Source organism: Alligator mississippiensis, chromosome 11 (assembly GCF_030867095.1).
Source record: "Alligator mississippiensis isolate rAllMis1 chromosome 11, rAllMis1, whole genome shotgun sequence".
NCBI classification, from domain to species: domain Eukaryota; kingdom Metazoa; phylum Chordata; order Crocodylia; family Alligatoridae; genus Alligator; species Alligator mississippiensis.
In genome coordinates, this window is record NC_081834.1 from 51,623,141 (window position 1) to 51,684,088 (window position 60,948).

General features: G+C 49.4%; 2 long non-coding RNA genes and 1 other non-coding gene across 6 annotated transcripts; 1 reads left to right on the forward strand and 2 right to left on the reverse strand.

The window, feature by feature from the left end:
- Window positions 1–13,693: 13,693 nt before the first annotated feature.
- On the reverse strand, window positions 13,694–16,511 carry LOC132243830 (uncharacterized). The gene is made up of 3 exons (XR_009455402.1): window positions 16,341–16,511; window positions 15,678–15,743; window positions 13,694–14,203 (listed from the first exon to the last, which is right to left on the reverse strand). It is a non-coding gene; the product is annotated as an uncharacterized LOC132243830 (long non-coding RNA).
- A 15,989-nt stretch (window positions 16,512–32,500) lies between these two features.
- Window positions 32,501–32,572, forward strand: TRNAG-UCC (transfer RNA glycine (anticodon UCC)). The gene has a single exon. It is a non-coding gene; the product is annotated as a tRNA-Gly (tRNA).
- A 2,712-nt stretch (window positions 32,573–35,284) lies between these two features.
- Window positions 35,285–60,514, reverse strand: LOC132243833 (uncharacterized). 4 transcript variants are annotated; one of them, XR_009455406.1, is made up of 5 exons: window positions 60,433–60,514; window positions 40,650–40,704; window positions 39,295–39,424; window positions 36,754–36,858; window positions 35,290–36,230 (listed from the first exon to the last, which is right to left on the reverse strand). It is a non-coding gene; the product is annotated as an uncharacterized LOC132243833 (long non-coding RNA). The 4 variants fall into 4 exon arrangements; XR_009455405.1 differs by having other exon boundaries at window positions 35,285–36,230; window positions 36,754–39,424; XR_009455407.1 differs by lacking the exon at window positions 60,433–60,514 and adding an exon at window positions 58,719–58,824 and having other exon boundaries at window positions 35,285–36,230; window positions 36,754–39,424.
- Between the last annotated feature and the right edge of the window lie 434 nt (window positions 60,515–60,948).

Consider the following 60,948-nt stretch of genomic DNA (forward strand, 5'->3'; position numbering starts at 1 on the left):
CCCTGTGGCTTTCTGGGCACCGGTCAGTGTACGGGTGATGCTCCCAGCTCTCTCTTCTTTTTCATTTGGCCCTGACTTCAGACAGCTGGACACATGTCAGCGCTGGATCTCCCATTGCAAGTCTTCCCCACCTGCTCCCATGCCATCCCAAAGGGGAGTAGAGGTGCGCTGACTCCTCCAGGTAATCAAGAGGGAGGTCTCCTCCACCTGGCTTGGAGGTGAAAACAGCCCACTCTTTCTGAAATGGAGTCATATGCATGTTCTTCTGCAAGCACAAGCAGGCTATTTTCACCGGTAAAAAGTTTTGCTTTCTTACCTTTGTCCTTTGATAGCACCTGCACAAGTTTGTAGTTGGCCAAGTCCTCCATTCCTCGGTTGTTCGCCTCCAAGATTTTTTTAATTACGTCTGCCGTCCTGTCCTGGCAAGTCAGCTGGAAAAGGGATTTTGCAGTGAATGATTTTGCTTCTTTGTGTATGAAAGTCTGTTTTCAGTTTACCTTTGGATCTGGCCCTAAGTTTCAGAGTAGTGAGAAAAGGTCATGTTTTTGGAATGACTTTGTAGCTGCCGCTGAGCAGAAAACTGCGGTACACCTGACAGTGCAGTATGTTTGCATTCAAAAAGACAGGGCATGCACTAGCTGGGGCACCAGCAACTCAGAGTCATTCCCTCGACCAAACATTTGGAGACGTGACGTGCTCGTCTTCCTAGCCATACCCTTCCACGTAAATCCTTGTCCTATATGTTGCTCACAGGCATCAACTGAGTTACAGTCTGAGGTGGCAAATACGTTCTTTGACACCTGTGAAGTTTTTTGGCCTTGTTTCTTGCTTCCACGCTCCTGTGGAAGTGCAATGGGTTGTGAAAAAGCACAGGGCTCGATGCAATCCCTTTTGAAATCAGCAGAAAGATTCTTCCCACCTTCAACAGGATTTGGGTCAGACCCATAGTTCACTTGCAGGGATTCAGGTCTTTAAAACTGCAGCCACAAAATACTGCGAACTACAACTGTTCCTGTATGTCATTTATGTAGCAGGTTACAGTTACCCTTGGTGTTTGGGGCACTGGGAATAGTGGTTGTGTGGGAGGTTGGTTTGTGCAGGATTAAGACTAGCTTAGACATAACTTGAGTGGGAAGGTTGAGGCAGAAATGGTCCTGCCTTCAGCAGGGGGTTAGACTAGATGACCCCCTGAGGTCCCTTCCAGCTCTCCTTTTCTAGAAGAGAAACTGAAGGAGAATACATGAGGATATCTAGAAGTTCATGCCCTTGAGGATCCTTGTATAACTACATACTATCTATTGCTATACAGCATCTTTCAGTGACTTGCCTTCAAGCTGGTCTGCAGTGTATCTGTCTGCCTACCTGTGCACACACGCCCATTCCTACCAGTGGTGTGCGCTTTAACATCTACATTGTCATCCAGAGTGAAAATACATCCAGTAATAAATCTACACAACTCTTCCACATCACTTACCAAGATTTTGCTTTCAGCGCCTTCGCTGTCATTTAGAATGCACCGCACAATGCGGGTGTCTTTGTTTTGCTGGTAGTAAAATGCAGATGGAGTTGATGTCACGGTGCACAAGGTGTGTCCATGGAGGTACAGATGAACACGGTGATGAGCAGTGAGCGAGGTAAAGAATAAAAAATAAATGAAGAGAAAAAGTCAGAAACATGATGCAAGCAGTAGGAGCAAAACAGCACAAACACAAGCAGGCATTTTGGGGTCTATACCTGGTTCTGCGATGTTGTTAGTGGTGGTGTCCTACCTACAGGAGGAACTTGGTCTTTGCAATGAAGTATTCATATCAAGACATCCACTTACAACTAACACCCCTGAAACTTGGAGGATACTGAATTTTCCTGTTTGCAATGGATATTTAGTTGGTGTCATAAAAGATACCACTTGTACCCAAAGAGCCTCGTCTGCTGAACAAAAGAGTGGCTTTCCAGGCTCCACAATGTGCTTTGCTCAGGAAGGAGCTCCTGCAGAGCGGATGTGCCTACTGACCTTCCTCTATTATTACATATTGGGCAAGGCTCTTCACCCAAGGAAACGGGCTGTCTCGTGATCTGAAAAGTCAAGCCAATATTCCAAACCACTGGACGCTCTGCTTCCATCTCCTCCACTCCTTTGTGTTTGCAGACTCCTCTGTCTTTTGCTATTTTTCCTTTTGGTTGCCCTTTAAATTTCCTCTAGTTTCCACTCTGAGCCTTGCCCATACAGAACGCAGCTCACTTCATTGGAAGGTGTGAGCTGGTACCGCAGAGTCACAGACAGAGTCCTAGAGAAGCAGGGCTGGAAGGGACCTCCAGAGACCATCTAATCCACCCCCTGCCTGAAGCATGAGCAGCTCTATCTAAACCATCCCATGCAACTCTCCTCTCAGCTCTACATAAGAAAACGGTCAGCCCTGACACAACATAGACCTCCCACCCCCACCTGTCAGTCTCTGGCATCTAGAAACCTCCAGAGGTCCTAGACAGAGGGCCATGCACATACAGGGTGTGGAGGCCGTGGGATGCAGGCACTGCTGCCTCTTGCCCAGGCAGAGTGTGGGGAGCACCGGATATGGGCGCTGCTGCTGCTTGTCCAGCCAGGGTAGTGCGGGCACAGGATGTGGGCATGGTAGTAATAGATGCGGGGTTATGCCCTGCTGCTGCTTGCCCCCGTCTGTCCGGAGCAAGCCATTTCACCCTTCGCCCCCATCTCAGACTCCCACGTCCTCACGCCCCGGCTGGGCAGCTTGTCCAAGCCCCAGCCCCAATCCCTCCCGCACAGTGGGGGCATTGATCTGCCCCCCCATGCCCTTTCCCTACCCACTCATCCCACCACAACAGACTCACCAGCTGGAGGCAGATGTGCCCAGTGTCCTTGAGGACTGCTGCCTCTTTAGTCTATGGCCGAATCTCCAAATTGGGCCAATTTTTTTCCAAATCGATTTGGAAGCTTCCTATTTGATTTGGTCTCTGGCAGCGAAGATCACGCTGCCTGCTCAGAGGAGATTACAGGGACCCAGGAGAAGTACCCCGAAGACAAGAAGGAGTGCCGGAGCAGGCACTCCAAGCACAACCACTTCTCGCCTGACGAACCAGGAGTGAGAGCTTGGGATGCGGGAGGATGAAAGACGCCCAGATTCATCAGTTCCCGTCAGTTCGGGGTGGCTGGCGCGAGACGGAGAGCAGTGACAAGCCGCCCCCAGCAACAACCGGAAGGAAGAAGGAGGAGGAGAGAGAGAGGCGTGGAGAGAGCTCAAAGGAAGCGGGTTGAGAAAAGAAAACAGGGACGATGCCCCGGAGGGGAAAAGGATGAGAGCAGGAAGCTCTCTCCTTCTGAGGCGCCAAGGAGTCTCCGTACTTACCGGGACCTGGAAACAAGAAAAAATTCTTGAGAAGATGCGACGGAAAGCCGGTTGCCTCCGCCGCGCACGGACCTGCAGGGACACAAAACCAACCGTGAGTGGCTGTGGTGCAGGACAAGGGCACCTGGAAGAAACCAGGGAGCCATACTTCTGCAGCACACCAAAATTAATGATAAGAATAATATAATAAGTCAGGAGTAAAATGGAGATAGAAAGCCAGTAGCCTCACGTTAACAGGGCCACGCCCACAAAGTGGAGCTAAGCATGGTAAAAAAATCCAAAATAGGCCAAATGTCAACAACCATCGAAAACAGCAAGCCTCCCTCTTTTTTCTTTCTTCTTACACAAAGTCGTGGCAGCCGACGCTGCTTGGATGTGCTGAGTGAGGACCTTCATTCAAAGATTGGCTGTGGCGTAGCAGCCAGCACGCTCCAAAATCTTGACTGTTACGTCACCATAAGATCAAATTTGAGTAACAACCCCGCTTATCTGGACCTTTTAATTGGTCTCCTGTTTCGATTTGGATTCGGAGATTCTGCCGCTGAATCGGGAAGGATCTCCTCCAAATTGAATCAGCTACCGAAGCTTCGCACAGCCCTAGGAATAGTGCTTGCGTGTGTGGACGTGTCCTAAGGGTGCAGATAGAAGTGGAGCTCCCAGCTGTAACTCAGAGCAATGTTTGCAAAGCGGTCTGAGTGACAGCGTTACCCGAGACCAAACAGAAAGTCACTGTTGGTCCGGGGGGTGGGGATCTAGCTGCCCGCTGGGAGCCTGCAAGCAGGTTCCTATAGCAAGGGCCAGGCTCTGTGCAGTGTTGGCTGTTTCAGCATGGCAGGGGGGAAAGGAAGCGCAGGGAGCTCGTTCTTGGGGCTCCTCAGCTGGTGCTGAGGGGTGGAGTGGGGGAACTGGAGCCCCCCACCTTGGGAGGCCTGCAATACACTGGGCCCAGCCTGCAGAGGGGGGCTGAAAAACCCCAAGACTCAGCTCCTTCTGCTCCCTTGTCCCCCTCCCACTCTGAAAACACCCACAGGCTGGGAGCCCCAGCACACGCACGTTACAGAAGATGCCTCATTTTGAAACATCTTTATCTGACACCACATGCAATGAGGGGTCAGATTTTCACCCAGTGGGCCACTTGTGCTGTTTGCAGCCATGCACTTGTGTTTGGTCACAGCTCTGAACAGCTTTCTCGGGGACAGGAGTAAATACTGGATGTGGAAAGTCTATTTTCACATAGAATACAAATATCAGCAGTTCCGCATACCCTTTTCATATTGAATACTTGGAACAAAAGGTTCCAGACCATACCTTTTTCTGAGGCTGGACTCTGGGCTGGTCCTCAGGCAGGTCCCCGGGCTGGTCCTCAGGCAGGTCCCTGGGCTGGCCCTCCGGCAGGTCCCTGGGCTGGTCCCTGGGTTGGTACTTGGGCTGGTCCTTGGGCAGGTGCCTGGGCTGGCCCTCTGGCAGGTCCCTGGGATAGCCCTCTGGCAAGTCCCCGGGCTGGTCCCTGGGTTGGTGCTTGGGCTGGTCCTTGGGCTGCTCCCCAGGCTGGTCCTTGGCCTGCTCCCCGGGCTGGTCCTCGAGCTGGTCCCTGGGCTGGCCTAGATACACCAATTATTTGGAGCTAAATGAGGCGAGTGAAAATGGCTGGACCAGCCTTAGTTAAGTGTGGATATTTGATGAAAAGAAGCCACAGAAATGAAATTTTATAACAATTGTTTACAAAAATCATCTCTCTCTCCTCCTTTTCTGATTCTTCTCCCCCACAACTGGCATCTCTCCTCTCGCTCTCTTTATCTTAACTTTATGGAGTCAAATCACATCTGTCAGAGCCCTTTGGGATATCTATTGTCCCAGCCTTGCAGTCTAATCCACATGGGTGGAGGCTGCATAGAGTCGTCGAGGGGGTCTGTAGAGTTCAGGCTGCATATAGAAAGCTCCGTCTACATGTTTCTCACTAAATAAATCCCTTACAACAATGACTCGGCACCGAGTCTTTACATGTGCTCACGGAGAAGCATGATGAACTTTTGAAAGAATAAATTGTTCAGCTTTGTATAAACACGAGCAAACCTGATGAACACATAAAATAAGTGATCGCTATCAAACTGTTCCTATCACACTCGCAAATGAGACACTGACCTGCCCTCTCCGCACTCCCTGGCACACAGACAATTTAATGTAATTACTCTCCGTTATTTCAAGATTTGGATCATTTCATTCTCATTCAAGTGAGGTGTCTGTCGCTCAAAGTTTAAGGACCTTTTTCAAATATGACTACAAGAAATAAATGCAAGAAGAACCCCGCTGGAAACTTGTGCTCACTTTGAGCAACAGTTGGATCTCAACGTAGACCTGAACATTTTCTTGGCCCACTGAAACCAAACCCAGGACACAACCTCATTAGACACCTATTAGCAACCTTGGCGATCTGAATGTTGGTAACATTAACCCCCCAAAATGCAATTCTTTAGTGAGGTTTGGGAGATTAGGTAGTGATAGCTTGAGCAAAAATATAACTTACTCTCATTTTCAACTTGTTCTTGCTGAAACGTAACCAGCAGCTGTTCTGCCTCTTTTAATGGCTGGGAGGCAGGCATGTTCCTTTCCATGTATGCCACGAGTTTGTTCAAGGTATTGAAACTTGGTGGCTCCCTAAAATCCTCTGCAATGTTCTGCAGCCACATGGAAAACAGCAGGGCTAGTGGGCTGAAAACAAATACATTGACAAAATCCCGTCATAGTCAGGCTTTATCACAGTGATATTTGTCATTCAAACCCGTATCAAGTAGATGAATATATCCCTTCTGCTGTGAGCCAGCAAGGAATTGTGATCTGGGCGCCGTTTTACCTAATCATGGTCTGATCTCACTGACACCCGTTTTACCACTCCTGATTACTGATCCAAACTAGGGAATGAATACTGAATTGTATCCTCAAGATGCAAAATATAGGACAATTATAACTTTTTTTAGCTATTGCAGCATCCTCCAATTTGGTCCAGTATTATGGCAAACAAGTAGAGGAGACACAGGCAAAACACAAACATCCTGCCCCAAACCCAACCTTTACACAACACAAATCGCCTGGCTATTCTCGCTTCCTACTTTTCTTGCTTTCTTTTTTCTTGCTACATTTGGGCCACGTTTTGCAGTGTTGCATGCTTTGTTTGCTCTCCCAGAAATGATTGATCCACAAATAAAAGACTACATCTGTTCAGTTTTGGGGCAGCATCCCAGTCTCTGGCAATTCATGTAGGCATCATACAGTTAATTCTTTCTTTATACAAATAAGGCTGGCTGTCTCTCTCTCTCTCTCTCTCTCTCTAGATAGATAGATAGATAGATAGATAGATAGATAGATAGATAGATAGAGCTGATTAAGTTTACCACATCCTCTGAATCCTGACTGAGGTTTTGCTGTACAGCAGAAAGCCACACTTACTTCCCAAGTTCTTGTCTGGCCTGGCTGGCATCTCCCGCTGCTCGTGGGATCTCCAGGTGCCCATGCCTAAATATCAAAATGGTTACTTTCAACATTTATTTAAAAAACGGTCTATGTCAGAAGAGTAAGACGGTCTACGTCAGAACCTTGCCCAGACAATGAAACATGAAGATTTCTCTAGTCAAACTATGTTAGAGAAAAAAGATGAAGAACATCATTGTCTTTCATCCCCTTCGTCCGGCTCAACCAGGGTTTTCCCTGAAAACCAAAGCTGTCGGTCTGCTGTCCCTCCACGAGAGCAGAGCTGGGGGAGCCTTGTGGCGCAGGGGGAGGAAGGGACAGCGATGCTTTGTGCCTTTAGCCCTGTGAAATCCCTCTCCTGATCCAGCAGAGCCCGATTCATGGAGCAAAGAGTTATGCGGAGGGACAGTGACTGCCTGCATTGGTGACCCTGGTTTTTCCAGCAGTGTGTCCAGCTGTTCGGAGGACTGCTTGCCTCCAGCTGTCCTATCTTTCCGCTAAAGAACCAAACCGTCCATTTTACTTCTCGGTCTCCTTCTTTGATAAAGTGCTCGGATGGGGGAGGCATTTTCAACCCAGTTTCAACTGAAACACTGAATTTTTCAGGCTTGTTAGAAAAACATCCATATCATTTGGCTTCTTAATTACGCCTTCTTCAAAACTATCTGACATCATTGCTCGCAATGCCCCACCTCTCAAGGCTATTACAGCTTCCTCCACAGCTCTTGGCTCTTACCTGCTGAGGAGAAGGTCCAGGACTTGGCCTGGTGGCAGGAAGGCCCAGTAAGATTTTAAAAACCCTCCAGCATGGGTCAAATCCCTGACCACAAGAAAGATGTCTTTCTCCAGGCTTGCTCTGCAGTCCCCCGCAGCCTGTGAAACAAAAGACCAAAAGCTTGACATGAATCAGAAAACAAGGAGAGTCCCCACTCTGAAACTCTAATTCAGTTTGGCCGTTTGATAACACAGATGATCGGAGAGCACAAATTACTGAAGTGTCGTTATTTTGATGGCCGGTCTAGAGATGGCACCAATGGTGAAAACCGGCTCTCCTATTGGACAGTATTACCTTGACATCCTCCCTCCCCATCTCCGTAGCTAACTGCACCCCAGAGACAAGCACATCTCTCCTCTCCCAACCAGACCAGCGCTGGGACACGCTAGCGGGGAGACACTCATCCAGGACAGAGGAACCAGCAAGAGTCCACAGTGGTCTCCTTTGAACCGGTGCCAAACCCCACGTCCACCCAGTGCTGGAGCGGGGAGCTCTCTTATCAGAAGTGCATGTCGGTAGAGGAGATAGAAACTAACGCTTGACCAAGGGGAATCAAACTCGTCTTGTGAAGGAAGGGTGTTAATCCCACGAGTCCAGGCATATCCCAGAGGTAGCAATGTATTTTGTCTCCCATTGTCCCTCTTCCAGTTTTACATCTAGGTACAATATTTCTTGTCACTTTTAGACGTGCTCTTGCACTGGCTGGAGCCTGATCCAAGCCCAGGCAAGTTAATGGGAACAAGCCATCATTATTACTCGAAAGGCAAACATATGTTATTAGTGGGAAATGGTCCCTGGGAGTGATTCAGTGACTTGTGTGCGACGAGAGCCGGGGTGGAAAGTTCGAGATCGATAAAAGATGCTCCCTGCTTTGGTGATGGACAAGAGGGGGCAGCTGGGAGTGCCCGTGACTGCCCTGCGAGGGCCATCCGGGGAGCGGGGGAGCCAGCTGAAGCGCCACTGGCACTTCTGGGAGCACCGCAGCCACTTCTGAGAGTGCTGCGCCCACTTTCCAGTCAGCACAATCGGCCATGGGGGGTCTGCCCCCAGGCAGCGAGATCGGCCACTGACGGGTCACTGTCGGGGCACGTACTCCCCCTGACTAAGGTGGCACCAGTTGCAGCTCCAAACTTCCTTTTCCTTTAAGGAAATTCCTTAAAGATTTTGAGCGTTGATCCAAATGATGTTTAAGTACACGTGTCTATGTACCCAACTCCGTACGTGCACATTGCCCTTTACAGAACTCACACAAACAGGCAAGGCGACTCAAAAAATTGGGACATGTGGATCCACCTTTCAGGTACGAAGACATGCAGGGTCCGAATGGGAACAGGACAGGGAATCCAATCTGGAGCGCTTTGGCACTTTGTTTTCAAGTGATAAAATGACAGAAATTGCTTCGCTTTTTGTGGAGACTCACAACACATTCATCCTTGACAAATGTTGGGATAAATGGACTTCACTTCAAACTGAATAAGGCAACTAAAAATGTTATCAGGTGATTCACAAACTCGCATTATAAAAATAGGACGTTTTATTCTCAGAAAACAGGTATCAGAATTACAGCTGTAAATATGTATCGGTCAATTAAAAAGAAATCTCTTTAAAAGATCATTCTTATTTTTAAAAAACCAACCATCCATAAAGAAGGAGATTCGAAGCCAAATTTCCATTTTAAAACACTCTCTGGGGGGTCTGTAACCCCTACGGGCTTTTGCCTACTCTAACAACTTGCTCCCACCTTTTTCTCGGGAGCAAGTGGGCGGACGAGAATCTGATGGTGTTCAACGCCGATAAATGCAAGGTTCTCCACCTTGGGAAGAAAAACCCGCAGCATCCTTATAGGCTCGGCAGTGCTATGTTGGCTAGCACTATGGAAGAAAGAGACTTGGGGGTCATCATTGACCACAAGATGAACATGAGCCTGCAATGCGATGCTGCGGCTAGTAAAGCGATCAAAACGCTGGCTTGCATCCATAGATGCTTCTCAAGCAAATCCCGGGACGTCATTCTCCCCTTGTACTCGGCCTTAGTGAGGCCGCAGCTGGAGTACTGCATCCAGTTTTGGGCTCCACAATTCAAAAAGGATGTGGAGAAGCTTGAGAGAGTCCAGAGAAGAGCCACACACATGATCAGAGGTCAGGGAAGCAAACCCTACGATGACAGGCTGAGAGCCCTGGGGCTCTTTAGCCTGGAAAAGCACAGGCTCAGGGGTGATCTGATGGCCACCTACAAGTTTATCAGGGGTGACCACCAGTATCTGGGGGAACGTTTGTTCACCAGAGCGCCCCAAGGGATGACGAGGTCGAATGGTCACAAACTACTACAAGATCGTTTCAGGCTGGACATAAGGAAGAATTTCTTTACTGTCCGAGCCCCCAAGGTCTGGAACAGCCTGCCACCGGAGGTCGTTCAAGCGCCTTCATTGAACACCTTCAAGATGAAACTGGATGCTTATCTTGCTGGGATCCTATGACCCCAGCTGACTTCCTGCCCTTTGGGGGGGGGCTGGACTCGATGATCTTCCGAGGTCCCTTCCAGCCCTAATGTCTACGAAATCTATGAAATTAAGGAAATTCCTTAAAGATTTTGAGCGTTGATCCGAATGATGTTTAAGTACACTTGTGTCTATGTACCCAACTCCATACGTGCACATTGCCCTTTAAAGAACTCGCACAAACAGGCAAGGCGACTCAAAAAGTTGGGACATGTGGATCCACCTTTCAGGTACGAAGACATGCAGGGTCCGAATGGGAACAGGACAGGGAATCCAATTTGGAGCGCTTTGGCACTTTGTTTTCAAGTGATAAAATGACAGAAATTGCTTCGCTTTTTGTGGAGACTCACAACACATTCACCCTTGACAAATGTTGGGTAAATGGACTCCACTTGAAACTCAATAATGCAAATACAAATGTTATCAAGTGGTTCCTAAAGACACATTATAAAAATAGGACGTTTTATTCTCAGAAAACAGGTATCAGAGTTACAGCTGTAAATATGTATCGGTCAATTAAAAAGAAAACTCTTTAAAAGATCATTCTTATTTTTAAAAAAAACCAACCATCCATAAAGAAGGAGATTCGAAGCCAAATTTCCATTTTAAAACACTCTCTGGGGGGTCTGTAACCCCTACGGGCTTTTGCCTACTCTAACAACTTGCTCCCACCTTTTTCTCTCAAGGCAATATTATTCTCATTGCTGGGAACGCACATTTGGAGCTCTTAGAACTTGCTCCTCCATCCTTTCCTTGCTGCCCACAAGGCCAACGTGTTAGAAACGTCCAAGAAAAGCTTAGCTCCTGCCAGTAAACTGCCTACTTTCCTCCTGAATGTAGAAAACCTTAGAGCTGCTGTAGAGAGGAGGAGAAGACAGCGTGGATACTTCCTAAGTGCCAACAGGAGCCGGCAAAAGAAAAAAGAGTTCCCTGGGAGCCATGGTTGCAGAGCAGCAGCTCCGTAACACTAGAGCAGCCTCACAAAGGAAAGGACCCAGATGAAAACAAGGGGCGGAGGTCACGAGTCCAGGAACCTGGGAGGACAGGCGATACGGCCGCAACAGCAACGAGCCAGCAGCCAGCTGGCTGGGAAGCTCGCAGGAGCTATATTGAGCCGGGAGAGACCAGCTGAAGAAGCATCTCAGGGAACACCAGGCACCAACCGGGACTGCAGCAAGGAGCTGAAGGGCTTGCCGGGGAAGGCGGCTCAACCCCAACTGCAACAAGTAGACTTTTTTTTTCAGTTTCTATTGTTTAAAGGACTTGTTGTGCCGGCGGCTACACAGAATTGCAGACTCTCAAGTCAGAACAACATGTGCACTTTGTCTGATTCAAGGGGAAAGACCCCTTTCATTTCATTTGGATTCTCCAGGGAGAAAGGAGTTAGAGAGGATACTGCCCAGAACGGCTACAGCCCAAGTTCCTGGTCGGGTAGTCTTGGTTTTTCTGACTTGGTAAGGGAGACTGGAAGGAAGACGTACCTGAATTGGACGTGGCCGTCGGATTATCTGTGGATATTTAATGAGCTCCAGGTCTTGTGCCCAGAGATACGTGAGGTCCTAGAATAAAGAACAAGAATTGAATAAATACAAGCTAATTCTGAAAAGAGCGAGACCTGCGAGTTTCAGTTTACATGTAGGACTGAATTCCCAAGTGTCACTACGAGGGGCTACAAGGGAAGTTCGGAGCCATAGGATTAATTGTCCCTATGTCCTGATGTTTAGTGGTGTCTAGAATTCAATGCTCCTGACAGAAGACTTCTTACATCAAGACGTGGCAGACGAGAGTCAGGGTCACCATTTAGATCTCCCTGCATCGACCGCTGGACATTCAACCTAATCTAGAGGGCTTCGAGCAGTCACACCTTCTTTCAATAGTCCAACAAGCCTCACAGCTGCTCATGCTACATCTTCAGCATTTGCAATCCCAGGCACTTGCTCTCATAATAATGTCCCACGCTTGATGTACTAGTGTATACCAGCCACCCACTGGTCACATGAGTTCCACCTACCCAAACTACCAGATCTTCCACTTTCCTCTCTCATCATGAGCCACCTTCCCACTATTAATCAAGAAAACACCTTCAGACCGTCGTATGCGCTCTCTATCAGCTCTACACAACATTGGCTTGTATCTACGCTCCCACTCTATGCCACAAAACACACGACAGATACAGCACATTACACGGCTCTTGTTTCCTTGCTTAACATGAGGCTGAGACACACTCCCACCTCCATACTATCAGATACCCATCATGGACTTTGCCCTGTACGAACACCAACCTCAGACACAAGCCAGCCTCAGCTAAAGTGCTCTAAGCACTGGCTGCTCTCCTTAAACCACCTTAGTGAGACACAAATATCACAGGAACTGGTTTTTCTGTTCAGCAGACTGAAAGGCAGAGAAGGGGAGTGCACACGTTCACTAAAGGAGTCAGTAACACAATTCAGAACGGAGCCAGAGCCCAGACGCTGTATCACCACCTAAGCCAGGTTCTTTATCCCAATCCCCCTGACACCCCAGTCTACCCCTCTGCTCCACCAACATATGGACAGGACAGGGGACTGCCGGTTGGAGAGCCCAAATCCACCAAACTCTGTAAGCCCCTGCACTAGACTCCTTGCTTCCTTCACCACTACACCCCCATGCACCCTCCCCGACTGACCTCCAACCACACCACCACACCCCCACCACTGCCCTCCCCGCACTCCCACTCTCGAGCCCATGTCAGTAAGGGAGAGGGCTTGGGGGAGGGGGGAACGGGAGCGGAGCAGCACTGGCAGCATCCTCCGTTCCTCTGCCCTGTGGGGGGAGGCGGAAAGGGGCAGCAAAGCCACCGATTGCTGTGGCCTCGTGGAGATTTCCAAGTGCTCCAGCCAGGGGCCACTGCAGGGGCCGTGCAATGTCCTGAAGTGGTTCCCTTTTTGAAACAGCCCCAAGCCAGCTATTCCTGGAGACATTTCAAATGTCATGTCTGCCTGCACCTTAAGACTGAGGTGCATTGTGTCAAGCGTGACTTGATCTGAGTGCTCTCCACCTCATGCATGTGCTTATATTTTAGCTGGGGAATATCAAACCGATCCAGAAGATGTTCCATACTTCAGGAGATTCTCTCTGATAACAGGAAGGAGCATTTTAACAGCATACAAGTTTTACGCTATGTCCACAAAATTGCCCATAGCTTACCCTGTGAGAGCACGTGTCAAAGTGTACACGTTCTAGATCAAGGATTGGTAGTCGGGGTGCCCCAGGGGACCTTTCAAGGGTGCCACAGGGGATGTCTCCAGATCACAGCTGGTAGTCATCTCTAGCAGCAGTCCTCTGGGCAGCAGGCACCAAAGAGGTGTTACTTTTAATCTATGGTGTTGGTGTGCAACAAATGGCAATGAGTTGTGATGCAAAGAAGCACCCCACTTTTGTATCTATGGAAACGAATGACGAAAGCCTCTGTGAATAAAGACAGCATCCTTTGCAACTGCCTCCTCAGCAATCATCAAACTCAGCACTTTGCATTCAAAATGGGGCCTCAACCCTCCGCCTCAGGATGTCTCCAAATACAATTGGTTTCTGATCAAACAGGACGGTCGTGGGGGACGGCCAAATTCTGACAGCTTCTCAAAGTCTGGAACAACTTCCGATCTGGATGGGTAAAGACAGCCCCGCCGGTACTAGCTCAATTTGCCATTTGGTTGCGATGTTGAAAGAGTAATTGCTTTTCTTACCAGTTAGGCTACAAATGGACATGGTTAGTTTGGAAAGGGTTCTTCAAAAGGGAGGATAACATCTAGGATTTTTAAGTGGAGGCGGTCCCGGAGTGGGCAGACAGGGGTACAACTACTCATTTTTGCCCCCGGGGCATAGAAGGGAGGGTGGGTTGTGCGTGGGGGAGACCGAGTGGTGGATGGTCTTACCCGCTCCTGGCCTGCCCGCTGCAGCCGCAGCTGCTGCCGCCACACAGCGTCCCAGGCCCTTGACTCTGCTGTGGCAAACATCTGCTGCCCTGTCTGGCTGCCTGCTTCGGGCCTCGGCTCCCGCGTGCGGCAGTGCTTGAGGCAGGATGGCAGAGGGATGCATCTCCATCCTTGTCCCTCCTCCTGAGATGCCCTGTTGAGGAGTTCAAAACCTAGTTAATTGGAAATTATTACTTCTACTAATGTAAGGAGCAAAGGTGATTAGGTGCTAAGCACATCTACACCGTTCGAAGTAAAACCAAAATAAATCAGAGAGAAAAAAAGAGAAAAGAATTCAAAACGCATTTGTGCCGTTTCTTTGTACGCATAAAGCGTGGCCCGATGAGTGTCCCGATGAGTGTGCACAAACTGCGGAAAGAACAATGGGGAAGATCCTAAAGTTAAAATTAAATAAATGTATGTCCTTACTTTAAGTTCAAAAGCATGCCATCATGGAGACATGGACCATGAGCACACTGGCACAGAGCCATACCTCTTCACAAAAAAAGGAAGCACGAAGGCAAGAAGAAAAGTGTTATGATATTAAGTAGGAAGTTTTAGGAGACCGTTTGCATCAACTCATTTAGAAACTGGAAATTGAAATCCAGAAGAAGCCCACAGAGCGGGTCCAGCCCCTGCACCAGGCAGGACAAGACACCGGGCGAGGTGACCGTCCCGTCTGCTCCTGAAGATTTCCAGGGGAGGTGACTGCACCCCTCAGGGTCACAGTCAGGGCGGCCAGGATCTGGAACCAGCTGCCAAGGGGAGCGGTGCTGGCTCCTACCTCGGGGGTCTTTCCAAGGAGCCTGGACAACCACTAGCTGGGCTCAGATGAGCTTCAGCTTACCAGGGCTCATATGAGCCCAGTAATCATTCCTGCCCAGGCAGGGGGTCGGACTCAATGATCTGCTCGGGGCCCTTCCCACCCTGCATCTATGAAGCACCACTGCGGGGAGTTTATTCCAGTCTGGACACTCAATTAAATGCATAGAAATACATTTTTAAAATAGATTAAAGCCGGAAACTTGTAAGAGAAACAGTGCATCGATGGGACTACTAAGGCATTAAAGGAGAAGAAGACCCCAAAGAAGACCCTTCAAGGCTATCATCCAACACAAAACACTTTAATAATCAGGGTTTGGTTATGTAAATCCCCCAGAGTCAACGGACGGTAACCAATGAAACTGGAAGCAGAATTTCGGGGTCGGTTCAACTACCAAAAAAGCCAACAGAAAAACTGGTATTGCTGGGTTGAGCGCTCGGCCCTTTTCCTCAGCGCTCAACCAAGGCAAAGTTAGCAGCAATAGCATCTTCTCCTTCCCTAGAGTAAAGAGGGGAATGGAAGTGAAGTAAGGCTTCGTTGCGTGTCTGCGGGCCTCGAGGCTCGGTCTTTCTGCACGAGCTCTCTCCGAATCCTGTGTGGAGTATATTGCCTTTTCTGGCCCTGCTCCAGCGCTCACTGCACCGCTATGCGCAGAGACCTGGCTGGGCCGTCTCCTTTCCAGCGCAGCTCCCTGCCCTTCCCCTCCCCTCAGCACTGCATTCTTCAATTCACACCCGAATCTCTCAAATTAGGCAAGGCAAAAAGAGTATGTGACAGTGAGAACTGGCATCTCTATTTGATTTACCTTCCTCTCTTTCCAAAGGATCCCATATTTTTCTCCTGGGATAAAAGACTGTCCAGTCTTCTGTAGCTGTATGAAAGAAATATTGAAGAGCAAGTTGAAACCACAACCAGTCATTCCCAGTTACTTGATGTCTGGAGCGAGGGACAGCATCATGGCCGGGGGGCAGGGTACTGCAGTTTGGGGTGAGGGGCACTGGCAGGGCTGGGGTCAGTGGGTTGGGAGTGAGGGGCAGCAGCAGGGCTGGCGCGGGCTATGGCTTGGCACTGAGAGGCAACAGCATGGGCAGGGACAGGGCACTGGCATGTCTCTGCCCCCCACTGTCATATCCCCCGTCCCCCCTCCGCCATGTGACAGGTGTCCTGCATTTTGGACCTGGAAATATGGAAACCCTAAAGCAACCATCCGCATCCTCACTGCCTGCTCCACTGCACCCCTCACCTTGCCTGCCCAGCCAAATAGCATCGCTCCAAGCACTCCCCCCGCCTCCCCCATGTCAGGCCAGCACACCTCGTCTTCAGCCCTTGGCTTGTACTGAAGCGGACTGAAGTCATGTTTAGGAAAGAAACGAAAGCATAAAAGTGACAATTCCCCCAGCCACAAGTCACCCACCCCTACGACCCCCCAAGTGTGGGTGCAAACACCCCCTCATTTGCCCACACTTACCCTTGCGGTCAGGGTGACACCAAGGACACAGGTGTGACCTGACTCCAAGCAGTGTTGGCTCGGGAGCAGTCCAACTGCTGTGCGCGTCTCCAGGAGCCGCACGGCGACGAGCCGGTTCTAGAAGGGGCCATTGTGATGCGCGTCACCTTCTCCAGGTCTCCCTGCGTGCACGCCTCGGCCGTGTCCGGCCACACCACTGCATCAGCCTCCAGGTGTGAGACAGGGCTTGGCTTGCACGCGACCTGATGGTACTCACAAGGAGGGACTCCAACCAGGACTGGCCCCTGCCAGGGTTTCCCTCCAGGGCACTGTGACAGCGGATGAGGAAAGGGACTCCAACACCAGGTCCTAACGAACACCATTTCTTGTCTGTGCAAAAGAACAGACGGCCCAGGTCTGTCTCACATGTGCTCCCTGCGATGACTCTAACTTCTATTTCTGGAGGCCGGGGGCTCCCGCTGCTCCCAGCTCTGCGCTGGGGAATACACTGTATTACTTGCCGCCTACTGTCGGCCCTTTGACGGTGTGGGTCCTCCCAGTGTCTCAGCATTGCACCGCTTTCACGGGCAACTTCCCCCAGTTTCCCTTAAAGCCCTTTCCTTTTTGGAGGGCGAACTGTTTAACCAGATCCGTGTCCTGGATCTCCCTCTTCTGCCTTTGGTCAAACAGCCCTTGCACCAGAGCTGCGGCTGAAGAGGATCTTTCATGGATATCATGTGCTTACTGTGCCTTGAGGTAATGCTCCTTCTCTGCCATCCTCATTTTACCTTTCCTGCCTGGTTCCTTAACGATAACGGTGCTATCTCTTTCATTTTAGATGAACGGACTGGAAAACAGACGGATCTTGGTTGAACAACTGTGTCCTGAGATTAGTCCTCAAGAGCTCGATGTCTTCAAATCCCTGAGAGGTGGCCATAGAGAGGATGGAGACATGTCCTGTTTTCTTCAACCACAGAAACAGACGCAGAGGAAATCAAGAACTGCAGCAGGGGACATTTAGGCTCGATACAAGACCTTTCGCACTATATGCGGGCGATGTTTTTAGGTTTTTTTGAGCACGGAAAGGGGCTACCCAGAGAGTTGTGCAATCTCCATGCTTGCCAAGGCGTGAGAGCAGGGTCGATGCTTGGCTGGCCGGGTTTGTAGGGGTGATCCTACCTCGAGCAGGGGTGACTGGACAGCCACGACGTCTCTTCCAGTCCTGGGTTTGACGATTCAATGCCCTCTTGGTGTGCTACTAAAGGGACACAGAAGATCATAAGAAGATCAGATCAAACCCCTTTTGTCACAGAAGAGTGAAAGACATGCTCCATTTGTTAGAGAGGCTCCATGGCCTCGTTTGGAAAAGGGGGGTGAAGTAGCAGAATAAAAAGTCATTTTGGGAGCTTGAGGTGATCAGTTCATACAGACATTTAAAAAAGTAACTATAAAGCAGTGCCCACGTGCCAAACACCTTGGAGATTGGCAGCGTGCTCTCCTGAGACAATGTGAAGTTTCATGGGTCTGAAGGCTGATAAAATGGTACACTTGAAGCACTAATTCAAATTCATAGATGCTAGGGTGGGAAGGGACCTCAACGGATCATCAAGTCCAACCCCCTGCCTGGGCAGCAAAGAGCGCTGGGCCAGACGCCCCCAGCCAGGTGCCGATCCAGCCCTCTCTTAAAGACCCCTGAGGTGGAAGAGACCAACACCTCCCTTGGGAGCCCAGTCCAAAATGTGGCCACCCTTACTGTGAAGGAGTTTTTCCTGATATCTAGCCCAAAGCTGCTCTCTCTCAGTATGTGACCATTGCTCCTTGTTACCCCAAGAGGTGCCCTGGTGAAGAGAGCATCTCTGGTCCCTTGCTGCATCCCCTAATGAACTTGTTGGCGGCCACAGAATCCCCTCTCAGCCTTCTCTTGCAGAGGCTGAAGAGGTCCAGGTCCCTCGGGCTCTCCTCCTAGGGCCTTGCCTGCAGGCCCCTAACCATATGAGTGGCCTCCTCTGCACCCTCCTGACTCTAGCAACGTCCTTCTTGAAGTACAGTGCCCAAAACTGGACCCAATACTCCTAAAAGTGGGCCCAATACTCCTAATCATACTGTATAGCTCTTTTTAGGGCTGAACTTTGCCTTTGTGTAGATCTGCCAGGTTGTTTTGGCATTTTTTAAAGTGCCAGGTCCAGTGAAATATCTGGGAAACTGCCTCTGGCGGGTAGATGTCGATGTCCCGTGCAGCGAAGACTTGCAGCTCCAAGAGGCGCACGGGACATTTCTATTGAAACTTCCAAGCAAACATGAAGACGCGTGTGCTTTCCCTAGCTGGCATGACACCGATTTTGTTAGGAAGTGTTTAACTTGCACATTTAGAGCTAGTACTAGCAAAGTGCCCATCAAGACTGACAGGCTCAGGGTCCAGATCCATCCCCCGTGGGTTAATGGGTACTGGGCCTGGAGTACAAGGGGGTGGGGAGGGGCCCTTCCCCTCCTGGTGCTGGCGGGGGAGGCTGGGGGGACCCTGCTGGGCTGGGGGTGGGAGGCACATGCCCCCCTCTTCTCCCTGCTACCAACCCCCCATCCCCCATTATGGCTAATACACACACACTCACACACAGGCATGCACACAGACAGGCACACACTCTACTTACCACAGGGGCGATGTGTGGGGGTGCACACAGGTGCACGTGCACCCCCTGAGCGTGGCGGTGCACCCTCTACTAAAAGGAAAGCCCACATTGCTGGCAAGGTCTGTGGGTGGTCGCTGCCCCCGGCCAGCGCTCGCCACCTCCCCCCACCCCCCGACCGATGCCAGCGCCAGTGCCATCTGCGGGAGCTCCCGCTTAGCCCTGCCACTCTCCCGCCACCACTGCCCCGCTCCCGTCGCCGCCGTAGGCACGTGTCCTTCATGACGCACCATCTCTCTGCACATGGGCACGCTGGCACAAGCATATTCTCCCTGCCATGAACACACACACATACATGCAGGCACACGCACGCACAGACACATGCACTCAGAGACAGAGATGTGTGTGCACTCTACTCACTCGCTCTGCACGTAGACACATTAACACGCTCTCCATGCCATGAACACAGATTCATGCACACGCACACACGTGGACAGACATATGCACACATGCAGGCAGGCATGCACTCTACACACTCACTCTCTGCACATGGACACGCAGACACAAATACGCTCTCCCTGCCATGAACACAGACACACATGCACAGACAGGCATGTGCACATGCAGAGAGGAGCACACACACAAACACGTGTGCACATGCATACACACTTGCACACAGACACATGCACATATGCATGCACGCATGCACACACACTCATGCAGGCACTCACGTGCACACAGATACATACACGTGCAGACTCATGAACAGACACACAGCGGTACATATGAATGCACACAGACATCCCTTAGCCTGACGAAGGGTTTTTGAACCCGAAAGCTTGCTTAATAACTAGTCTCCAACTATTTCGGTTGGTCTAATAAAAGATATCCAATTCACCCAAGGAACCTTGCTTGCCTGGGTCCTTAGACCAACACAGCTACAACCTACACCCCCACAAACATGCACGCACACACATGCACACATGCATGCACAGGCACATGCAGGCACACACACATGCACACAGACACATGCACATACGCACACAGACATATGCACATAGACATTCACACACATGCACAGACATGCAAGAACATACATGGATGCACAAACACATGCACACAGATGCGCACAGACACATGCATGTAGACAAGTTTGGGGTTGGGGCCCCTGGGCACGGGCTCTTCCCTAGCCAGGGCCTATGTGGGGCTAGCTTGTCTGCAAGGAAGAGAAGCACCCTTCCCCTCTTCTTCCCAAGCAGCCGCATCCTTAGGAACAGAGCCAAGGAGATGGAGACTTTGTGGCAAGCGAGTTTGGAAGCCGGCCTCCAAGGAGATCTCGCCACCACCTGGGGCCTAGGTCTACCTGGGCCTGGCCTGCCAAATCAAGCGTGATTTCCACAGGGCCTTTTTCTGGTTGACAGCTCTCTTTCCTTTCCAGTCTTTGGGAAGGATGAGGGGCCCAGCACTGAAGCTCCGCACAAGGCCCCCACAAGAGCCACACCCGCTGTGGCTTTGCTCACTTGGAACGCCTACGAGTGTGGGTCAACTCTCGCTGGGCCAAAATTTGGTCCATATGCGGGAGCGGGGATGGCAATCCGCACGCCCTCTCCCGGAAGGGGCACTGGCACTTCCAATTCCCCATGTTCCCTTCACATGAGAACGGGCCCAGTATTGGAGCTGGGCTGAAGCAGACCCGCAACCCTGGGCCTGTTCTTCTCTCTGTCCTTGGCCAGCCCCATGCGCAAGCTAGCTCTGACCTGAGGTGGAGCTCCTGGTTCCCAACAGCATGTGTAGGCCAATGGCTCTCTCTCCTTGCCAAATGGAGGGGAAAAAAGAGACAGGCAGTGGGCAAGAGGGAAAAAAAAGCGGGGAGGAGGCGGGGCGGGGTGGGGCGGGGCGGGGCGGGTGGTTTTTGTGCCTGGGAACTGGTCTTTTGCCAGAAAGGTGAAAGTGCCAAAGCAGTCCAAGCCCCTGGACCTGTGTGTTCCCACGTTTGTTGACTCACTTTCGGCTCTCTTGTCCTATCAGGAGCATTTGGACTGCTCCAGGAGTAGAGATTAGAGCTAGATGAGCTCAGGGCTACAGGAAGCTTGACTACCCAAAACCATAAGCAAACAAAACCCGCGCCTGCTCCTCCTCCTGTTCTGTGGCACGTCCTGGCCCCAAGTTCCTCCTCCTCCTGCCACAGCGCCTCTCGGACCCTTGCGCCCGAGCCCTGCTGGCAGAGGCTGGGCCTGCCGGGCCCTGGTGCTGACAGCTGCTGCAGCCGTTCCCTGAAGACAGTGCAAGGGCAGAAAGGCCAGGTGCAGCTCACATCATCCTGACCTGTGTGGCTCTGTTGGTAAAGTGTGTGACTCTTAATTTGAGGGCTGTGGGGTCAGGCTTCTCCTTTTGTGAATCTTGCCAATTTTCCCAACCTTGGATATTGCACTCAGGATGCAACTCAGCACAGCCTTCTCCAAATCCTGGCTCTCGGCTGCAAGGTACCATGCATTCCCTGCCTTTACTTTGCATATCTGTCCTTACACATACCTCAGTCTGGGATTGTGCGGCCCCGGGAGGCTGGGTACGTGCTAGGAACACAGTGCTGTTTCAGGCACAGCTCCCTCCAGGCAAAGGGTTTACCAGTTCCTCTAGGAATTGATTTGATCCAGAATCACCTCGTTCCATGCCCACATCTTCTTGGAAAAGCATTGCTCAGGGTGAGGAATTTCCCACAACCTGGGCAATTGAATCTTCCACCGTGTAGGGCAGGATGGCATCCTTCATCTCACAGGCTGTAAAGTGTTTAAGCTGCCTGACTGGTCTGCAGTTTGAAGCCCTCAGTGCAGGAGCAGGTGGGGAGGGATATGCAGTTTGTGGGCTACCCTGTATTCAGCATCCAGGAACATCCCTTACCTTCCTTCTTCAGTTGTCAGGTGAGAGTGAGCCTGCACAGCTACAGCTTAGAAGGCTATGGATCAAAACCCTCCTATGAATCAAACGTAGCCCAAGTAAACCCCATGGTGTGCCCTGTATACCGATGGCAGGGGTGCTCGTCAGGCAGGGTGCTGAGGAAGCGGTCAGCTACTAGAGCAGCTTCCTCACCCTTTATAGAGTTGGCCGAAACCAGATACTTAACTATGTACAATTAATTACAAGAATAAATACAGATGCTTAATATCAAACATAGAATATTCATACATTCATAGACATTAGGGCTGGATGGGACCTCAGAAGATCATGGTGTCCAGCCTCCTGCCTCAGGGACAGGAAGTCAGCAGGGATCATAGGATCCCAGCAAGATAAATATCCAAATGTTTCTTGAAGTTGTTCAAGGTAGGTGCTTGAGCCACCTCTGGTGGCAGTCTATTCCAAACCTTGGGCGCTCAGAAAGTAAAGAAGTTCTTCCTTATGTCCAGCCTGATACGGTCATGGAGGAGTTTGTGACGGTTCGACCTTTTCATCCCCTAGGGTGCTCTGGTGAACAGACGTTCCCCCAGATGGTGGTGAGCAGCCCTGATTAACTTATAGGTGGCCACCAGATCACCCCTGAGCCTGCGCTTTTCCAGGCTGAAGAGTCCCATGGCTCTCAGCCTTTCTCCTTAAGTCCTGTTTTCCTGGCCTCTGATCATGTGTGTGGCTCTCCTCTACACTCTCTCAAGCTTCTCCGCATCCTTCTTGAATTGTGGAGCCCAAAACTGGATGCAGTACTCCAGTTGCAGCCTCACCAAGGCCGAGTACAAGGGGAGAATGACGTCCTGGGATTTGCTTGAGAAGCATCTATGGATGCAATGTAGTGTTTTGGTCGCTTTATTAGCCGCAGCATCACAATGCAGGCTCATGTTCATCTTGTGGTCAATGATGTATAAGGATGCTGCAGGTTTTTCCTCCCAAGATGGAGAACCTTGCATTTCTCAATGTTAAACACCATCAGTTTCTCATCCGTCCATTTGCTGAGCCTGTCCAGGTCAGCCTGGATCACCCTCCTGTCTTCAGATGTGGATGCTTTGCCCCAAAGTTTGGTGTCATCAGCAAACTAGGCCAGTCTGCTTCTGACTCCAATGTCCACATCATTAATGAAGATCTTGAACAATATGGGTCCAAGGAGAGAGCCTTGGGTGACCCCACTTGTAATAGGGCACCATTATGACTGATTTCCATCAAATACTACCCTCTGGGTCTGACCACAGAGCCAATTTCCCAACCAATGGATCGTGGTGGTCCCAAAGCCACGATTGGCCACTTTCACCAGGAGGTGATCATGGGATACCAGCTCGAAGGCTTTTTTGAAGTCAAGATATATGATATCAATCTCTTCTCCCAAAGAGAACATATGAATCCATACCGATTTATAAATGAAGGTTGTTTATATTACCAGTACCGCCCGTGCTGCACTGGACTCTGGGATGCTATCTGCACCATAGCAATGTTTCTTTATGGACGATGTAGGAGAGTCTGGGGGGTGTCAACCATCTGCATGGCAGGTTTTTTTATTGAGGTAATATGAAACAGAACAGAGTTGATGTAGCAATTTTTCAAAATTTTCTATCGCTACTGAGGTCTGAAATACTGACCACAAGGGGAATTCAGAGCAGCCATCTTGGATTCCAATGTGGCAGCTATACGCACTTCTTGCCAGATTGGCAACATAACTGTCCTCAGATGGGTAGATCACCTTTACCTGGAACACACTGCTATCATTTGTGGCAATGAGTTTCCTATGGCTACAAAGCACCAACTCACAGGATCATCATAAAATTCGAGTTTATTGGATGGATGCAAAAGTCAGACCATAAACCTTGGTGGTGATCCCTCCAAACACACAAATTCACGCACACAAACACACACACAGTAGCTAGCTATGAATACTAAGCACCGGAATCAAGATATACCTATCCCCAAGTGCTGGAGTCCACCATCGATGGCTAGTTGAGGCTTCTTACAGCGTGATGTTGCTTTGGAAGGGGGCCACCAGCTGGTCCTTCTGGCTGGACAGGCAGGGTGCTGGTCACGTCAAAGAGAGTACCATTGTGGGATATTCTTTGCTGCCTTTTATCCCTCTCTGGCAGACTTTGGTGACTCCCCAAAAGGGAGCAACTACTAAAAGAGGGGCTTTAGCCATATGGAGGAGCTCCACATTTGAAGCGGGGGCTGGGGCAGACGAAAGGGTTTCTTGCTACAGGGTGCCAACATTTCCCTCCTTCTTTACCTTACTTTGGATAAGAACTACTCTCTCACTTGCCCCATTTCTCTGTACCTGAGGCCAGCCAGGTTCTGAAAAGGACCCCAGACCTTCCTTACCTTTCCCGTGGGAAGCTTCAGGGATGGGTTGTGGGGAATGGTGCACGGGGCTTCACTTCTCCAGGGAATGCTTTGGTGGGGCCAGCATGACTCGGGCACCAAGGCCCGAGAGGAGATGTGGTGAGAGGGACTTAGGGACATGAAGCACTCGGGAACAGGTGCAGACATAGTTCATTGTAGTTTTCATTGACATGTTGCCCTACCCAGACCTACATTACAGGACCTACAGTGAGGATACCTGTCATAATTTGTGTACAAAAGAGCTGGCCCAAGTTACAAGCATGGCTCCTATTCACCACATCAAAAATGAACTAAGCAATAGGTCTAAGAATACAATTGTAAAAGAGGCATCTTCACTGTGCCAGTGCCTTTCAAGTGTGATCTGTCCCACAGGGGCTGATTGGGTCCTGACTTGAGCTTTCAGGAGCGTGGAATGAGCTTGGAATGAAATATAAATCATCACTGACGCCATTTGCAAATGCCACAAAATCTGGCACAAAGGCTACAGTGAAGAGCACAGGTCTCTCCACCAATGCAGTCTGGATTACTTGGGAATGTAGACTCAAGGGTAGAATATGTCTTTAATATTATAGGGCCTTCTTACTCTGGAAGGAAACATGAAGCCACCAGGAATTCAGAAGCTCGGGCAGGCTTGGGCATTCTCTGCTGGGAAGCAATGATTCCCAAAACTGATGCTAGACAAGTGGTGACGGATCTGTTGAACCTGATCTCCCAGGGCCAGCTCCCTGTTCCCAACAAGCTACTGCCATGGATGGGTGCCTAGTTAGGGAATTGAGTGAGTTTCCGTGGTCACTGAGGATACACGTGGGAGTGATCACCCCTACCATAAGTTACCCAGACTGGTACGCTCCAACGATGTCTATTTTGTGTGTGGCAGTGTTGCCATTGGACCTCTTCCCCTTTATCTGTGAGACTTGTAGGGACCTGGGAGGAGTCTGTGGGTGCTTTGGGGAGAGATGGATCCCTCGGGTGCTGGTTATCCCAATATTGGCATGAAATGTGGGTGAGGGACAAGTTTGGAACTGACATCAGATCATGCAAGAGCAAATGCCCTGGGCAGATGCCAACTCTGCCACCCCAGCAGCTGATCTGGAACAAGTTGCTGTTCTGGAGCAGTGGGAGTGAAGCATTTATACTCCTCCATTGAGACCCTGCCAGCACTGATCAGAGTCACGGTGCTGAGGTCGCTGACCTCTGCAGACACAAGCCAGAGGGAGGTGGCACATGGACATGCCCTTCCACCACAAAAGTCCTCTCTGTCTTGGAACTACAGAAGATCTTCATGGGGGACAGTCTCACTGTGCAGCACCTAGATTTCCCACCATCACATCTACAAACATGAGCAAGTCCTTCCTTACACAGCGTGCACTGACTCCAAAGACCTTGTCTCCCTGGGAGGTTGGAGGGGCTGAAAGTACACCCAGCGTGGAAAGAGATTTGCCAAATTCCTCAAGGACAGATTCTTTGAGGGGTGTGAAATACAGCCGGGAAGGGCAGGTGATGCCAGGGGAGCTTTGACAGAGGACACAGGAAGAAATATTCACCAGCAAGTATCCTCTCCCTCTCCAGCACCTTGCCACCTTTCTGTCTGCCAACGTCCACACAACCTCATGGATGGGGCAACCCCAGCTCCGACCCAAGGTGGGATTTCTTGTGCCCCTGGGGTTCTTCTTCCATTTCCTCTTTCCGTTCTGCCGCCATTCCCTGAGGCAATGAAGTCTGGGCAGAAATGTGGCCTGAAACCCTCATGGGTATTTTAGTTCCCAAGTCCTGACAAGTCCCTCATTCCTTAGGAAAACACTGGAGACACCGGTCCCCTTTGAGCTCCACCTCAACTCCCATCACTGACACACTCCTGCCCAGGGAACAAGCCAATGAGATCCTCCTTTGGGCAGTCACATCACAGCTCTTAGTCTGTCCATCCTGCTCCCCACACCGACACTGATCCCTGCTTGGGCAGTACTTCCAGTGCCTGGGAAGAAAGTGACCCTGAGCCCTGGAACAGAAGGAAGGCTTTAGGGATCTGCTGGACAGCCTGGCAGGTGCGAGGGCTGTGACAGAATGCCACCTCTGTCTCTGCCCCACGACTCTGCTATGTGACAATTTGGCTAACTTGGTCACTGAAAGGGCACACAACTCGTCCCCCTTTGTCAGGTGACCGTGAGTTGTAACCTGAGTTGGATACATTCCTGAGGGAGGGGGTAACCTGCTCCCTCTGCCTACCTGACTGCCATCACATACCTAGGTCAGGAGTTTATGTTCCCTATTGTTCAAAGCAAGGCCAACTTTACTGGGATGGGGCTAGAGACCCTGCCAGTCTCCCCAGCAACCAGTGATGCTTTTCAAATTGGTTGTCTGGCAGCCAACAGCTGCTGGCCTCCATTGGACCAGGGAAATGAGGTCATACGGTCTATGTAAGTTAAGGACTGCCCAGAAGGAGTGGCAGTAGCCAGGATGGAAAAACTCAGAGAAAGAAGCTGGACCATCTGAAACTTGCACTTTCTCTTGAAACTTATGATCAATGTACTGCCTGCCTCCAGAGGCAATCTCCACCTGCCTCTGGATGATACTCCTTAGTAATCTACTTCTTGGGAGAGGGGCTAGGTTATGCATTGGGTCCCCTTGGTTCAGCTGATTAAGGGGGAACACTATTTGTGCTTAAAACTGAGGAATGATCCCCAAGTTCTTGAAGTGGGTCAAGTACCTTCAAGGGCTACTAGGCCTGTGTTTCCCAGGAGGCACAGAGTTCTGATCAATCCAGAGCCTGGGTGTTGGTAGCGTTACCGCCAGGCTAGTGGGTGTGCTCCAGGAAGGGGGTCGGCCAGATGTGAGGCACCCCCAGAGAGGCACTCGGAGCCTGGAAGTCAGTTGGGTGCAGTGAGGTCGGTGCCTTAGTGCAGGAGCACCAACGTTCGCCCACCACAAAAGCAACAGGGCATGGCTGCCGTCATTGTGCATATGCCACATCCCCTGCCTGCCCTCATGCCCCTTGCTAGACAAGTCCAGAGGTTACTGAGTTGCAAAGCTCCTGGGTGTTGAGCATTAGGTGGAGCCAGTGTCCTGGTCCTGTTGTAGTCCTTCTCGCTGTCTCCAGGTCTAGTTGCATACGTCTCCTTTTCATTCTCTCTCTTCACTTCCCCTCCCAAGGGTTCTTTGAACAACCTGCACCAGGTGTTGACTTTCCAGATGGAGTTGGCTATATCCTCTTCACCCTCACTCACTGATTTCCGGTGGTGAGACTGAAGTTCACTCAGAAACATTTTAACACAGTCTGTTTGATTGAGCTTGGAGGTTCCTGTATTGCCGCACGGCGCTTCTGATAAAGGACACAAACTGATTGAAAAGCACTGACTGGGACCTCTGCTCCTCAGTCAGCTGTCCATAAATCTCCATCTCCCTTGTCATCAGCCTGACTCCCGTCACTCTTTCAAGGAGCCGGCTTACCTTTCCTCCTAGTGACAGGCTCTTCCTCTTCACTCAGCAGCCTGGCTTCTGAAAATCCCTTTCTGTCTTTCTTTTTTTATCCCCTAGCACACCACACGTATCCCAGGAAACATGAATGCACCCACCACAGGGCTGAAAGTCACATGGACAGGGGATTGCGCCGGGCAGAAGACATCGCGGAAGTCTGTTCCAGACGCTGAACACTAAGTTCATAAAAAAGTTTCTCCTTATGTTCAATTGAAATCAGCCTTTTAGGAGCTGGTCACCATTGGACCTTGTTATTCCTGAGGGGGCCCTGGTGAACAACTCTTCTCCCAGGTCCTGATGCACTCCCCTTATGTACTTCCAGGCTGCCACCAAGTTTCCCCTAAGCCTTCTCTTCTCCAGGCTGAAAAGTCCCATGTCCCTCAGCCTCTCCTCAGAAGGTTTCTCTCTTGGTCACCGATAATATGGTGGCTCTCCTCTGGACTCTCTTGAGCTTATCCACATCCCTCCTGAACTGGGAGGCCCAGAACTGAGTGCAGTACTCCAGTTGTGGGCTCACCACAGCTGAATGAATTGGGAGGAGGCCATCCCAGGTTTTGTTAAAGATGCATCGATGCATTCATGCCAGAGTTTAATTACCTTTGCTGCCCATGTCATCACATTCTGCCCCTCACCCCCAGCCCCTTGGCCAAAGGAAACCTAGGGAGCTGGGAATAGAGTGCTTTCCCAGGACGCTAGGTCCCAAAACTCACTTGCAACAGTCTCCAGTTCCTGTATTTCTTTCTTGGAAAGAGACTGATTTGGAAGAAGAGGGGAAAGATGCCTCCCTTTCTGCCACAGAAGCCAGGCCCAGTCATACCGTATTTGTGGAAGAGACTCACCCCCAGGGTCCCAGGCCCAAACTGGGTGCATGTGTGCAAGTTTCTGTGTGAGATTAGGGGTGCATGATACCACTCGATGTGGTCCTGTGAAATCCCTGGTACCTGGTGAAAAACTAAGCCCATCAACTATAGAAGAGGGACAAAATCCACCCTCAGAAACACAGGCAGTGTCCCAGGATATGGCACTGATCATATTCTGTCTGTCTCTGCAGCCCCTGACTGCTTTGGGGAGGGGAAAGCCTCAAGGCTCCTGCGCAGATCGTCATCAAGGCCTGAAGAGTCCACCCTGCACCAAGCCCCTGCTCTCCACAGCCAGGGCCAGAGCTGGGGTTGGGGCCAGGGCCAGGACCCCGGTTGGGCAGGAGCTACAGGGGTGACCACCCCAGCACCAAAATTCAGGTTTGGTGTCCCCAGCTGATGGGCTCAGGTGTTTGTTATGTTTTCACAACTGGAAGGGGTAAAGGTGCGTCTGGCTGCAGGGCAAGTGAGTAGCTGCACCATCGGGAGGAGCAGAGAAGAACTAGACTGAAGCCAAGCAGTTCTTGACAGAAGCTGCTCTTCAATGGGCTGCGCTGTGTAGTGTGGTGCAGGGTCACTCTGGTGCTAACCTGGTGTGCATATTTCACTCGTGTCCTCCCAACACTTTGCTCTCTGCCCTATGATGCATTTGAACTGCCTCCTTCACATTTCCTACTGGGATGGGCTAGCTGGCAGTGACTTAGCCCAGGGGTTTTGAAAGGGCAAAAGATGATTGGCGGACTTGGGATTCCCTTTCCTCACCAATCAGGCCCCAGAAACGCACCCTCCATGTCCCCTGATTGGCCCCTTGGGTCACCTGGAGGGGGATAAAAGGGGCAGCATAGCTGACTCAAGGGAAGACCACTGAGGGACCACAAGGAAGGAGTTTCAAAGACCTGGCAAGAGCTGAGCCAGTGGGGTGGGAGCAGTTGCCCCAGAAGCACCTGAAGGAGTGGGACCTGCAGGCAGCAGTTGGACCCTCAGCAGTGCGGCGTGCAGCCAGCAGAAGAGGCTCCCCACTGGGCTCCTGGGTCACCTATGAGAGGCTGTGGCCAGTAGGAGAGGCTCCCCAGCTCCAGCAAGGATCGGAGCAGCAACCTGAGAGGGTCACAGCCCGGCTTCCAGCTCCTCCAGTAAGAGGCCAGGCAGCTCGACAGGGAAGCAGCAGCTGGGGTGCCCGTCTTGCATAGGGACAGTGGCAGTGGCAGGTGGGGCCGCACTCCTAGCTCCTCTTCCCAGTGGACCCACAGCGAACAAGAGCACCTGGAACCCACTGCCACTCTTCTGTCTGGCATACCAAGATGCAGAAAGGGAGGCTTGGGGGAAGAGGCTCCACAGGCTGAATCTGGCCTGTGGGGCATATCTCCTGCACCAGTGAATTAAGCATTAACCATTGCTGAGTGGGAAAACCCAAGAGTCTAAGCAGGATGGTCCAGACTCCCAGCCAGCAGCCAGCTTGTCTGTGTGGGAAGCCCGGGATCCCTCCTATCTCGGTAGCTCTTTCTGGCAGGCTCTGCACACTTCCTCCACATCTAACATTGCCTTGGAGAGACTCAGACTTTCTCTGAGGATCTCAAGGTGCCCGAGGGTGCCACAGTCCCTGCTTGAGAAACCCTCTTTCACAAGTCTGGACACGCAGCAGCTCCTTGGGTCCAAGGGGTCGGTGAAGCCCGTGCCCTGGTTTTGGCGCCACCGTGTGGCCAAGCCGGGAACAAAGCTTCAGGACTGAGGGAAAAGCACAGCACATCCTCAGGAGGAGAAAGAGCAAAAAAAAAAGAAGCATTTAGCAGAGGATGGTTTCGATCCATCGACCTCTGGGTTATGGGCCCAGCACGCTCCCGCTGCGCCACTCTGCTGTTCCTGTTGCAAAGTTGTCATCATGCTTCAAATAGCATCTTCATGATCCCCTCTGATAGCACAAGTATTTAGTACTGCAGCCTGTGCCTCGGCTGGAGGGACTCTGCGTTGGAAATGCAGCCCTGCCACATGCTCCTGCCTCGGGTTGTGGACAGACAGCTCTTGCCACTGCTCTGCGACAGCGGTGCCCCAGGACCTGCTCTTGCGCCATCTCTGCCCATGGCACCAGCTGCCGCCATCCCCTCCAAGGCTCTGCATCCCCCACAGGGACAGTTCCCCTGGGGCTCAGTCCTCGGACCTGCACTGTTCAACATCTTCATCAGTGACTTGGACGAGGGGGTAAAAAGCACCTTGTTCAAATTTGCTGATGACACTAAGATGTTGGGGGATGTGGGCACACTACAAGGGAGGAATAGGCTGCAATTGGACCTAGACAGGTTACGGGTGTGGGCGGATGAGAACAGGATGGGTTTCAACACCGACAAGTGCAAGGTGCTGCACCTGGGGAGGAAGAACCAGCAGCACACCTACAGGCTGGGGAACTCCCTTCTCGTCAGTGCAGAGGCCGAAAAGGATCTTGGAGACATTATTGCTGCCAAAATGAACATGGGCTGAGTGTGGGGACGCTGTCAGGAAGGCCAACCACACCTTGTCATACATCCACAGATGCATCTCAAGCAGGTTCAAGGAGGTGATCCTCCTCCTCTATGCGACACTGGTCAGGCTGCAGGTGGAGTACTGCATCCAGTCCTGGGTGCCGCAATTCAGGGGGGATGTGGACAGCATTGAGAGGGTCCAGAGGAGGGCCACCAGCGTGATGGGGGGCAGCAGGGCAGGCCCTACGAGGAGAGGCTACGGGACCTGAACCTGTTCAGCCTCCACAAGAGAAGGCTGAGGGGGGATCTAGTGGCCTGTTATAACTAGTCAGGGGGGACTAGCAATCATTGGGGGAGTCCCTGTCCCCAGAGCACTACCAGGAGCGACTAGAAATAATGCTCACAAGCTGGCAGAGGGTAGATTCAGACTAGACATCAGGAGGCGTTACTTCACTGTCAGGGCAGCTAGGATCTGGAACCAACTTCCAAGAGAAGTGGTGGTGGCTCCTACCCTGGGGTCTTTAAGAGGAGGCTAGATGAACAAATTGCTGGAGTCGTTTGACCCCACTACTCTTTCCTGTCATGGCAGGGGGTCAGACTTGATGATCTGTCAAGGTCCCTTCCTACCCTACAAACTATGAAACTAAGAATCTATGACCTGCCTCTGACAACACAAGTATTTTATACTGCAGCCTCGGCCTCGGCAGGAGGGACGCTGGGGTTGGAAGTGCCCGCCCCATGCCCGGCCAGCTCCGACCTGCCCAGCAGAGATGAAGCCAGGCCTTGCCGCCACTCTCAGCTGGGGTGGGAGGCAGTTGCCTGGTGTGAGCCGAGCGAAGTAGTGGGAGCCTGCAATGTTCGGGCACCAAAGGCAGCTCAACTCCTCCTGGGGCCTTGCCCCTTGTGTGCAGAGTTAGCTCCCAGTTCACAGCCTCAAGTCTCTTCAGGCCTGTGGAAGACAAGGGCTGATGGAAATGAGATGGTGAAAGAACAATGCTACAAATAACCGTGCCAAGGACCGGAGGGACCCAATGAAAATGAGCACTGTGGCCGAAACTGGAGGGAGAATAGTGACCGGCCCCACCTGGCCCAAGGCTGGAGCCCGCCCAGCAACTCAGACCAGTTGGACCCTCTCCCCAGACCTGCAGGGATCCCCGCTCCCATGCAACACACCCGCTTGTGCCACCTCCCTGCTCAGGGTCTGCTCCTGGGCTGTGCTCTGCTCCTCTCTCCCAGCTCTGTGGTCCCAGACCCTCCTCTGATGTCCAGGGAAGGCTGGACACTCCCCGGGTTGCACCAGTCCGGGATGGGCAGGAGCAGGTGCAAATCCACAGGTTCTGACATGATCCCATATCCCCAGTTGGAGAAATCTGAGAAGCCAGGAGTGGAGCAGGACTAGGGCCCTGTGAAACAGAAACACAGTACCAGGGTTTCCTCCTTGTTTAGCTGTTTGGCAACTGTAGATTTGGCCTGCGTTGGTGGTATAGTGGTGAGCATAGCTGCCTTCCAAGCAGTTGACCCGGGTTCGATTCCCGGCCAACGCAGATACTTCTCCTTTCCCCCCACTTTTGCTTCTTTCCTCAGCCCTCAATATCCACACTGCGAGGGAAGGCAGGGAAGAGAAACATGATGCACAAGAAAAACAGCGAGGATCTCTCCAGTCCAGAGGGGCGGAGGCTTTTTCCCTTGGTTCAGGAATTTGCTCAGGTGCACCAAGAGTTGGATTAGGCCAGTGTTTCTCAACTTGTGGTATGTGTACCCTTGGGGTACGCGAGACACACGCAGGGTGTTGGCGGGTGCTGCATTTCGGACTTTACCTTCATAGACCAGAAGTTCCTGCTGCCACCCCTCCCACTGAGTCCGGTGCACAAGGGCGTTCACACCCCAGCATCAGTGTGCCAGGGGATAGGGAGGGAGGCCCCACGCAGGCTGCTTTGGCCCAGGCCACGGTGGAAAAAGTGGGACTTGGCTTGTGGCCGCGAAAACGGAAGTGCCATGGCAGGGCTTCCAGTTTCCCTTTTGCCGCCTCGCTCGGCAGGGGACAAATAAGGTAGCAGGTGGAGAACCACTGGATTAGCTGACAGGTGGGGAGCGGCTCCCACGGATCCCTCTCTGCACAAGCAGGCCGAGCCGGGGCAGCAGAGAGGGGCGATCTTGGCTCCGGTTCACCGCATGCTCCACCAAATGAAACCTTTCACACTCGCTCGCCCTGCTCACCACACTGGCAGACAGTGCAGCCCCGAGTGGAGATGAGCCCCTCGCACTTGGGGTTTTTCAGCTGAAGGGAGGCAGAGGCAAGGCAGAGGAGATGGAAGGAGGCTCAGGGGGAAGAGAGGGACACGGGACATTCACACAGGAGTGACCTTCCATGTGACCGATGCCCGGCAGCCTTTGCCAAGCCCCTGGGGAGGGCTCAGCCCCGTCCTCATCCCCACATGTCCTGGCACCGTTACAGAGGGGCTGGAGTGTGAGAGGGTGAGCACCAGCTGTCCAGCCTGAGAACACCTCTGGACAAGGCCAAATCCCCACCTGCCTTCTCCCAGCTGCACCTGCCCCTACAGTGGCCACAAGACACGTCCTTGTCCCGCTCCTGGCAACAGCTGGCTCTTGGGAGCCTGACTCCCTTCTCCATGGCCCAGGGCTGAGCGACAGCTCCAGCACCAGCCTTGTCCTTGTCAGGGTCATGGTGAGTGTCCCTGTTGTCCCACGGGCACCCCAGGTTGGATGCCCCAATGATGTGGTGCTGCTTTTCCCTCTCACCAAACCCCACAGCCCCTCCCCGTGCTCCCTCCACCAGCGCTTCCCTGCCGGGTCCACGGGGCAGCAAATAAAACCCCGGGACCCCACACACGCACACGGGCTTTCCTTGCAGCCTTCAGCCCGGCCACTCCTGCCTCCCACTCCATGCCCCGTGCACCACTCCCCCCGGCAGCCTCCCCCTCCATGCATCCTGCTGGGACCCAGCATGGCGAGTGCTGCGAGGGCTGGTGCAGGGCTGGCACTGCTGGAGCAGGGAAGCGCAGGCACTTGTGTCCCCACAGGATCAGCAGCCACGGGCCCCAGGGGACACTTGTGACCAGCGCAGGGCTGGGCTGGGCTGGGCTGGAGGAGCCTGGACAGCACGGGGTTAGGTCCGTGCGCTCTGGCGGCGGCGGAGCAGGGAAGCAGCCCGCTGCCTGGGACAGGGGCCGGCGGCGCTCATGGCCTGCTCCTCTGCTGCCCGTGTCCTGCGGCAGGTGCTGGGCGGAGCCGGCAGTGAGAGAGGGGCGGGTCTGAATGACTGCTCGTCCCAGGAGCTGTCGTACGGTGGCCGGTTAGCTCAGTTGGTTAGAGCGTGGTGCTAATAACGCCAAGGTCGCGGGTTCGATCCCCGTACGGGCCACAGAGCGGAGTCCTTTTGTGTCCTACTTCCTTCTCCTCCACTTTCTTGTGCAAAAACCACCCGCCCTCCACCTCTGCTCCTTGGGAGGGAAAGGGAGCAGGAGTTGACTTCCTGCACGGCTCAGCTCTGCTCCAGGAAGTGCTGTTGCAAGGCCGAGGTCCGTCCCCGCAGGCAGCAGGAGTTTTAGCAGCCCTGTCCCAGGCAAAGGGAAGGAAAGTGGGGAGAAGAGTGGGTGGCACAGGTCTCTGTTGCCTGGTCCAGGCACCTAATGCCGGGAGGGATTTCCTAGGGGTGGGATTCTCCCTGCTGTGCAAGGCTGGTTGGAAACCAATGAACTCAGCATGTACTCTTCCTCACCCACAGCCCAGAGCCCTCTCTCAGGTCAAGAGATGCAGTATAAGCCAGGACTGTTCATAGAGCCTTTAGGAATCTTCCCAGAAGTATTTGCATCACCCCCACTTTCATTTCTACTTCCCAGTGACGTCTCCCTAAGGTGAATCCCTCAGGACCAGCCCCCACAGCTCAACTTCTGCTGTGCTTCTCTCCAGCTCACACTGTCCCAGTCCTCCAGCAGGACAAGTTCTGCACAAGATGAGTCAAACACACAGTCAAGTCTCTACATGAGATGAATGCAAATAAGAGGGTCGGGGGACAGGTCAGGCCTGGGGGAAGCAGGGGCCATTCCTCTCCTCCAACCCCGCAGCAGCCCTGTTTTACCTGGGACCTTCCCCGTTCTCTTGCCTCCTGCGGCCCAACCCTCTGCTGGAGCTAGGCAAGGACATCACTGCAGTCTCATCTTCCCAGGCAGGAGGGGTGCTTTTCCAGATATTTTTTATTCCAGCTGTGCCTTTTATTACAAGGGACAAGCAAGCAAATACTCACTTTAGTGTTTTACAATAAATTAGCTCCATCATTTCGCCAACCTTTTTAACAACAGAGCAATGGTATCACCAAGTCAAAGTCACAGCTGACACCAAGTCATTACCTCAAATATTCAAATCACAAATTAATACTGCAGGCCAAGGCTCTCAAATATAGCACCTACCAGGTGGTTCTAGACTGAGGAGCCATGCCGTCTGGCCCAGGAAGAGGACAGTGAGGAACCTGGTGGCAGAACTAGTTGCCACCACTGTGACAGCCACAACTATTTATGCTGCTGCCATCAAAGTCCACCCCCGTGGGCCAGATGTCATAGCACTGTGCTCTGCATGCAACCTGCACAATGGCTGCAAAGGGGCCAGATGATTTTGAACTCCGCTGTAGGCAGCTAAATAAGGAAATTTCATCCAAGCCTAGCTGCCCATTGGACTAATGCAGATAAGGCACAAAGGAGTGATGAGGCTGGCATCACATGTGGCTGCCTCTGTGTTGCACAAATGACCAGCTGCCTCGAGTGATGAGCGAGACCTTATGAGGGAGATATGTCAAGATGACATGTTTATTGATTATAAGATTCAAAAGAGCTCTAACACACACACACTCACACTCACAGTCACAATCACTCTGCAGATGTTATAGGACCAAAGTCCGCTGCTCAATGCTACACTCAGGTGGCCAACCTAGTGAACATGAGAAGTTAGGACCAGGGCATACAGACACATCTATGTTCCAGTGAAGTTGCAGAGTGTGCCCCGACTTTTGTTTCGAGTCACAGCAGCTGTTCTGTGTTGCTTCGTCAAGAGTTTCCCATTTCGTGCCTGTTTCGACGTTCCGCCCATAGGCTATAATGGGGAAGTTCAAAACAGGCTATAACTTTGTCATTTCTGACTTGATTTTGATGAAACATACTGCAATGGTAGCCCGTTCTGAGCACATGACACCTGCCAACATTCAAGGAGATAGGTGCAGGGGGTTAGGATAAACTGCACCCCAAAATCTTGAGAGCAAAACTCCTGTCATGTGTATGTGTGAAGCCACAGCGGGGTTAAAACTGCAGGCTTGCTAGCCCTGGTGAGGCAACGAAGCCTGCCACGTTCCAACGAGATAGGTGCAGGGGCACTCTGGGCTCTGGGGCCCTGCACCTCTGGCTGTTGACAGGCAAAACTCGTGACACTGGTGAGTGACACTGTGTGTGTGTTCAGGTGTGCTCTTCCTGGCACTGGTGCCCCTGCACAACATGGCAGTGTGCCGCGCTGAGGCCACAGTGAGGACTGTGTGCATACATTAGCTGGAGGTTATGGTACCTCCTACCCACCTTTAGCCAGGGGATCGTTGGTCCTGGCATTTACACGGCTGCCACACTGCCAGCAGTGCCACCAACCCTCCCTACAGTGGCAGGGTGCAGTTTTAGTGGTCATGCCCAGGACCTGGTGCCTCCTCCTTCCCCATCCCACCATGCCATACCTCCAAGTTCATCCTGGCAGGAGTAAGAGCTCTCCAGGGACATGTTCTTCCCCTGTTGGCTGGTGATGCAGTTAGTGCCCCCTCAAGCTGACAGCGGGGCATTACCTGGTTTTTGAAAGAGGAAAAAAGGAAATAGGCGTGGACAGAGTGAGGAGGGTGGCACTCAGTCCATCTACACCTGGAGCTTGGGGAACCCCAGCAGCGGGAGGTTCACCTTCAGGAACACCAGCTGCTTCACCAAACCACCGTCCAAGCAGGTGCGGTGGGGTGTCACTACATCCCCAGGGATGCTCAACACCCTCTCACTCGGCACACTGGTCAGTAGGCCAAGGGGTCACACACCAGTGGCTCCACATCCTCGGCAACATAGGCAGCCACCAAGGGGTGAGCACTACCTGCCTCATGCTGGGGTCTGGTGGCTCTGGACCCCACCACAGAAGGCATGCACCTGTGGTGGAGCTCAAGATTGGCTTGTGGATGATGTGCTAGCATGAGACAGTGTATCCCCCTGTTCCACGTCCCCCCGCCTCTGTCATTCTGCCTCCCTGACTTCCTTTACCAGCACCTCCATCCGCTGATACAGTGTTTGGCTGCCAGATCCAGGGCCCTTCACCCTTTGGTCACACATGGCAGCCAGCACGTGGACTGCACTGGACTGCAAGGGATATCAAGCAATTTCCTGATGCCCTCCTTCAGCCGCCTCACCAGTGCCTGCACATCTGGTGACAGTGGCTGGCCCCAGCCAGGATCATTGATCCACTGCAAGCTCGCCATTCGTCTCTGAAGTTCCCTCACTGTGGGGATCACCTGGCTAAGGAGGGCAGCAGCAGCACCGAGGCTCTTGGGGGCCTAAAGGAAGGGCTTGAGGACCACTGAGATCTGGGAGATGGTATCCCACATAACTTTGTTCAGGGGGTGACCAGCCCCAATCTCCCAGAGCAGGGCGATCTCATGGATGGCCTTCTGTTGCTCCACCAGCCTCTCCAGCATCAGGAATGTGGAGTTCTGCCTAATCTCCACATCCTCCATGATTTTGTGTTGCAGGATGTTCAGCTCTGTTTGTTTGTCCCACAGCTTCTTGCCCCCCTTGATGCTCCAGTGGAGGTAGCTGCCACCTTCCTGCATTTGGAAATGAGCTTGCTGGTGGTGCTGGCTGGCGCCATCACCGGCAGCCCTGTCCCCCTCCAAGGCATCCCTGACAACAATGTGCAACTTGTGTGCCACACAGCGGATGTTATCAAAGTTGGCATCACAGACCACCTTGCCCATATTGGCCCCATCGTCAGTGACCATGAACCCACTGGTGAGCTTGCCCTGCACAGCAAGCCACAGGTTAGCATGCTAACTCACAGGAAGGAGTGAAACAGTTAAATATTTGCAACCCTCCCCCCCCACCCAACCCCGCTGTATGTGGGAAACCCAAGTAAGCCTGAGATCAATAAATGAATAAAGTTTAAGGCCAGAGCCAAGAAAGGTTGGATAAAACTGTCTAGAACATAAGAAAAATCAAAAAATCACATTCTTAAGTCTAAGGACATCTCACAAAGACAAGAGGCAAAAGCAAATATTGCAATTGGCATAAGGTATTAAATCTTGAGGCCTGAAACATTTTAGATCTCTTCCAATTTAAAATTTTCTTTAAACTTGCTTCTTCATAGCTTTGGCAACTATATGATATGATGAAAATAATGCCCAGCTTAAAAAAATTCTTCTTATTATTTGAAAAGTAAAAGTTACAGCAGATGCATAACTACTGCTCTACTCATTTTCAAGTTCTCCAGTGATAGTTATGTAAGAACCATTCACTATATGGAGGCACAGGCAGTTATTTAATCCCTTCCTGCCCTCTCCATCTACTTTTGAAAGCTGTTACTGAGAAAATGAGAAGATTCTATAATTGAAGCTTCATTTTGCACCTCCTCAGTAACCAAAGAGCCCTGTCATCTGATCTTGCAGTGTTCTTGCACTCATGCAAATATTCCCACTGGCTTTACCATAAATTACTCACATGAGTAAGAGATGCAGAATTCAGTCTATTTCCTTCATCTTTCATTATTGCAGCAACCTCACAGCTGACTGACAACATGTATGCTATGGCACACCAGCCTCCCATATCTCGGCAGCATGCACTGTAGGATGGTATAAAACACTGGACCCCTTAGATTCAAGACTTTATTAGTTTCCCAGGAAATGCTTTCACATGTAGGATGTTTCTTTACTAAGGTTACCAAAAATTAAAGGCCCAAATGTCCTGGCCTCAACATTTTTTTTAAATTGTTAGGCAAAAACAACAAGCAAAGAAAAAAGCCCCCAAAGTTCTCAACCTAGAGCTTGGAAGCACTGAACTTCAGAAGACTAATATACTGCAGTGTTGCTTCCCTTTCTACGCTATTTGGTTGCTTGCTGGCCGCAACCTCGTTGCTGTGGCTAGTCTCCATCAAGCTGGCATCTGCAACAACTTCCAGGCTGTTGTCTCTTGCTGTCACATATCCTCTGGTTCTCCTCTAAACTTCATTTCCTCTTACCTCAAGTTGTTCTTACCTTTCACCACAGTGGAGGGAATATGGATCTCTTGCTGCACACTGACCTGGAGAGTGACAATGCCCAGTCACAAGCTAGCTATTTAGTAATTAAGCTCCAAAGTTCTTCCAAATACATGGGGAGTGGGGACCTATAAAGGAAATGCAAACTTTAGAAATTGAGCTGGGAAATCATTCTGCCCATGACACAAGTTTCCAGATGGTGTAGAGCGGATTTTCCAAAGTACATAAGAAGAGTATTTGACACATGAAAAAGTTATAAACATTTAAATAGGGCTAAGAAAAATACCACACATCAAGCCGAACCATTTTATTCCACTCGATTCTGAAGTGAGTGTAAGTACAACTTTGGCAATTGTTACAGGTAGAGGCATTTGGGGAGTCTGCAGTTTTATAATCCTGGATCAAGAAAAAACAACACCACAGCAACAAAACTAATTTGACTGGCTTTTCTCCTTTGCACTAACTATAGTGGGCAACTCAGAACAACAGACATTAGCAATCTTTTTATTTTTTAAATCATCTTTACTTCAACAACTGAGCTTCAACATAGACCCAACACAGCTGCAACGTGCTTCTAAGCTCCTTTATAAAGCCCCTGTATCTGGAACTCTGCTGCCTAGCAGCCTAGCATGTCTTCTGGTCTCTAACCCCTATGAAAGGAACAATGCAACACTGACAGATAGCCAGACTACACAGCAACATCAAAAATAAGGGCAAAGAGAGAGTGCTTAAAACTTGATGCCATGGCTCAGTTTAGCTTATCTGTGTGACGCAACCAGTCTGTAGCAGTTAAACCAAATCAGAAAGTGAAGTGTCAGCAAATACAAATTTTCTGCCTTTGAACCTGGTAGAAAATGTAATGGATTCAATGTTGCAAAGAGGAGTGTACATGTCCAGTGGAGCTTTTCTTTAGGATTTAAATACTCCTTCCTAATTTAAAAAGCTGCATTGTTCAAGAAATTTAATGCTTTAACTTGGTCCAGTTTCAGGAGGTAAATCCCAAAAGGCTCAGTGTGGCATTTTTAAACAACTGCCACCACAAATCTGTGGAATTTTGTGTTTCTAACCTTGCTTTTAAGTGCTTGCATGACTAATAAAGTGTGACACTGCTGAGATTTGCTAGCATTCTTTTCTGTAACGTAAGTTCTAGCTGACAAAAATATGGCTAAATTTAGATACCTGCAGCAAACAAGAACCTGCAAAACAAAAGAAGGCTTAAGGATTAAAATTGGCTGTGACATGTTTGTGCTCCAACATACGTAAGTTCACATAACCCCTTGTCTGCTGCCCCATTCGCAAAGTCATAGGCTGTCTGTGAAAAGTATTTTGCTGATGCTAGTTAAATGGTGTTACCTATTGTGATGTGCTGTTACGGTTCCGCCACTATGGGCTTCACTGGATCCTTCATCTGAAAAAAAAAATAAACTGCCATTTTACTGGGGGGAAAAGGGCAAAGAAATCTTAGATAAATTCTAGGGAAACACTCTCTCAATTACACCAGAATCTGAATACTGTAAATACATTCAATTAAAATACCGTATTTTTCCAGGTCTTGACTTATTCCATGACCTTTAAAACAGAAAAATGCCAGCAAGTCCTTAATTATTTCCTTATTGGCATCTTTCCAGATAACTTAGTTTAGCATTTTTAAAGGCTACCTAATGGTTCATACCACATAGGGAAAAAATATTACAATGCAAGTTAAGCACTGCAGCAATTAGATACAATAGAGAAGAGGATATTTAACTAACAACCAGATCTCCAAAATGTTTTGTTTCTGCATTGTGCCAAACAGCCACCACAAAAATTGCATAAAGAGAATTTAATGCCAAATGGTTTGGCCTGATAATACAGTGGCTGGTAGAATTTGTCACGTTATTTAAAAGCCATTTTGCTTTTAACTGCTTGTAAAAACAAACATTTATTTAAAAATATATTGAAGTCCCATTGAAAATTGAATTTTTGAGCCATTAACTGTACCTGTCTAATCTGGCCAGCAAATTGAAAGGGTGCTTTTTGGCCACATCAAGACATGCAGGCACGTGAGGTTTCTAGTGCTGCAAACCTCTTTGTGGTGCCACAAACTGCACATGGGGAATATTAAAATGTCTCCTGTGCTGCAAATTTGCAGCATGGGGCCAAAATATTTTACTGGGAAATCCTGGTAGCAAAAAAAAAAGTGCCAGGCATAGGCAACTGATAGGAGGTGCACAGGGGTACACGTGCCCCCCCTGACAGCTGACACTGATGCTGTCAGCAGGGCTTGTGCCCCCCAACAGGGCTGCCACCGTCAGCAGCTTCTGCGGGTACTCCCCAAGATTCAGGAGGCACCAGTCACTCATAGGGCCAGGAAAAAAAGCAGCAAAATGCATGTGCAGGAGTGTACGTCAGAAGTCAAGGGGGCTCGTTCCTCCAGGGAAATTCTCTGACTGCTGGCCAGAGTGTCTCCACCCCTGCAGTTGTGCCCCAGCTCCTCCGGCATGCCAAGAGCTGAGAGGAGCCAGGCAAGGGCAGTTTGCCCAGAGTGCGATAATTTGTCCCTCATAGTACACGTGCAGGGAAGCGCACAGCAGCAAAACGTAGCAGCATAAAGTTGTGCCACTACTATTTTTGTCACTGCAAGCACATGCCCCTGAACATCTGGATGTGGTCTTTAAGACTTTTTATTAAAATGCTATAATAAAGACAATGAGTTCAAGCAACTGGCAAAACTTGAAATATAAAGCTAAAATTATATACACACTAGGCATGTCTACACATATACATTTAATCCACATTAGCCCATTTTAAGGTGCATTAAGGGTGCATGTCTATACAGGCGTGCCCTTAATGTGCTTCAAAAGTGGAACTTTTAGGCTATTTGAACATATGTGTGATACCTGCGTAAAGCGCATTATAATGTGCATTAATACTGTGTGTATTCATTGACTTGGGACTAACTTTAGCCCCTAGTCTGCATACCCGTGTTAATGCGCCTTAGCACATGCACGTGTAGACTTGCGCCTAAATTTCCTTAATGCACATTAAGTTTAGGTACACATAAAAACACAGGTTTGTGTTGTAGACAGTGGAGTCCTGATGTGACTACACATGCATAGGATGATTAGAGGGTGGAACTCTCTGGAACACCTAAACTTCTAACCTTAATGATGTTATGACCTACTTTTAAAGGCTGAGCTTGCACAGAGAGTGTTTGAAAACAAGTTGTTTGTTTTGGGAACTGAGGGAATAGGACATTTAGGACCATTATGGTAATGAGTTGTTGCCATAGTTTGAATTGTATAGTCCTTATAATGATTGACTTTGATGGAAGTAGGAGAGGGATAATTGGATCTCCATTTGATGGACAGGTAGGGTGATTTAGTCCTTATAAAAACCTGTCCAGGGTCAGTGTGGATGGGGCTTCTTTCTCTGGGATAAGAGGGGTTCTTTCATTTGGGAACTTGATTCTGCAAAGCAAGAGCTTGGCTTATAAAGATTATATGACTGAGTGTGCAAGTGTCATTAATATGGAACTGATCTACTGCTTGATTGTTTGTGGTTGTCTGGAACCCAGAGTTTCTCGGTGAGGTTGTCGAGCGATTGAGAACAGGGTATGTTGTGACAGTGCTCAGGAGCAATGACAGAGGGTCCAAATCACCTAGGCACTTGCTGGCCACTCAGCTGCTTCTTTGCATTGCATCAGTCAGGGTAAGTATCACCTACCCTTTGTTGAGGTGCTTAATACCCACCTAGAGCGAGGGAACAGCATAGATATCCTCAGGGGTGTGAGATACTGCACAGCAGGCCTTCCCTGCCCATCAGCACTCTAGGGTGATAGTCTGCCACCTAGGGTGACAGACTGGTATTGGGCTCCATAACTGTATATTGTTTATAGTACTGTAGGTTGTTGTGCTTGTTGTTTTAGTGTTTTGTTGTGGTTACTTGTCAATATATATCTACTTCTTGTTGACTTTACAGATGTCTGAAATTTTCATTGGTAGTTTGCACCTCTGGTCGGGGCCATGCAGTACGCCAGTTTCCGGAGGGAATTAACCTTAGGGTGTCTGAATCTAAATGGGAAGTTGGTAAGGTATAGAGGCTTAATGACCCTCTGTGTGTGTGTTTGAGATGTGAGCGGATGTCTGAAGGAGTCCAAGGGGTTCCCTTGCCAGCCCCTCCTGCTCTTCAGTATAAACATGCCCACTGTGAAAAAGTTGTTTTTTCAGTACTAAAATTTACCACGTTTAGCAACAGAAGACATCCACTTAAGTTATTAGAATCCCAAAAGGCAATAAAGTTTACTATGTTATGTTTTTCTGCGTAGAACATTTGTAAATTTGTATAGGAAAAAAACTGGAAGGGGGAAAAAAAGGAAAGTGTACTTAAACTTAAAATCATATTTCTTTCCAGTACAGGAGAACAAATGAAAAACATTTGTATCACAGAACATAGCAACAAATTTCAGCCCAGGTTCTGCCTAAGCTGAATGTACAGCTCCACATGAAACTCCTTGCCAGTTGAAGAGCCTTACATTCCAATTAGATTGCAAACTCATTGGACCAACTTCATTTCAAATGATGACATAGTTTCTCTTGGGATAAATTTCTTCTCCCAAGGTAAATTCTTCTAGTGATAGCCAGTTTTCAAAGGTCTTTTATATAAAGAAATTAGCTTTATGTGACTGGAACTAAGGGTAGCTCTTGTGGACAGAGAACTTGCACAGTTTGATATGGGCACTGCTTTAGGCCAGACATGAAGAACAAGAGCAGCTCACAGAGCATGGTAGTAATTATACTTTTTTGGGGGGGAAAGGAAAAGCCAACACCCCCCCCCGACACATTCATGCCCTCCCCTCCCCCCAAAGGCACATTCATGGCACTGGTTTTGTTATCAGGACCAAAATTGTTACTCCAATACCTCATGATCCTTTGTCTACAACTGACCAGCAGACAACATGCAACAGTCATCAGTGCATATACCCTAGCCCTAGATGCAGACGATGAAACAAAAGAAAAATGTTATTCTAAACTCAATCAAGTCCTGTCATCTGTCTTCAAAGAAAATAAGACAATTCTTGGCAATTTCAGTGCTAGGGGCTAGGGACAGACACTACACATAAACCTGTTTAAGTGATCAGAAACTAGTTTAAACCTGTAACAGAACAGATGTTCAGTGCACATAAACCAGTTTGAAAATGGCTGAAACCAGTTTGAGAGAAACCTGGTTCAATGTAGTATGAGACTTAACTGATTTAGCTCAAACCAGTTTAGGCAATGTCTGTCCCAGACCCCTTGCTGTTTTAACATAAACCAGACTCCCACAGCATCCTGGCATGTTTTCTGGGTTGGGGGGGACTCTCTGCTCCACAGCAGGGCTGGCCCCTCCCCTCTGCTCCCTGGCTGGAGCTCTGGTAGAGACTGCAGGTACAGCAGGGTCTGCTAGGCTTCCCCCTGTCCTACCCCACCTCACTGCTTGCTGGACAAGCAGGGATCCACTCCCTCCCTCCTATCTCCCACAGCACAGACCCTAGCCCCATGGACCATAGGCATGTAGTATGCTAGCTAATGCTGAGAGATGTCTCTGTGCATCTTCAATTTTAGTGGGGCAGGCAGACAGAACAGTGACCCCTTAGGACTTTTGGGAGCTAATCAACAGGTCAGTCAGTAAGCTGTTTAAGAAGAGTTTGAATTAATGGAGAGAGGGTATTGTTTTGCTGATGGGGTGATAAACACTTATCAGCTCCCTGCTAGCTTGCTCACCTGTTAGTTTGCTGCAGACAGTATAAAGAAGCAGGGGAGAGGGAGATTGAAAAGCTCCATTTCATCAACAGATGCATACACTGCACACACACCCTGCCTCAGAGTGCTAGCAGGGGGCTGGGGGCTGGCAACACTGCTGCCCCTTGAGCAGCCAGCAGGTAAAAGCCTGGGATGCTGCAGGCAGACCTCCCTAATCAGAGCATCCTGCCTGGGCCTGGGCCTGGCCATGCCCCGCTCAGTTCAGCTCTGTGTAAGGGAAGAGAAGGCTCTCTAGCATCCCCTGGCTTCTAGCCTGAGCCACTACAGGCATGTGCCTAAATTTCAGACAGAATGTCTGTCCAGTTACAAACTGGTTCAGCCTACCCAGGTTAGACTAACCTGCAAAGATTGAATCAATTCAGGCTCAGACTTTTTGAATGCCTGTCCCTAGCCAGAGTGGGCAGGGACTCTAAGCTGTGGAAAGGAACACTTGGAAAGGAAGGGGTGGGGAAAGTCAATTCAAATAGAATTCTCCTGAGCAAGCATGCAGAATATAACCTCACCATCATGAACTCCTTTTCCACCAAAAGGAAAGAAGGAAGACATCATGGATGCACCCCCACTCAAAACACTGGCACTTGATTACATCATTGTGCATGCCTAGAACAGTTGCAATATCCATAATCACCAGAGCCATGACTAGCACAGATGATTGCTGGATGGATCATCATTTGGTATGTTCCATTGTGTCCATTTGTATTGCCCCAAAATGATGTAAACGTATGCTGTTATGGGTAGACAAGGTTCCTTGAGTGAATCTGATATCTTTTATTAGACCAACCCAAATAGTTGGAGAATAGTTATTAAGCAAGCTTTTGGGTTCAAAAACCCTTCATCAGGCTAAGGAAGTTTCAGCAGTTAGTGTGTGCTCTATTTGGGTTGGTCTAATAAAAGATATCAGATTCACCCAAGGAACCTTGTCTGCCTATGTCCTTAGACCAACACGGCTACAACCTACATCCCTGCTGTTATGGGTAGCTTTTGGGCAGATCACAGACAGGCATGTGGTCGTGTCAGCAGAGCTGGCCACTTTTACTTTGGCTGCTGGCTTTGGCTAAGGACCCACTGTTTAGGGCAGAGCTAGTAGATAACACCAGGAGGCCACCTAGGGCTTGTAAGAAATGTGAAAGAAGCAAATGAAGTTAAACAAATCAACTGCTACTTAGCTCTTTGCAGACTTCATGCAGCTTTTCCCAGGTTTCACCTTCTGGTCAACTATTATCTTTCAGAGGCTTTGAAGAGAGCCTGCAGGGCTTCTGCAAACAAAACAAACAAATGAGGAGGCTTGCTCTCTCCCTCCTCTCCGCCCCTGGTGGCTGCTTGGCCTCTGGTAACCTCAGGCTCCAGGCGGCCTTGCTCCCTGCCGGTGTAGCTGCCCCCAAGGCTGCTTTCAATATCTTTTATTTCCCCCCCTCCTGGTTCTCATAGCCAGCTCTTCCTCATTCACCACACCAGGTTTAGCTCCCTTGCTGGGAGGTTCACTGCATCCCTGGACCTGGATCCTCAGCCTTCAGTGACCCCTTCCAGGTCCGGGATGGGTGTAGGAAAGTGCTATCAGGATGTGGGGCAGTTCAGGCTCCCCTACACTGGACCTGCTACAGTAAATCAAAGGAGAAACCAAGGAAGAGATTCAATACTGAGTGAAAAGCAAGCATGTCCAGCAGTGCTACGGTGAGACACTCTGATCTCCCTGATGACCTGGACAAGATTGATCACTGAGAGAAAGGCATCCATGAGGCACACAAAGAATCTCTAGACTTCTTCACAAAGAAACATCAGGCCTGGTTCAATAAGAATGATAGGGAAATTCAAGCTCTCATTGTAGATATGACAGAAAAAGGAGAGGCTTCAAAGCTTGGTAGAATGACATCAGCTCCAAACAAAAGCGAGACACTTGTTGCCACATTAAAGCCAAGACCTGGAGGAAAATTTGAGTGAAAGAAGTGGCAGGAGGACAAAGCAAAACACATTCAAAAGGCTGCCAACCACCACAATGTGTAGTTTCCTCAGTGCCACCAAAGCTGTCTCTGGACCAAGCACACAAGGAGCTGTCCCTCTGAAGTGCAAGGAAATGTGCAAGGTTGGAATGCAGGATGGAAGGAGCACTTTCAAGAGCTCCTGAAACACAACTTTAATGCAGAAGACAATACCATCCAAGCCATTCAACACCACCCTGCTAAGTAATACCTTGCAGATCCACCAATTGCTCAAAAGTCTTTGAAAGCCATTGATGAACAGATGACGAACAACATACATGGTCCTCATGGAATACCAGCTGAAATTTAGAAGCAAGGTGGGAGAAAAATTTTCTCTCTCTCTAACTACATGCCATCCTGAAAATCTGGAAACATGAACAGATTCCCAGTAACTTGAGAGATGCCAGAATCATTATCATATTCAAGAAAGGAGATAGATGCAGCAATTAAGATGGTATCGTACCCCTGTCCATAGCTGAGAAGATTCTCATCAACGTTCTCACTTGTCTCACTGAGCAGATTCTACCTGAGTCCTGGTGTGGTTTCAATCCACTCAGAGACATTATGAACATGCTTTTTTGTTGCTAGACGCCTGCAGGAGAAGAATTGCAAGCAACAAAGATCTTTACATGGCCTTCATTGACCTAAGGCTGTGGATTCACACTCAGAGACATTTTATGGAACATCTTGATGAGATTTGGATGTCTACCTAAATTTGTTTCCATTATCAGACTCCTTCACAATGACATAAAAGCAACCAGCCTAAGCAATGGCTCAGAAATGGACCCCTGCACTATTAGAAGTGGAGTCAAACAAGGATGTGATTACACCAATACTCTTTTCCATCTCTACTGAAATTATTCTATATCTCATTGCTGACAAACTTCCATCTGGAGTCAGCATCCAGTATCACATGGATGGGAACCCTTTAAAAATCAACCAGTCATATTCCAAACCCAAGACAACCAACACCTCCATTACTGATCTGCAATCTGCTGACAAGTGTGTCATGTGTGCCTACTTAATAGAAGAGTTTTCACTTGAATTGAAGGTCACTCTTGATTGCTTCTGTGAAGCATATGAAACCTTTGGATTTGCTGTCAGTTTCACAAAACCCAGGATCTTTTACCAACCCACCCCAAACCAACCAGCTGCATCTCCACATTAAAAATTAGAGGGTAATCTTTGGAGAACGTTGAGCATTTCCCTTACTTGGGAAATGCTCAAAAGGTAAATCTTTCACATATATGACACTATTCAACACTGCATAAAATCTGTCTGCCTTTGGATGTCTCCATGCCTGCGATGATCATGGTATTAAGGAATCAAAAAGAACTTCTCATTTACTATACCCTGTAGTACAGGTGGGTGTGAAACTTGGATGACATTAGAAACACTTGAAAGCTTGAGAAAAGTTACCATAAACAACGTCTTCAGAAAATCCTCCATATCAAATGGAAGGACAGAAGAGCAAATACCAGCATTCTGGCTCAAGTAAACATCACCATCATGATGCTATGTCTATATAACACCAGTTCTGCTGCACAGGACACATCATAAGGATGCCTGACAACCAGCTTCCAAAACAGGTCCTATACTCTCAACTCACCAATGGTAACCATTCTAGAGGTAGGGGAAAAGCTTCAAGAACACCTTGAAGTCCAATATGAGGAAATTAAATTTTAACTTCAACATCTGGGAGATTCAAGCACTGAATTGTCCCCATTGGTTCCATGATGTACAAGGCATCAACCTTTTCAAGAAAACTTGCCTTGCTATGGAAGCAGACAGACAAGAGAGACAAAGCAAAGAGCTGTGACCCGACATCACCATCATCTACTCCTTCCTCCTGGAACTATTTGTCATGTCTACAGTCAAACATGCAGATCTCTGCAGATGATAAAAAAGACATTAATGGCTTGCCTATTTACTGGAAAACTGTCATATTTATATCAATGGACTGCTGCCATCACTGCAATATTATTATTATTATTATTATTATTATTAATTTAGTTAACACTGTTAATAAATTGTGACAACATAAGAAAAGCACTGGAATTACTTCAACAGACTTTAAACATTTGAGTACTAGAGAGCTCATAATGCTACTTTTGGAGAAGGAAGGTGTTTTAAAAGACAATATCATGACACTATGGACTTGATCTCATTTTTCTTTATGCAGTTGTATTATTTAGTGGCTGTATTTTTAAGTTGAAACTATACATATTTGAACATTCTTGAAATTCAAAACTATTTTTGAGGGAAGAAATACATTAAGTAAGTTGGTTGGGAAGAGAACACACTACTTATGCCTTCATGCTATTTATTCAGATGAATATCAGGGAACATTGACCCTCCTTGTGAAGGCAGAAAAAGCAGCCTCAATACCAATTTTAATCACTCAGTGTCACTCATTTATAAGTTTCACATCACCCAGTTATCTCCATCATCTCAGGTAAGCCTCCCACACATTTCCCCTTCATCGGGATGACTGCAATATTAAGTGGCACTGCCACAGTAAATGCTTTTCATTAAAAGCCTCTAGCAGCAGTGGCAGACAAACTCTGATGCTGCTTCTTTTCCTCTGTACTGGGGCCACATGCAGACAACCCAAAAGGGATTGGCAGAGGCAACATCAGGCCAGAGATGCCAAGTGGGAGGATGGCCCCAGGCAATACATGTTGCCATTCAGATTCTTGCTGTTCTAATGGCCTAAGAGCAAGATTAACTCATCTGCCATTCGGTTCCTCCCCCTAGTAGCATTAAACCATACAGTACAAGGATACAAAGCAAGACACCGACTGCATAATCATGCCTCTCAAAAGAACTCACAAGCTCCCAGCAGCTTCTGTGATACCCAGTGTCATCAGAGACTTATGGCAGTGTGGTGCCTGAAGCTTGAAAGCCAGTAAAATTCATCCTACTGCCTCAGGAAAGAAGTGCCAGGGGTCAAAAAAGGGCAGTGGAAAACAGGAGAGCCACAGAGAAAGGCACTTTGTCCTCTAGTGCAACACTACCTGAGAAGAATAGAAAAATACTGAAGGAGAAGCAATGCTTAAAAATATCAATAAGAGGGCAGAAACACTCCTGCCACAATGTTATACTTTAAGCTAATTTTAAGCAAGAACTGTTTGAGAATTTTTTTTTTAAATAATGTGTTTTTAAAACAGTTAAATAATTTTTCTATGAATTTTGGAGATTTCACTCTTCCTTCGTTTTCTCATGAGAAAAAGGGGAAAAGGAGAATCCCTTTAAGAGCTTCATGATTTTAATTTTTAAAAGGAAAAAAACTGAAACAAAATTCAATTGTCAGCTTTGCCATCCTTTAATCAACTTTTCATTTGGAATGACAAATAATTCAGCCACCTCTTATCTTAAATTATATTTCAGTGGTAAGATAGAACTTGTTCATAACATAAAACTGCCTCCTGTCTGACAATAAGTAACAAGTGGTCTACAACAGAACCTGGAAAACCTAACCAATAACTTTGGGTACACACAGACATTCGGGGAGGTTAGATTCTGTTAAAAATGGCCACCTGATCTAACTTAGTTCACCCAGGTACGGTCCCTACACTTAGATCCCTAGTTAGGTGGATCTAAATGTGAACTTTACAGAAGTACAGGTCAGATAGATGTGTCTAAAAATGGCCGACCTGGTCTCAGTTAACTATACCTCCAAAGTAGCCTGGCTTAGATCAAGTCAGGTGAGACTAATATAACTGAACTTCTGTACAGTTCCTAGCACAGCCCTGGGGCTGGGAAAGCCCAGCCACTGGCCCCAGTTCTGAGGCTACGCTTTTCTTATCACCCTCTGCCGCCAAGCACTGGACTAGTTTTGAACTCCAGACCCCTCGCTCCACCCCCAGACAGACAGCCAGATACCTCACCCTGCTCGGACAAGTGCCCCACCCCCGGTGCTAGTTTTACCAGCATTCACCAGTGCTGGGAGCTAAGGAAATAAGTCAGGATGGGGGGCTAAAAACAGCCCCTGGTCTTGGGGACCAGGGAGGAGTCCCCCATCCCCATAAGTCCCTGATCCTGCCAAACCCTACCTGACCTCACCAAGCCCCCCATGGACCCTACTTGCCCCCCTGATCCCTGCCTGCTTGCCCCCACAATTCCCCTACAGATACCACCTGCCCCCAGATCCCTCTAATCCCCTCACAGACTCCATCTGCCCCCAGAACTCCCCTGTGGGCCCTGCTAGCCCCCCTGATCCTTCCTGCGGACCCTGCTTGCCCCCGCTGATTCCTGCAATGGACCCTGCTAGCCCTCCTGATGCCACCCCTGGAGCCTGCCTCTGCTAGCCCCCTACATCCTGACTTACCTCAGATCTGAAGCCATTTTTAACTCAATCTAACCTCCCCATACTCTCCCCCAATGTCTGTACGTAGCCTTTGTGAAGGAGAAGAAACGCAAAGATGAAAGTTTCTGCTGCAGGAATTAGGAAGAATGTATACAGTTGCAAACTCAGATTCAGGCTCTGAAGTCAGTCAGACTTAAACTAGGTTTAGGGCAACCAGAAGTAAAGGTCAATGTAATGAAAAGCAAATTCTTATATTAAAAGAATATGGGTGCGGGGGGGGGGGGAGGGGAGAAGGGGGAATGCCAATCAAATACTTTACTGTTTGTAGAAGGAAGAAAAAACTTACAGAGAAAAAAAAAACAAACTCCAGGAACTTCAGTATTCAGCCTAGCAAAGATCCTAAAAATATACTGGGTATTCAGCCTCGAAAGTCTAAGCTCATCCTATTCACAAATAACTTACTCTCTACTTGAGACTTTATAATGAAAAAGGAGTTCAAACCGACAACTGTTAGGACACATGGCACTTACATGGGTCTTCCTCTGTCACCAGCAGTTGTGCAACAAAATAGCTTAGATTTCACGTTGGAACTTTGCAGACTTGTATTAATGATTTGTTTGGATTTATAACGTTAGGATATTTTGGATTGGACTGTATTTGCTTTTAGGGAAACTGTTACTACACCTTTAATTGGGATCAAACATGAGCCAGGATCATTTCTGGTACCCTGGGGCTGATTTTGTTCAATATCTTCATTGATGACCTGGAAGATGGCATAGAGTACACCCTCAGCAAGTTTGAAGATGACACTAAGCTGTGGGGAGTAATATATATGCTGGAGAGTACAGCTAGGATTCAGAGAGACCTAAACAAATCGGAGAATTGGACCGAAAGAAATCTCACCAGGTTTGATAAGGACAAATACAAAGTCATGCGCTTAGAATAGAAGAGTCCCATGTACCAGTACAGGCTGAGGGCTGACTGACTGGGCAGCAGCTCTGCAGAAAAGGACCTGGGGGCTACAGTGGACAAGGAGCTGAATATAAGCCAACAGCATGCCCTTGTTGCCAAGAAGACTAACAGCATACTGGGCTGCATTGGAATATTGCCAGCAGGTCAAGGGAAATGATTATTTCCCTCTATTCTGCACTGATGAGGCCACATCTGGAGTACTGTGTCCAGTTTTGGGCCTCCCACTACAGAAACTATGTGAACAAATTGAAGTGGAGGGCAACAAAAATGGTTAGGGGACTGGGGCACATGACTTCTGAGGAGAGGCTCAGGGAATGGGGTGTATTTAGTCTGGAGAAGAGAAGACTGAGACAGGATTTCATAGCAGCTCTCAGCTACCTGAAGAGGGGTTTGAAAAAGAAAAGACCTAGACTGTTCTCGGGTGGCAGATGACAGAACGAGAAGCAATGGCCTTGTTTAGGTTAGATATTAGGAAAAACTCTCTCAATATTAGGAGGGTGGTAAAACACTGAAACAGGTTATCCAGAGAGGTTGCAGAATCCCCTTCCTTGGAGGTTTTTAAGACCCAGCTAGGCAAAGCCTTGGCTGGGATGATATAGCTGGCGATGGCCTTGCCTTGAGCAGGGGATTGAACTAGATGTGACTTCCTGAGGTCCCTTCCAACCCTAATTTTCTATGACTTTATGAAAGAAAAACTTCTTGATCTATTCCAATATTCTAGCTGATAAAAGGAGCTACTTGGAATGTTCCATCTGTGCTTGCCCCCACTCTACTTCTAGCAGTAGCAGTAGGACAACAAAAAGAGTAATGGAAAATTATAAATGGGTGATTAGCCAGTTCATTTACACCAATGGGAGACGGACTAGGTAATAAGAAGAGATCATCCTGATTAAAGATCTTATCCTAGGCTAGTGTACCCAATACTCACCTACGTTTTATTCTTGTATTTATTTTTGCACTGCCTTCCCCCCCCCCCACCCCAACACACTTAATCATAGAAATTAAGGGATTAAAAAAAAAAAAGGATTGCTTGCAACATACACCATATCAGGATGCTTGGATGGAGCCAGTATATGTAGTTTTCAGGGTTTTTTTGCTTTCAATAACTTTTCAAGTTATTAAATGACTTTGGGCCTTGTTACATGGTAATTTTAGGTGGCTTTTGGAGGTCAGTCCTTGGACCGTCCGCACATTAACACCTTAAAGTGGCTTAAAGCACTTGTTATGAGGCTCAACGTTACGCCACTCCAGGCAGGATTACCTCTGATCCACACAACCCAGCTCCTGTTCCAGTAAGGTGTGGCCACTCCCCACAGATATGCCTTTCAGGGCTGGCTAGAAGCAGCTGCCCGACAGCTCTGGCTACTTACACCATCCCCTGCGAAGAGAAGCCAAGTTTCAGCTCACTCCTTAACTCTCCTGGTAGGCAAAGAGCTCTAGCCCTGTAGCTCCATCAGTACTCTACCCAGGCACCCAATCCACATACAGTGCAGCTGGAAGCAGCTGCTGCAGGGTGGAGTACAGCCGGCTGCCATAGAAGCCACTGCTCTGGGTTGGGATGGTTGCGAGTGGATCTGAGTTGCAGGTACAAGGCTCTGCTGCTACCTGTGTGGATACAGGAGCCAGCCGCAGGCAGATTCTGCTCCCAGCTGCAGGGTGAAGCTGACTTCAGGGGGAGCTGGCATGCCTTGGTGAGCCCTGCTGCCTCTGCAATGCTCCCTCCTCAAGGGAGCAGGCATAGCTGCATGCCAGCAAACTACAGACCAGTTCCAGATCCAGACAGTGGGGACAGCCATCCCCCAGGGAGCCGGGGGCAGCTCAGCTGTCCTACCAGGCATGGCAGCACTGGTCCCCCTCAGTGCAACCAGTGCCAAGTCTTAACCCTATGAAAATGGTACCAGGGGTCAGTTGCTAATTTGGTTTCATGGGAGTTGCTTTGCTTTTCACCTCCATCAGCTCCCACCCACCCTGCAGCAAGCATAGGCTCAGCCTCCCCCTGCCAGCCCAAGGGAGCTAGGCACTTGCCCTACCAGCCTTGGCCTTGAAAGCATAGAGAAGTAGGGCTGGAAGGGACCCCCTGCTCACCAGGCCTCTAGTGGCAAGTCACAGCTGTGCAGATGGGGGACAGTCAGAGAGGGTTTCTAAATTTAAGGTGCGACTGCTCCAAACTCCAAGCTAGCACTAAGCCGAGCAAAATCTGTGCATGTCACAGCATAGGGCCCTTCTGCTGCTCTTATTGTTTGATCTTGACACTGTTATAAAAGTACTAACGTAAGAAACAGTGACACAGTTCTTTCTAGCAGCGTGTGGCATTATATGCTGCTAAACTGCTCTCACAAGTATAAGCAATATTTAGTCTGAAAAAGATTCCCTGTTGCTTAGAATGGGAAATGCCTGAAAACAATTCAGTAAATGTCACTGCTGAGAAAGATCTATGCCCCCTTCTAATCAGACCTGTATTGCTGCATTTAGGGGCCACACAAAGTCCAATCCGTGGGAGTCTTTAAATCATTGGATCAGGCCCTTCCTGAATAATTTTACTATAAGCTAATTTTCAGAAAGACATTCCCTCTAAACAAGATGATTGCAATATTAGATTATTACTATTATGGTACGTTATTATATCATACACCCACACCCACCAAACATCAGAGGGAACATTGCTTTAGAAGCAGCAACTTGGAAAACATTGTAATGGTTAAAGCTGCTAAGGCTGTTAGCGGGGGAGTGTTGGATCCAAAGACAATCCCTGACATTTTTAAAGATAATGGACATGGCCAAGCATTTCAAGGCTTTCAAGCCTCTATGTATTAAGAACAGTTACAAAACAATGAGAGTGACCAATAGGCTACATAGCAAGTCAGCCCTTACTCCAGCAGATTAAAGGGTGTTCATAGGACTTGGAGTGACTTACTTGGGGATTTCTGACCAATGAAAGAACCAGCTGCTGTGTGTTACTACTGCATTCAGGGAAACATATTTTGTAATTAAACAGCATATCTAATTTGCATAACTGACTTTTCATGCCAATGGAAACAATCTTTCAAGGCCCAACATCTCAGTTAACCTCTCTAGCCAAAAGGGGATATTAATATACACAGGGTAGCCAGAAACATTTAACCCATTTTGACAACCAAATCAGTCAGTACTGGCTTGAGACACAATACTGTGCCCAGCTTGTCTTAAAAGAACAACAAACCTCAGTAAACTGTTTAGTAGGCTCAATTTTCACAAAATATGAGACAGATGTCCAAGAGAGTTGTTTGTAGTTCCAATTCATAGAGGATGATGAGGATGACTCTGAACCAAACATGCAAAGGAGCAGTCTTACTGACTCCAAGTAATAACAATCTCCGAAACACCTTTGCACCTTGAGAAACCTTAGGATAAGCCTGAGGATACTTGCAGTTTTTCACAACATGAAACAAAGTGAGAACAGATATGCCAAGGCCTTGTGGCTAGAAAAGTCATCTGGGATGTGGCCCAGTTCTGACACTTTTCCATATCCCATGCGAGTGCATAGACAGCTGAGTTCCTCCTAGATTCAGATGCCCAAGTATCCATTGTACATAGATAGAGGCAGAAAGAAGCCTACAACAGAGGCAGAAAGAAGCTTTCAACTCTGTAGGCTAGTGGTCAAGGGAGCTAATGGAGAAGCATCACCAATTCTGGGGGAGTGGCGTACAAGGCCTACAACTTCCAAGGCCTACAACTTCTATGTAAAATTCTCGTAACAAAGGATGCCAATAAAGATGCCTTGTTAAACAATGACTTCCTAAAAAATTATCAGGTTACTATGAATTTTGCAGATTGTTCATGTTCCCTTCTGGGAAGGTGTTTCCCCTTGTATACCACAGATGACCATGTGAAGGCATGTGAAATGGCAGTGGAGAAAAATCTAGCAATACCTCCTAGAAGTGAGATGATCGCCAGCAAACTTTAGAGATGGTGCCATGAAGAGGAGGAGGGATTATTTGAAGCTAAGTTCACTGATGAACTGGAACCGCTAGTGGGAACTGGAATGGGTAAGAGTCACAGAGGAGAAATTCCAGTGTGTGTTGCTAACACATCAACAGAACCACAGGTCACACATAACCGGGATGTTTCAGAGAGGAGGGACTGTCCTGCATGAGGACCTTGGATCAGAAAGGTTGTTTGCTGTAAGAGTACTGAGGTCAGACAAGAGCCAAAACCTTAGCAATGGAATGCAGGAAACATGAGTTCAAATTAAGTCATCATTGCCTGACACCTGAGCAAGTGAGTGCAGTGCAAGAAGTCCTGTTGGAATATGCAAATGTACTCAGCCTTGGAGACCACAACCTGGGACATACAGGCTTAACAAAGCACTGGGTTAATACTGGCAATGCCAAATCTGTCATACAGGTGCCTCAAAGAGTACCTGTACATTCCAGCAGGAATTTAATCAATAGCTACAAGAGACGGAGGAAAGAAGCATCATCAGGCCTTTTGTCAGCCCGTGGGCTGCCCCTGTGGTGCTGTCACAGAAGAAAGGGAGAGGTGTGCACATTTCTGTGGATTATCATAGACTGAATGATGTTACAGCTAAGGATGCCTGCCTTTTACCTCTAATTGATGACATGCTAGACCTTAGCAGCAATGCGTAGGGGGAATGTGCACCCCCTGAGAGCACCAGTGCACCCACTGACTGGCTGCACTCACTGCTTAGGCAATGGGCAGGGGGGGCAGGCAGGAGCACTGGTGCCTCCCCTGCAAGTGCCAGCCGGTCACTGTGATCACAGCAGCCACTTCTGGGAGTGGTGATTGGCTGGTGCTTGCCTCCAGAAGTAGCCGCAGCCACTCCTGTAAGTGGCTGTAGTGATCACAGTGATCAGCTGCAGTGATCCGCTGTCATGGGATCACCCGGGGATCCCCCCCTTCAGGATTGCCCGCGGGGGACCCCCGAAGTCTGCTAGATCATTCACGGGGGGACCCCTCCCCCTCAGTCGGCAAGACTGGTCGCAGGGGGAGCACGTGCCCATCCGGCTAAGGTGGCACTAGTTGCCCATGCTACACCTCCTGGCCAAAGTTCAATGGTTCTCCATCCTTGGTCTGGCAAATGGGTACTGGCAGGTGGAAGTGCATCCAGAGTCTAATGCTAAGACAGCTTCCTGCACTAAGATGGAACTTTTTGAGTTGAATGTTATGTCTTTTGGTTTATGTAATGCTCCTCATACATTTCAGAGACTGATGGATATCATGTTCATGGATTTGCAAGGGACATCCTGTCAGGTGTAGTTGGATGATATCAATGTGATAGGCCAAACCTTTCAGGAGCACTTGCAGAAACTGAAAATAGTGTTTAAGAGGCTGAAGGGAACCAACTTAAAAATTAAACCTCTGAAATGTCAGCTTTTCTGCAGGGAAATGAACTTTTTAGGGACACGTGATCTCCACAGAGGGGATAGGCCCAGATCCAGAGAAAGTGTAGGCAGTTAAGGCCTGCCCAGTACCTCAAAGTGTAACAGAACTATGCAGCTTCTTGCGCTTAGCCTCCTATTATAGAAAATTTGGAGCAGGTTTTGCTACCATTGCAAGCCTCTTACATAAGCTCTCTGGTAAGGTGAAATTCATCTAGACCAGGGAATACCTCGACAGAGATAAAGCAGCAGTTGATGTCATCCCTTATCTTAGCGTATCCCAATCCTCAGTTACCCTTCTTGTTGGACACTAATGCAAGTGACATTGGCATTGGCGCTGTTTTGTCACAAGTTGAAGGCGGCCAGGAAAAGATACCAGCCTATGCAAGTCAAACCTAAAGCAAAGCTGAGTGTTAATATGCAACTACAAGAAAGGAATTACTCGCTGTGGTGACCTTTACAAAACATTTTGACAATTTCCCCTGGCGAGATGCTTCACATTAAGAACACACCAGTTTTCTACACAATTTCCTATAACATGAAGGACAACTAGCTAGATTGTTAGAAAAGCTGGCTGAGTTTGACTACGAAATGGTGCCTCTCCCTGCCGTGCAAGTTCCAGCACTGCCAGGAATAGGTGGAGCCCCACCCCTGCTTCCCGCAGAGTCCAGCACAGGGCTTCCCTTCTGCAAGTTGCAAGCTCAGGGAGCAGAGCCACGGGGGTAAGGCAGGCTCCACTCCCTGCCCCTGCGCGGTGCTAGCTGGAGCCATGCCTCCCCCAGGAACAAGCACCCTGACCTCCCCATCTGCTGCTTCTGCCAGGCAGTGGGGGCTGCACACCAGGTGGGGGGGGGGAGTGTGTGGGAATCCCTACACCCCTCACCCTCCCTTACACCCACACCCTGCCCAGCTGAGCTCCGCATTCCTGCTGCCCCTCTGGGGGGAGGAGGAGGAGGGGGAAGAGTTCCCCCCAGTATGGCACAGAGCCTTCCCCTGCCCTCCTGTACCTGCTCTGGGGTCAGGCAGCATCGCAAGGAGCACCCCCCATTGCAGTCCCACAGAAGCAGCGGGGGAAAGGGAGGAGGAGGAACAATCCCCATCCAGTATCTCACAGAGTCCCCCTTCCCACCCTGGGAGGAGATGGGGGGAAAGAGTTCCCCCCAGTATGGAACAGAGCCCACTCCCCACCCAGCAGGACAGCCAATCCAGCGTGGCCCTGTTAAGGTGAAGGGGGAAGGGAAAAGGGTTAATTCCTCCCTCTGTCCCTCCCCTGCAGCCAGGGTCTGCCAGCTCCAGAGGCTACCGCTTCAGCCCTACCCCCCTCTGCTCCCGAGCAGACAGGTTGACCCTGCTGCAGTGGGGGAAAAGGGGAAGGAGGGAAGAATTAACCCCTTCCCTGCCCACTTTATGTTATTGTGGCCATGCCAGCCAGTGTCTCCAGTAGGGCCGGTCTCTGCTCCAGCTAGAGAGCGGAGGGGTGGGGTCAGCCCTGCGGCTGCAGAAGAGAGCCCCATCCAGCCCAGAGGGCATGTCAGGATACTGGGGGAGTCTGATTTACCTTAAACCAGGAAGGCATCTGGGACAGACATTGCATAAACCGGTTTGAGCCAAATCAGTTGAGTCTGATACCACATTCAACCACGTTTATCTCAAACCAGTGTTGACCATTTTGAAACTGATTTATGTGCACTGAATATGTTCTGCTACAGGTTTAAACCAGTGTGGCAAGAGCACCTTTCAGGCCCAGTACTAGTATGGCCCCGCCCTTGTCTCTGGGCAAACAGCCCATCTTGTTCTCCTGCCACACCTTATTTATAAATGATTGTTAAATAGGCAGGAGGCTGCCCTTCATGAGCCCAAATGATTGCGGGTGATAAGTAAACACTCCTTCCACCCCTACACATGTCCCATGCCTTGCTGATGTCTCACAGTGTGTTCCATCTCTGGTTCAAACCCAGGTCCAACTGGACACACAGTTGTGTCTCTCCCACACTGTCTTCTCAGGGCACACATGCATCACCCCGCTCTCACTGGGGTCTCATATACTACTCATGCATCACCAGCTCTCACCAGGTCTCTTGCATATTGCATATCCAGGCCACATTCACTCTGCCCTACTTGCAGAGATCCTCGGGTTTTACTCCCCACCCCTTGGTCAGCCCTGGCATAGTCTTTTGGGCCTCTCCCATGACCCTCACACAAACGGGACTGAGCAATTGCTCAACTATGGGTCTACTTCACCCCTGGCCCCTCACCAGACTACTGCACCCCTCTCTCAGGCCACAACTCTGCCCCTTACACTGGAGCCTGGGATCTTCCATCCCCTTGGGACTCAGCCACTCCCCCCTAAGCTTAACTGGCCCCACAACTCTGCCCTGCCACTCTCAGGCCCTAGTATCTTATACCCTCTTGGGCTCAGGTGCTCCTCTTTGAGCGTGCCTGGCCCACCTCCAGGGTCCAACACCCTATAAGACTCAGGTGCTTCTCCTAAGCTTACCTACCCCCCCCCCCCCAACTCTCTCTGTAACCCACTCAAAGGTGCGGGAAGGGGTTTAGGTGCCCCAACACTCCTTACACTAGGTAGGTTCTCGGCCCTGGTATTTGGGTGGTCCTGCTGTGCCACAGGTAGGCCCACCCGGCCTCCCTATCCTGACAGGGTGCAGTTTTAGGTCATGCCCAGGACCAGTGAGGCTTCCTCCTTCCCCATAGCCACACCCTTACCTCCAAGATATTCCTGGAGCAGGAGCAATGCTGAGCGATGTTACTCCCCAAGCAGCCAAACACAAAATGCTCTGCTCTTATAACAGAGCTCTTCAAAATGGCTACTCACCAAAAATGGCCACCCTCATCAGCCACCTGGCAGCTCCCTGCTCCAGCCCCTAAAGTGACAGACACCCAAAGGGGCGTTCTGTCACAACCAGTTTCTGATCACTTAAACCGGTTTATGTGTAATGTCTGTCCCTACCATCCCTTTTATGTGTTCCCTCCCTTTGGCCTGTTGGCTTGTGACCCTAACCCCTATGATTTTATGTATAAAAGTGGGAAGTCCCCCTTGCTTTTTGTGCCAGTTTCTGGGGCTGCAGGGTTGGCACAGGCTTTACTGCTAACTGAAATGTGCACAATTTACTACAAAGGAAATCATCAATGTACAGTAATTAATAGTTTAACTTTAGAAATCAAGCTAGGCTCATTTTAGTTGTTTGCCAACACATATATACTAATCCTGATGTACATATA